Raw genomic sequence first — 70,611 nt, forward strand, 5'->3', positions numbered from 1 at the left:
CCTTTAAAATTTTGATTTTTTTAATACAAATGCTTATGAACTACCCATAGTCCCCCTAATCCTCAAATAGGAGAATAAATACGCTTCAAAACACCCGATACTACATTCTCCTGCATAAATAATAATATCAATACAAGCCGAGTTAGGAATAGAATCTTAAATTGCCCCTTGATTTAGTTTTATTATATAATACAGATTCAGTTTCAAAATATATATATTATATGACCGTTCTCTTTTCACGTTTTGCATTCATCTTTCTCTGTTTCTGTCGCTCCCGCCAAAAAGCCCTGCTCTGTCTACCATTTTCCTGAATCCCCCAAAGAACAAGGAGTATGGCTCCAAAACGCAGCTCACACAATGCGTTGCGCCGTTCTTCACGAACTGAAGTCCCTCCACACCTGCAACCGGGTTCAGAGGTTCTTGGTAGACCGCCACTATCATCAAGCTCGCTACTCCAAAAAGCGCCAACAAATACATTGCCCAATACACTCACCTCTTCGAAGATGAGGCCGGGGAAAAAGCCTTGAGGGAGACCTTCCACGCTTTCGATATAGGTCCTCCCGCCCCTCGAGAAACAACAAGAAAGTTCAAATTCGGCGAAGAGGTGGACGCTTTTCACAATGATGGTTGGTGGGAAGGGGAGATTACTAAAGAACTGGAGAACGGGAACTTTCATGGTTACTTTAAAAGGTCAAAGGAGCAGTTAGAATTTAGAGATGATAAAATGAGGCTTCATAGAGAGTGGCTTAATGGGTCTTGGGTACCGCCATTGGAGGAAGCCGAGCAAGTTCAAGAGGTAAACTCTATTGTTTCTTTGGGTTTCTTTTAAAGTGCAAGAAATTGGATCATGATTCGTTCGTGTATGTGTTATCATGCGAGTTCTATTTTAATTATGTCTTTTCTTGGTTGTAAGTGGAGTAGCCGCAGTAATACTAATGTGGTTGATCATTGCGAAGCATGAAGCAGGTGTGTGATCACTGGAGGGTTTCTTTTTATGCTTTTTGGCTAGTATTACAACTTCTGCTGGTGACTACTTCGGTAAGTAATCATAGGCAGTGTTTTTCGACTATAATTACCTTATAAGCAACTAGAACTGAGTAGAACATTACTAAAATATCATTAATATGGATGACCCTACATTTACCAGAATAGTTCAACTAGCCTAAACTTTTCTGTGAAGGATTAGTGATACATTACTTACTATTTTCTAATACAAATTTGTGTCGCATTTATGTTTGTTCCATGATTTAGTTGAAAATTTACTTTTTATGGCAGCCATCGTTGCAAATTGCAATGGACTCAAATTAATCATTTAGTTAGGTGCTGAAAGCATTAAAATAGAGTTACCTATCTACGATCATACAAATAACTGAATAAGTGAGTATGGCTATGGATTTATATTTGATACTTTGTCATTGTATAAATTTATATAGAGATAACCAATCAAATGCTACCAATTCATTAGAAACCCTCAAAAAAAAATACAGGAAATTAAACTCTTTAACCCTTCAACTAAAATTGGCAATGCACTATTCCTATACATTAACAATGAATTAAATATAAATCTTATTATTGTTATTATCACCTTTAATATTCTGTTCTGTCGTCGTTGGAGTCAGAGCCTTGAGGCCCCTACCTGCATATTCACCTCTGGCCTGGGCTGATGTTTGTTAAGCAATTAAGGGATCCATTTAAGGCGGTGAGTGAGTATCACGTTTTAGCCTTTCCTGTTTATGCCTACATGGTGCTGTCGCTTTCACCAAATAATATTACATGAGCCTCGCATTGTTTGGTTTATGGATTCCAATAGCAAAGGTTAATATCTTAAGAAGTCCAAGAATTGCAGCAATAGTAGTAGTCAATTATTTATTCTCTTTGATTTAACTCATAAAGAGGACAGTACTAGTTTTTGCGACATACAAGTATAGGTATCTCAGCCTCAGGCAAGGTCGTACCTGAAATATAATATGGTCCATGCAATTTGACTTGCAATGCGATGCAACATTAGTGTTCTGAATGTACACTAACATGCTGTTATTTTTTATTGATTGCTGCTATTGATGATATTAATAGAAGAGGCTTGTTAAAAGATAGCAAATCCAAAAGCAACCCCGCAGATGGATGGAATTTGGAAATTTAATTCCAGTCTCACTACTCTAGACCTCTTTCACTGCTTCCACAGCAGCAGGCTTCACATTATCCTTTTCTTCTTTCTTGTCCTTAACAGCACCCTTAACTTCACCTTCAACCTCAAACGCTGATACAGGGAAAGTTCTGAACAGCCCAGCAGGTGTCTTGAAAGTGATATTCCCAGTTGGTGGATCATCAACATAGATATCACTGAGTGTGATCCAAACCAGAAGCTCCTTGGTCTTCACCCCAGTGAGCTTCTTGATCTTGTTTTTCTCAACCACAGCTGTGACCTCAGTTGCATAGGAAACAAGCTTACCAATCTTGTCAAACTTGTGGGTTATGCTCTTCTTTTGTTTCAGCCACACGAAACCAGTGTCCTTCACATACCCACATTCTTCAATGTCTTTGAGGGGCAAAAGTCCACTGGGCATGCCCATTTCCTCCAGCAGAAACTTTGATTTCTCTTGACATATCTCATCTCCATGGTAAATTTCTGAAGCGCTGCCTTTGATCTCTTCAGTCACTAGAGACATCTTTTTTTTCTAAAACTTGGAATTGATGCTGAGGCCAAGGGAGAGTGGCGTTGATATAGTAGTGAAGCTATTTATCCACCCTTGTGGGAGAGGAAATATTTCCATAATGCCATTGTAGCATGCACATGCACATACCAAGGCTGGGGTTTGGGTGTAGCCAGCCTCCTTTTAGGTGAAGTAACAACACAACAGGTAGGCGAGTAATTTGGTGAAGAGACCAGGGCATGAGATTGTACCTAGCCACCTTTATTAGCATTTATGATACAGTTGGACGTTTGTTGTAGGGTGATGATAAGGGTAAGGGAGCGGTGGGGGGTGTTTTAAAAGAAAAAGGGTGTTAACAAAATGCCATTGTGACAGTAGTTTAGGTGGGAGGGGGAATCCATTTATTGATGTGATAAACAGATGAACCACAAACAGATGGGATTTTTATACTTTCATAACTCAATTCTTGGTTTCTTACTCTCTTTTCTTCTTTTATAATTGAAACATATAGTCCAATACTGATTTCTAAAAGTAAAAAATGAAACGAGAGACTACATATCATCATCCTACAAACACTTTGAAAGCAGATAACTGTAGCTAGTTTCTATAACTAATTTACTACCTCTGAATTAGGGGAAGGAGCGGCCCTTAATATTTTGCTGATCTGCCACTGTGAGTCAGAGCCTACTAGTTATGGGAATGCAATGCATGGTGGCCAGAGATGGGAGGTCCACCAGGCCCCCCTTGCCTGTCCTTGCTTTGTAGAAAACAGGTCATTGTATTGAATACAAAGAGTAAGGCCGGTTTCTTCTTCACCCAAATCCCCCCCAAGTGTATTTCCATGTCATCTTCACCCAAATGAAAAACGGCCTATCCTCCCTTTACATTGAGCCTGCAGTCATCAACTGGTCGGAGTTTGCAGCTTTTATATTGATATTATGGCCCATTTCACAGCTGTAACTGTTTTGGAAAGGATTCATCATGCTTGATCTCATTTGGCATTGGTCATGAAAGAAGCAGTAGTTCCCATATTCCATAAGCAAAAAAAAAGGTAAAATCATCATGGAGGTCCCTGTATTAAGAGTTAGATTGCATTTTGTCCCTTTTATTCAAAAAATGGGTAAAAATTTATCCTTTTATATTAGATCAAAAAACAAACAGATACTGTTACGATCTATTTTTATTATTAAAAATTTGGTCTCCGTATGCCGGCATAAGGTATACGTGACACTGACATGTATTCCTGTCTGGTTATTCCATCAATATATAAAAATTAATCTATTCATTTTAAGCAGAAAAAGATAAAAATATAATTTAACTTTTAGTATAAAACTTATATAACACATTTACTACAAAAATGCATTGCTCACCGCTAGACCTATCCATAGGTCGCTGCAAAAATATGTAATTCATAATGTAAATTTGATTTGAGGATGTTTTGTAAAATTGATTTCGAAGTTTGTTTTAAGAGACATATTACCAACAGAGGGGAAGATAGGGGCAAGCAGTTGTCCTATCTCTCCTAAAATGGAAAACTATATTTTTAACTTTAGAAAATTTATAAAATTTTATGTTAATAAATGGTAAAATTAGAATTTAACTCTCCTAAAATGATAAATTTTAATTTAATCATTTTAAAAATTAAAAAAATATATAATAAAATTATATTTTAATTCTCATAAAAATATGTAACTCAATCTCGACCCAAAAAAAATTTTAGTTTCGCCCTTGATTACCAATAGAAGTGGACCTAGTTGTCTATTTTTTGGTACTTGATTACCAATATATAAAAACTAGTAATATTGGGCGGCTATGCGGCGCCGAAATTTTTATCTTTTTATAATTAAAATTGATATAATTACTAAATGGACGTGACAGTTTTTATATTAGAATTAAAGTAACTATATAGATGGAATAATATAGTATTTAATGCACTCTAATTATTTTTAAATTTTTTCAAAAATCAATTAAATTTCTATTTTTTATTTATTTGGATACTTTAATTTTTAAAATGTATCAAAAAATTTCAAACCTTTTCAAAAAAGAAATTAAGCCCCACTTCTTTTTTGCACTCAATTGGATACTCAAACTTTTAAAATGCATCCAAAAGACCTTTAAACTTTTTCAAAATAAAAGCAATTAAGTCCATGCTTTTATTAAAATTAGAAAAAAATTATAAAAATTAAAATCAATAAAAGCTATAAATATTATTAAATTTTAATAAAAATTCCAATATTAAAATTTATTAAAATTTAGAAAAATATATAAATCGTAAAATTTTTTATAAAATTATCATACCAAAAGAAGTATTTTATAATTTTTCTATAATTTTTATTGATTTTTATTTTTATCATTTTTCGCCACATGTCACATTGTGTTGCGACACGTGATGACTTTAATTGAAAAAAAACTAGGCGTCGTTAAATTTTTTATGATTTTTATAAAAAAATATATATTTTAATAAAATTTAAATTTTATATTTCATTAAAATTTAATTTTTTCTATTTTTTTAATAAGAGTATGGCCTTATTTGTTTTTTTGAAAAATTTTGATGGTCTTTTTGATGCATTTTGAAAGTTCAAGTACCCAATTGAATGGAAAAAAAAAAAGGAGGAGTTTAATTGCTTTTTTTGAAGAAGTTTGAGAGACTTTTCAATGCATTATGAAAGTTCAAGTGCTCAATGGAGTGCAAAGAAAAAAAAAGAGGGGCTTAATTGCTTTTTTTGAAAAAGTTTGAGGACTTTTTACACCCTTAAGTCTTATATATTGAGATAGAGGATAAAAATGTGGAATATAATTAGTTAGGCATTGACTTATTGCATACCATCATCAAAATTAATCATATTTATATAGAATTATTATTGTGTAATGAAGAGCAAAAATTAAAAATTAAAAACAGTCACACATGCCCTTTGACAATGCTTTTCTCATTTTTCAAAAGAAATTATAAATTTATGGTAGATTTAACTGAAATACTTAATGCCTAATATTTCTATAAAAAAGGAATGAATTTTTGAATATAAGGAGTTTAAATTGGCTTTATAATATAAATTGATATATCCATTGCCCTTGATTGCAGTATGCTTTTAAATGAACATAACTTACCAAATAAATTGACCTGTAAAATCTATTTAAGACCTCTAAAAATTATTGTTAAAAATATAGATTATTGAGGGGGCGATAAATAGGAATCTTTTACATTCCAAGTATAGACTTGCCCCCCTCAGTGCCATTGGCATATAAGAAAACCATCAACGCTACTTCCAGATTTGACCACAACCACAAGGAATATTTTTCCTATGGAAATATAGAAATACAAATCAAAGTTTAAACCCTTTCAACACATTCCAAAATAAACCAAAACCAGACACAGCAAAAGCCTATGCGCCAGAACAAAAACCCTGACCCCTTGGCACCCACCCACCAAATTGCAAAAACATAAAAACAGTCTTTTAAAAATTTCATTGCGACCAATGTAGTAGACCTACAAAACTATGGCCCCAATTCCCAAACTAAAAACACTTCAACCAAATTTGAAGCCACCAGGTGGAGCACTTGGCTGCTGGTTCACTCCAAAATTAAAGCCTTGCTGATTTTCATTCCCACCATCTTGGATATTCTGTTCATCTTCCTCCTCTTCAGCCCAGTATCTCTCCAAGATCTTCACAGCCTTCTCGTATATCTCATGGTTGTCATGAGTTTGCAGGTTTTCAATTTTATCCAACCCATCGCACTCATCTATCATTTGTGCATATAGATTAATTCCACCGTTCATTCCCATTTCCTTATCAGCCTCACCAACCTTCAGAATGTTCTCAAGCCCCTCCAGGCACACCGTCACAATTCGTGGATCTGGACAGATTAGTAGGTCACAGAGTGGCTTAATGCAACCTTGGCTCACAAGGAATCTACAAAATAACACATCATATGAGGTTTCCCGCATTCAAGGCACATTCTGTCTCACATGCATATGATTCAATCAATATAGTTAACAACCATTATCATGTAAGGTTACTCAAATGAGGACCGGATTTTCAGTGCATATTACCACTACAGCATGACCAAAACCTAATATATGATGGAAGAAACTGGAAGAAAGAATAAAGACAATGGCTGAATTCATTACCCTGTTAACTAGCTAATTTAGTTGAGAATGCTGACAACTCCTGTACCCATTGATATTTGAGTACATGTGTGCACTATGATGCTGATATTGCATTTGGACAATATCAGCAGATATTCTCAAGTGATTCCATGCATGAAGGGTTGCAATGCATGATTATCAGATCCAAACAGGAAAAACTGAAATGTAAACAGAAAAGGCAGAGGGCATACTGAATCTGCTCATGAGATCCTCCAGAGGTGGCATTCGAGATGGCCCATGCAGCCTCCTTCTTAATGTCAAACTCCGCAAGTTGAAGAAGGTGTACAAGAGGAAGAATAATATTGGCCTCAATAACTGCCTGTGCCACAGAAAATCAACAAAAGTATCAATAACACCACAAGTGCCTCTAATATGTCAATGCCCCGAAACTAGTATCAACTTAAGTCACAGTCAAAATAAGCAATGCTTCAGTTGCTTGTCAACTAAAATTTATTGACACCTCAGAATTATCAGCAACACATGACACGCCATCTTAGGCAGCCGAACAAGATGATTGAATTATTATACCTTTCAGGCCACTGCACAAATTGAGCCAATAAATCTTCATAAAAGCGGGCAGATAGAGAAACTATACCTGTATTTGAGCTTTATTCCCAGCTGTTATATTGGAGATTGTCCAGCAGGCTTCTTTCTTGATACTTTTTTTGTGATTTTGTACAAGAAGTTGATAGAGATGAGGGAGCACCTTGTTGTCAATCACAAACTGAAAAATATACCTAGAGTTATTGAAGCTTTTAAAGGAAAGAAAGAAACAACTTCACAACAATTCTTTTGTATAATACAACAAAAGAGCTTTGAATAACTGATTCTATTTTAAAAGAATATGTAGTTAGTTTACTATATCCTTACACTCACAATAAAGTTGATTGATGGCAATCCAAATGCAACAAGAATGTGAGTGCAATAAACAACATAAATGATGCCAAGACTGCTGTGAACATGAATAAATGCACTTTATACCTGAGTCTGATTGTCATCACCAGTGACAATGTTTCCCACAGTCCGAAGAGCAGGTATAAGAACTGTCGGCGATGGATGACTGGCATGATTGAATTTTGGTCAGCACCGGTCGTCAAAATATTAGAACAAGAATAACCCACAAAGTATACAGAGATAAAAACCCTGTGATAAAAGCAAAAACTATTGGCGGTAGCTGAAATGGAGAGGGTGCATGAGATCCACGCTAAAAAAGTACTTAGAAAAGGATTGCAACCTAAGGTTGTTAACATTCCAGTATTTCTAGAGTACTCATAAGCTTACCCAAGAAGTTCCACCAGTCGTGGGCAGACCCCAGCTTCAATGACAGCCTGGATTTTGTCATTTGGGCCATCTGAAAGATAAGATAGTGCCCAGCAAGCATCCGTGAGAACTTCTTCATCATTTAAGTAAATAAGTTCCCGTAGAACTGGTAAAGCAGGCTTCACCTGAAAAGAACACAAGAAGGTTGTCATAACCCATAAGCTCTATAAGTTACCAAAATAAATTGCTAAAAACAATAATAAGCTAACTGTGAAAACTTCTATTATTATGATATCCACAGAAGCCTCTACAATCTCTACCTGCTCAAATGGTGTCGGCGGCTTGCCACGGCAGAAATTAGATAATGTCCAAGTAGCATTCCTCAGCATGGATAATTTGGAGCGCTCATTTAACTGAGCCAACAATGGCATAAGTGCACCATTACCAAGAACTAGATCTCTACAACTTGGTGAATCTCCAGCAACATTACCCAAAGCCCATACAGCCTAAACAGAATGTATAGGAAACGAGGATAGGAAACACATCAGTTGCTGGTGCTAAAAATGACTATCAGAACATGTGCACATAGATCAAAGGTAAATATACTGCTCTGGCGGGTAAAGCACATGCAGAAAATGTAATAGTTAAAACTAAAACATTAATGATATAAGTTACTTGGGATGTAAGAGATTTTTGTTTTTCTAACAGGTACAGCAGATAAAAATGAGTTATTGAAACAAAAATGGACCTGCTCGCGAACATCATCACTAGCAGAGCTAAGCAGCTGAACAAACATTGGAACAGCACCATGTTCAATAACAACCCGTGTGTGCTCAGATGTACCAGAGGCAACATTGGTCAAAGCCCAGGCAGCCTCAAACTAAAATCAAAGGGAAGTAGTCTCAGTAATGATAGGATCTCTTATACAAATTATTTCAATTTAAACAAAAGACAAACAAGACATCATACTTGCAATTGAGGTACATCTTGTCTTCCAAGAAACTCCACAAATCGAGGGACAACTCCAGCTTTGATTACTTCATCAATTGGAGGACTGCGCTCTACAAGTAGAGCAGATGAAAGTCAACAACGTAGATGGACATATTACTTAATAAAAGATCTGTTAAGAATATGAATTAGAAAATGGAACTTACCTATAGATAACAGCTTCCTAAACTGAGTTGTGGCTTCTAATTGTGAGGCAGGGTCTTCCGACCACACCCCTTGTACCATCAAAGGGATACTTTCCAACTGTTAGATATCATCACAAGTAATATGTTCAGGATCCAAATAATGAAAAGCCTAAACTGGGAGGATCAGAACCATAACAAAATCCTCTCCCACACTTTCTCTATATACGGGCAGACCTGATGGTTAGATAACCTAACTCAAGAACAGTATGTCAAAACACATTTAACCTTTACCAAATCTCAACTCTGTCTGATGAAAACACTAAATTTTCCCCTCAACCACATCCATTTTATCAAGCAACAAAACCAATCAACAAACGGTTATTGGAACAAAACACTCCTGCCATAGAAAAGCTAATAGATCATAGAAAATTAGAATATTGTAATCCTAAATAAACAACCCTAAACCTCCACTTTTCCCTTTTCTCTGTCAATTAAAACAAACATGTATTTCATCAAACCCTTCACTCAAAAGACTAAATCTCAAATACTTGAAACAAGAGGGAAAATTTGCAGCAGACATAAAAGGAATTTTTTTTTTTTGGCTTGTTTTAAATAAAAAAGCCCCTTCCTTTATCAAAAAACTTGTACCACAGAAAAATATTAGGAAGGAAGAAAAACAAATCAAGTGAGTTTAAAGATCTCCATTGAGTTAAGAACCCAAATCTTGATGAAATCTTCTTCATTTTTCTAACATAAGTTAATAATGGAATATCCTTCCTTTCCGATCGTAAGAATAAACAATTGCAATCGAATAATAACAGCAATGATAACAAAAGCTAAGTAACAAGCAACAACTCAGTAGCATCAAGATCCCAAAATTCCCCATAAACAAATCCAATCCAATCCAAACCCATCAATCGAAACACCCAAAAGAAAAAGAAAAAGGGTACCCTTTTCTCAATAGCGGCAGCATTTTGGACAGCATCGAGCAAAGGCTGCTGAGACTGAAGAAGAAGGCCTTCTCTACGCTTTTTAAGGAGATTGTCTTCGCGCTTGTTCTTCCTGATCTCAACCAAATTGTCCTCTCTCCTCCGCCTGGCTTCGTCCGCGTCCACCCCCGTCTTGTAACTCTTCTTCCGCACCTCAGTTCGGCTACCTGGTCGAAGCGACATTCTCTTCTTTTCTGAATCCCTGTCTTGATGTGTTTGTAGAATAAATGAAAAGGGGATCGATTCGTGGGTGAAGGTACAGAGGGTAGACACAGATTGTGAAGTAGAAAATCGATTGCTACTTTTCCCTTTTTATATATACTACATTTTATTGCTCTAATACTTAACTACATTTTGACAAACTCAGCGACTCACTGAGCTGAGTCGACCAACAAAATACTAACTTTAAAAAGGTTAAAATTTTTTATAAGTCCCTGTACTTTTTAAAATTTTAGAATTTGGTTCCTATACTTTTATTTCCATGAATTTAGTTCTTCTACTTTTTATATTTCAAAATTCAGGTCCAATTGTTAACACTGATATTTATTTCGTTAAATTTGTTAGTGTGACATTTTGAAATAAATAAAAAAACTCATTTGACAACTATGTAATTAAAAAAAGTAACATTGTAATAAACCTAAATTCAACAAAAAAAATTAACAAGGTTAATAGCTAGACTTGAATTTTAAAATCTGAAAAGTAGAGTACTAAATTCTTAAAAATAAAAATATAAGAACTAAATTTTAAATTTTGAAGAATATAGGAACTTATAGCATATTTTAACCTTTAAAAATTGTTATCCGAGTGATATGGACCATTCTTTTAAGTTAAAATATTCCATAAGTCCATGTATCCTTCTTAAATTTGGAATTTAATCCCTATTCTTTTAATATTTCAAATTTAAGTTCAACCGTTAACACTTTTAAAATTATTTTGTTAAATTCAAGCTTATTACAACGTCATTTTCAAGTCAAATTGCTATCAAGTGAGTGTTTTTTATTTGAAAATATTCCACCAGCCAATTTAACAAAAAAATTAACAGGATTAACAATTGGACATAAACTTTGAATTTTAAAAAGTAGAAGAACTAAATTCTTAAGAATAAAAACATATAGATTAAATTCTAAATTTATTAAGAGTATAAGGACCTATAGTATATTTTAACTTTCTTTTCAAAGGAAAATAATATACCATGCATTTAGCCCAAATGAAAAAAAACCCCTCCAGGTTTAGGGTTCATAATTATCAAAGACGGCCCAAAATATATGGAGTACGTAAAAGCTTCAAAGTTTAATGCCTACCTTCACAATTTCACGCCCACCAACCCTAACTTAATAATTTCTGTACCACTAATTACAACATGCCTGGAAGTTATGTGGAAAATTTTCATGTACTCTTTATTTTTTTATTAAAAAATAGATAAATTTATCTAATACATTAGATTAAAGAGTAAATTGATATTTCTATTAAAAAATTCATCCATTTATATTGTTAAAAATTTGTCCCTACATGCCGACATGAGATATATATAGCATGTTACATATTACTATCCAGTTATTCTGTCAACAAAACCAATTTTAACAATATAAATAGATGAAATTTTAATAGAAAAAAATTAATTTACTCTTTAATCATTGTCTGAGAATTATTTTACCTATTTTTTAAGTAAATGAAGTAGAATATAATCTAGTTTCTAATACAAAAACATCTATCATACTTTTACAAACTCAAATTGAGTAAAACAACCAATGATCTCTAAGCTTAGCGTGAGTGAGAACATAAGCTGCTGACAAGAGTATGGGCAAAAGAAAAGTGCTAGTAAGAGGACAAGAGCGTTAAGAATGCTAAAAGGGTTTATTACAATGCTGAAGCTCGTGCTCAAATGTGGGGTGGGGTGACTTGCTCCCCATTACATCACTTAATCAAGCGGTCCATGTTGATCCTAGCCTAAAATATATAGTCTAAGGCGATTTGTGTATAGTATGTAAGCTAAGGACTCTCCTAGGTGCTTCCAAAAGCTTCCACGGGCATCAAGGCAAGGGATGTGCCTCCCAAACCTTCTGAACTATGACCTTGTTTGGTACTCGGTTGTGCCGCATGTGGGTCGGACAATCCCTCTTATCCCTGTTGCGCGAATCCAGCCCAAAGTGATGATCGAATTGGACCCTCATGTGCGAGAACCTCGAGAAATTGGGATGATCATGAGATATAATGGGGGTGGGCTAATATATATATACCTTTTAATACGTTAATAATTAATGTTAAATAGATTATGAGACATCCATTTATTATATGGTGTTGATGTTAATTTTTATGTTAAAAAAATGTGTAACATGTTAATCATTTATTTAATTTAAATGAGAAGTATTATTACCCAAATCCAGGTTCTTCTACACTGGTAATAATATTAATTTCAACCCTAAACTCTATTTCAATATTGAAATTTATTAAGATTTTTTAATGAAATTTATTAAATAATTATCTTTTGCGTCGTATTAATGCGTCAGATGGCAGCATATAAAATGTACCACATAAACTCTGTATTTTTTTCTCTCTCTATAATCTCATATTATTATAGTAATATAAGGCTAATTCAATATTTTATTTGATAAAAATAATGTCTCAAATTGTTATAATATTGTAATATACAATTTCCTAAATTAAACATAAATTAAAAAAAGTGTTCATGGAATCCATTAATTTAATACTTATGAAATTTATTTATAATAAATGTTTTAAATGTTTCAAAAAGTTTTTATTTTTTAAAACTCAAACCTATAAACAATCATTAATATAATAAAATATAATTAGTATAAAAATCCTTATAATTAAAAAATCTAATTAGTATAAATTATAACATAATGAAGTTACATTTTCTTTGTTTTCAAATTTGATATTATAATTTTAGATAAGTAAAAAGACAGCTTTAAAATTTGATAGGAAATTGGCTAGGTATATTTTAAGTTTTAAGATAACTTTTTTATATTTCAAAAATTAAAATTAAAATTAAATATATTAAAAATATTTAAAGGCTAAATAAAGAGATGAGATTTTATTTTAAATAAGTCAAAAGATCATTTTAAAATTTGAAATTAAATTTATTTAAACGTTAAATAAAGAGTTGATGTTTTAAAATGAAAATTTATATATTTATTTAATTTTAAATTCAAAATACATATTTTTAAAAGTAAAGTTAAAAATAAATATATTGAAAGTATTTAAAAGTTAAATAAAGAATCGAGATTTTAAAACATAAAATTTACTGTATAGTATTTTAAAATTTCTTTAAAATACTTTCTTTTCTAATAAAAATATTTTTAAATTTAAAATTCTTATCCCACATGTCCTTTAAATTATTAAATAAATAATAATGTTAATAGACAATCATGAATTTTGAACACTTTCAAATGTAAAACTTTGGGGTTATAATCTAAATAACACTTTATGGAAATTATTTTTAAAAAAACTACAAAATTAAATAGCAAAAATAAAATATATCACTTGTCATAATTGATGCATTTATACCTTATTCTATTATAATATTAATTTGTATACTCGTGTGATGCACTTTAATTATTTATATAAACATTTCAAAACATTTAATAGTACAACAAACATTTTAAAAATCTTTAGTATGATTTTCGCTTTTTAAATATGTTTTCATTTAACATTCAATATATTTAATATAAATACAAAATAATAAATTATTGTTTAATCAAAATATAAGAAATAAATATCATTTTGAATTAGTTTAAAATAATTTAAAAGAAATTTAATTTAATGATCAAACTAAATTTAAATTTAAAATAATTAGAAATATTTAAATTTTAAATAATAACTAGAAAACTCTTCTTCTTTTTTTTTAACATGTGTTGCAAGAATATTCAAATTATTAAAAACATTATTAGATACATGTCTATATTAAGAAATTTATTTTTAACAAAATTACTTTCATTTCCGTAAAGAAACACTAATATATATCATATTTATAATTTAAAATTTTTACCTTTGCAATGCTAATTAAAAATGTGTAAAATAATTCAAGTTTAAAATCTATTTAAAATAAATTAATTAATTAAAAGAATTTTATTTTATGATTTAAAATTTTAAAATTATTTATTTTAAAATTTTAAAATTATAAAAATAAACATATGTTTTATTTAAAATTGTTAATAAATAAAAATGGAAAAAATTAAGAAGTATTATACTAAAATTCCATCTTAATAAATCTTAAAATTGCTAATATTCAATTTTTTTATTCATATCCATGTTATTGTCACATATAATTCATTTGATTATATTGAAAGCTGTCAACTTTTCAATCTATAGCTCAAACAGAAGTCTTATTATTTGTGAAATTCTTAGATGAATTCTTAAGTCACATAAAATTTTATTGAATTTTTTTATAAAACTTTATATTTATTTTAGATTGAAAAGATTTATAAACTAAATCTTTTATTACTTAGACTCAATAATATTTTCAATAAAATTTATTGAAAAATTAAGTTTTTTTCCAATAGTTTTTACATTTTATTTATGTTAGGTTTTATTTGAATTTTGATTTAGATTTACATTTTGAGGTTTTTTATTACCTATTTGGGCTATATTTTATGGGTTTGGGCTAATAAAATAACATATTGATTCAATCGATTTTTTAAATTAGTTTAGTCGGTTTGATTTCATGTTTCAATAGCAGTTTCAAGTGGTTCGTTCAAAATTTAATTTAATTCAACCGATTTGATTTCATGTTTCAATAGCAATTTCAAGTGGTTCGCTTAAAACTCAATTTAATGTCATTGCTCAAACAGATACACCTACCAGTTCTTGATTCAACTTGTCGAATCAATTTATCCGATTTGATTCCAACAATATTGATACGACACTATTTTATTCATACCATGAAAAAAATTGTAATTTTGTTGCTACAAAAGGAAAAAAAATTAAAATATGTTGTTAGTCCCTGAACTAGTATAGAATTTGAGATTTAGTCATGTACTTTAAAAAGTTAAAAATTCAATTCTATTAATTTTCATTTCAAAATTCTAGTCCAATCATTATCATTATTAATAATTTATGTCAAAACTTATCAATTTTATCATGTTTATTTTTATCAATCATATGAGGACGGTCTAATCAAAATCCTATTTTGACTAATTTTAACAGAAAATATTTAAAATATTTAAATAAAAATAAAACTTTTATTTAGTAATTTATTTTTCAACGTGTGGAACAAGAAAATAGGGTGTAAGGATTTAGGTAGAAAAAGCTATAGTTTCATTTTCTCATTTCTAAAACCATAATTATGAGAATTAATTGGTGATTGAATTCCATTACATCATATTAGACAGACACCGGTTGTCTTGGGTCAAAATAAAATGGCTTATTCCATTAATGCATTATAATCACGCGCCAAAACCTATTAATTACCAAATTAAGACATGTATGACTTTTCTTTGTTTTAGGTTCTAACTTCAAAGGTTTTGGTAGATAATGGGAGTTACTTTTTACAAGAAATGAAAAGCGACTACCTTAATAATCGGAGGGAAAGTAAAAAGAAATTATTAGGATAAAATTAACCATTTTTTTTATTTGTGTTTAGGGCAGTAATCAACTTATGTAATGTAAAAAGAAAACTGTTGTTGTTGCTTCTTTTGTCGTATTTTGGTCTCTACAATTTAGACTCATTATTCCAAAGATAAATATTTATATTTTATTTTCTTCTAAGTAACTTATGCTTTTTAGCATAGAAAACTTAAAGACAACATTACTGAATTAAATAATTGTGTAAAAACAAGCTTATTCACGGATGATATTATATTGCTCCACCAACAACATTTGCATTACTTACTCTAAAATTCAAAATTTACATAAAAATTTTCATGTGTTAAAATTAAAAATTATTTTAAGGAGAGACGGACTACTGCCATCCCACTAGATTCATCACTGAATATTATATAGTTATAGTGGGTTAAAATATTTTAAAGTAATCAAAATTCTCTTATTCTTTTTGCTTTTTATTTTAAATTTATTAAATTAAAATTTCAATTATGAGTATGCCCCGTACCGGCATTTATCTAGTTGAAATATATGATTCACTTTTAATTAAAATATCCAACCCCCAATTTATAAGTAGGGAAAGAGAACCAAATGCTATCTCCCATTTCATGCAAAAGCAGCAAAACATTGTATCGCTAATCATCCGCATTGCTATTTATTTAACAGGCTTCATATCTGAATATATATTGGTGTTTTTTTTTTTAATCCAATATTTGCATTTGATAAAAATTATATATATTGGTATCTAAAAGTAATAGTTTTAACTCTCATCCCCACCTTCATTTTAAAATTATAATAGTTCAATAAAAATATATATTTTATTATTTATTAAAATAATATAATAATTAATATAAATTAAAACAAAATATAAAGAAAATTCGTTCACGGGTAATAAAATCTAGTTTGATTAAAGAAAAAAGTGTTGTAATTGGGTAGGTAAAGTAAAGGGGAAGCAGTTGCGTATAAAAACTAAAAACACTGACTAAGATGCGAAATACCTTGACCACCTCATCCTTTCATGTTTCAACAATCCTTTCACATGCAAGCACTGCACCCCATTTCTTGATGAAATCCAATCTTTGTTTGCTGATTGCTTACCCATCCATTTCATGATTTATGTGAAAATGGATATATGTAAAAAAAAAGAAAAAAAAAAGGGAAATCCCATAATTAATACTGTCAAAATTAAGAAAGATGACCTGTGGCTTTAGCTTCATGCATGGCTAATGGCTGATGTCAAAATTAAGAAAATGAACTGTAGCTTTAAGTATTTGGTAGTCGGAATTAATTGAGGGGTTAGACATAATTCTAGGCTTGGACCCTGTCCAAGTCTCTAACATCTGATTGAGAAATATCATCTAGACTAATCCTGGTGTCATTTCTGATTTCGCCACTTGTGAGCCTCTTTTAAATTCAAATTAATCTAGCCTAATCTCATTTGTGTGTATAAGACCTCTTCATTGTTGAAAAATTTTGTCAAAAACTATGGCTGGAAAACCATTCAACTTCAAATTTTTTCTCTTCATGCAAAAAGTCCTGTTCACCAGAACTTGGAATAAAATATACATTCAGAGAAAAGCTAGCAGCAGCCCGCATGCATCCCAACCCCATTTCAACAAATACCCTTTCCTTGGAAAAGGACAAGGAACACTTTTAAACAAAGCATTGATGTTTCATATGGAGGGGGCACTGTTGAAATCTTCTTCAGTCTTCCCTTACTTCTTGCTCGTAGCCTTTGAAGCTGGAGGGCCATTAAGAGCTTTCACCCTGCTTCTTTTGTACCCTATCATTTGTTTGGTCGGTAAAGAATGGGGGCTAAAGATTATGGTGTTTATTTGCTTTGTGGGATTGAAGGAAGCAAGTTTTAGTGTTGGGAGAACGGTGTTGCCCAAGTTCTTGTTAGAGGATGTTGGGAATGAAGGCTTTGATATGGTGATGAAATGCGGTGGCACAAAAATAGCAGTCACCGATATGCCTAGAGTTATGGTGGATTGCTTCTTGACAGACTATTTGAGGATTGAGTATGTTATAGGCAGAGAGTTGAAGGTGGTTTGTGGGCATTTTATAGGCTTGATGGAGGACAAAAAGACAAGCAGTGGTTCCATGGAACTTGAAAAGGTTCCTAGGGAAGGGAAAATGGATTCACCTGTTATTGGCATAAGTTGCTTCAACAACTCTCTTCATCACCAACTCTTTTCTTGTTGTGAGGTTTGCCATTAATTTTGCTTTTTTTTGCTACTTTTTTTTTCTAACAACAAAAAAGTAATTATGTTATTGTTGGTATCATTCAGGTTGTTTACATGGTAAGTGAAGCTGACAAGAAGAATTGGCAAACGCTTCCTAGGGAGAAATATCCAAGACCATTGATTTTCCATGATGGAAGACTAGCCTTAAGGCCAACACCTATTGCTACTTTGTTCATCTTCATGTGGATTCCCTTTGGGATTTTTCTACTCCTTGTTAGAGCCACAGTCTTCTTCCTGTTACCATACAAGTTGTCTATACTATTTTTACACTTCACAGGTTTGAGAGGCACCTTAATTATCCCCGACGACTGCCGTGTCTCAAATGAGTTAAAACAATTAAGTAAAGAAGGTGGTCTGCTCTATGTATGCAACCACAGAACTCTGCTCGATCCGGTCTACCTTTCAATGGGTCTAGTTCAAGTTCGACCTCCGAGTCTCAGCCTAGCTGTAGTCACATACAGTTTAAGTCGGGTTACGGAGCTGTTTGCGCCGATTAGGACAGTGCGATTAATAAGAAACAGGGAGAAAGACTCAAAGATGATAGAAAAACAACTACAACAAGGTCATCTAGTTATTTGTCCTGAAGGAACCACATGCAGGGAACCATATTTACTGAGGTTTAGTCCTTTATTCGCAGAGAAAACCGACCACATAGTTCCGGTTGCCATAGATTTCCATGTGAGCATGTTCTACGGAACAACGGCCGGCGGGTATAAATCTTTAGACCCCGTGTTCTTGCTCATGAACCCAACATCTCACTGCTCTCTTGCTATTCTAGAGAAGCTACCGAGATCATACACATGTAAAGGAGGGAAATCAAAGTTTGAGGTAGCCAATCATGTGCAGGCACTGATTGGGAAAGCCTTGAATTTTGAGTGTACATCTTTAACAAGAAAGGATAAGTACATGATATTGGCAGGTAATGAAGGAATAGTGTAGCTCTAGTATATACGATCAGGCCATGAATATACCATTACCATAAACTCAAAACAAAAGTTTGCTGCTTCATTAGTGTGTGTGTTGAGTATTGTAGGAAAGAGACATGGGAGCATTGGGGTGGTTGGGGAATTTAATATAGCTGATGATCTGTAATTTGGTTTTCTGTCTATTACGGAAACATGATTATGATAAATATAAAAAAAAAAAAATTCTAAACCATGAATTGAATTGAACTTGTTGATTTTAGTGTCAGTTTGGCCTACTGCAAAATGGATAGAGGAAGAGTCATGGGCCTAGCGGAAGGTTGCAGATTACTTTTGTCGGTTATAAAGGAACTTGGAAATTAATGTCAAATTTTAACATATGATGTAAAAAGTAATAAATTAGTTTAACATATGCAATCTGGATAGCTTCCGTAAATGAGTTTTAAATGTGTTTAATGATTGATAAAAATGTACATGCTCTTCCAAAGCTAGTAGGGATAGAATATGCCATCTCCTATCTTGTCATGTCGGGTGGGACTGGGAAGGAGTTGATTGAGCAACACAGGTTTTCAAAAGGAATAATGCAAAAGAAGAGGTTGCAGCAAAATAAAAATAAAAAAAATCAACCACTACATTGACTTCGGATTTAATGAACTAACAAAGTTTTTAAAATAGAATTCAAGGATTACAATCTCGATTTTAAAATCCATGACCTAAACAGTTAACAAAAGTTGGACACTTCTGTTAAAACTACCATAACCACAGGAATAATAAATTTGTTTATACTCTTCACTTTCACTACCTATGCTCATCTTAGTTCATTCACATGATTTCAATACAATTAGTCATTCTAGTTTCAACACATCCTAGACCTCTCACCTATGGTGGGCTCTCATCATATAGGTCGGTGTGTACCGTTTCGATGCTAAACCGGAACAACCAACACCCCTTTTCGCATCCGTGAAAATTTTGATTTGTACGGTCACACTGGCTCGTTTCAATAAATTTTGGTGACACTAGCCGGTGTGCACCGCTCTAGTACTGAACCGAAACAACCAACAGCCTTTTCCGCAATGGTGAAAATTTCAGTCATTACCAATTGTGCGACTCCTTTTGATCAATTCTGATTACATTGACCAAAACATGGTCATAAAATTAATAATTGTTTACGATTACGTTAAAAACTTAACTGGAATGGGACCAATCAAAAAAGATTTTTTTATACATTCACATTTAAAATATAATAAAAAACGTATTCACCCGATTATTAAAGAAAAATCTCCACTCATCTATCTACTTCTTTTATAGAAAAAAAAAATAAACTAAATCCTTAAAATTTATATTGAAAGATGCATTTTTTAATTTTTCTAGAAAAATAATCTATAAATCAATCAACGAGATAATAAGCAAAAGAGAGATAAAGCAAGGAGTACATTCAACCCAAACCAATAAATTCTGATAAATAAATTATTTTTCATATTATTCTCGAAAACCGATTTACTCTTTAAATAAAAATTAAAATTGATTTTGCCATTTTCCTAATTTTCAAAACTGCATGTTGCCTTCAATCATAGTCGATTTAATTAATATATTTCACTATTTTATTTTTTTAAAAAACTAAATCTATTTTTCATAAAATTATTTCTCTCCGCTACCAAAAATCTATGTTTTGATAAATAATCTAAAAGGGTCAAAATCTGTGTTGACAAATAATAAAAAGGAGTGTTAGATTGATAAATTTTTATGTTATATTTGGAAAAAAACCCCAATGAAAACTATGTATAGAAAATAAATTAATAAATTTAAATTATATATTTTGAATTTAAGTAAATTTGGAGTAAATTTCACTAACTTCCTCAAACCGTGACTTATATTTTAAATTGATCCCTAAACTTTAAAATATTCAAATTAGATCCTTAATTTTGGAGATTAAATCAATCAAGCCCTTTTGCTACTAAAACAATTAATTTCACCTTAAGTGACACTTTAGATCTTATTTGGCATAATTTAAAATTTAAAAAACCTTAAAGAAATGTTAAAAGTAAAAAATAAAATCTTGCATCGAGTAAATTGCACCAAAGTTTTGCTGTTTTGCCTTTTCTTTTTCTCCTAAATTTTTTTTTGGTTAACTTTAGGGTTTAAATTTTTTAAATTTTAAATTATGCCATATAGGATACGATTTGTCGCTTAGTAGTGAAATTAATGGTTTTAGAATAGAAAGGACTTGATTGATGTAACCTCCAAATTTTTGGGGATGTAATTGGAATGCTTGAAAGTTTAGAGACCAATTTATAATGTGATCCATAGTTTGGGGATGTTTGGTGCAAGTTACTCTTAAATTTTATAGTTTTTTTCTAAATAATTAAATTTTATGTTAAATATGATCCAAGTCCATATAATCTTCATAATTTGAAATTTAATCCCTCTACTTGTATTTCCAAGAATTTAGTTTTCTTTTAGATTTCAAAATTCAGGTCCAATTATTTACTCAAACTAAAATTTTCTATTAATTTTGTTAATTTGATATTTTAAAATAAAATAAATACTCATAATTTAGCCATGAAAAAAATTCACAATTGAATTTGCATTTTTAAAATAAAAAATAGAAGGATTAAATTCATTAAAATAAAAGTAGAAGATTAAATTTCAAATGTACAAAGATTACAAGGACTTGAAGCACATTTTAACCTAAATTTTATAATTCGCCTAAAGAAAACCTAACAGCTTAATCAACCCCAACAATTTGTTCGCTGCTAGACAGAAAACCTAACAGCTTAACCTTTTGTCTGCAAAATCAATCCTAAGGATGGCATTGATGCAATTTCTGAACCACACAAGAACAATACCTATTTCAAATCCATATGGATTCTCGAGATTCTTCTCCAAGTCCAGCCCTTTTATTGGTAAGATCTTCTCTTTATATCGTAAATCTTGCAAGAACATTAACAATGAAACATTCCCATGCTTCTGTTTGTTTCCTGAGAAAGTTATATGATAAATTTCTGTGTTTAACCTGTTAGTTTTATGGGTTTTGCTTCTCTTGGCGTTTTTTATTTGGCTGCTTGGTTAATTGTTGAGAGGAAGTTTTTATTTTTCAGGATTTACTGAACTTGGATGAATAGCTAAATGATGCTAATTTTAATTGGTTTGTTCTTTTTAATCCTTTTACTGTCAAGAAAATGCGTGAAAAGAAAGATAAAAGAGAGGAATATGGGCCTTTTAATTCATTTTCTTTAGGTTGTCATTAGGATCCTCAAGTTATGTTAGTTTAAAATAGCTACTACATAGACCTTAATATGAACTTTTTCCATTTTCAACTCTACAAAGGTTTTTGCTCCCTAATGTTTTAAGGAAAATTTGCCAACAGTAATTCTATTTTACTTGTCATTTCTGTTTTTATATTTGTAATCCTAAATTGGTGAAAAATGGATTTGAGAAGTGATCTTATTATATTGCAGTGAAAGTTGGAATTCCAGAATTTCTGAATGGTGTAGGGCATGGGGTTGAAACTCACGTAGCAAAGCTGGAATCTGAGATTGGTGACTTTCAGAAACTGCTCGTCACCCGCACTCTTAAGCTCAAGAAGATTGGAATTCCCTGCAAACATGTAATAATTCCCAACTCGCACTCGAAACACAAATTTTCTTTGATAAGCATGCCAATTTCAAGCAACTGTTTGAACCCCTATTCATTGTACCTTTATGCGGTTATTATTTGATTATCCAGTTATGCAGTATCATTAATAGAATAATAGCTTATGTACATGTTTCTGTTACTGCTCCGACAATCTCCTAAACTATAGTATCCTAGCATGGTGCTTATCAAACTGGAGATTGCAGCTAGCCAAACTATTAATGATACTGTTCTTACATTGCAGCTAGCCAAACCAGTTTGAGCAGTTTGTTTGCATGCACCACCTTACGATCTAACAAAGCTTATGCTGAAAGATACAGACTCTTACGAATGGTTTGAAATATTAGGATAGAATAGAACGGAAATAAAGTTGTCAGAATGGTTTAGCATCAGTAAATCCTCATTGTCTGATAGCAATTTCTTTTAATTTTGTATCATAAAGTTTGAGAAGTTTCCTGCTTCTTTGTTTTAAAAAGGGGGGGGGGGGGAGGCCTTTTAATGGGATTTAGAGAAGATGCTTTTAGTGGTAGTTTTTGATAATGTGCTGGTTTATCATGAACTTTGATACCCTCACTAAGCTTATTTTATTATGGAAGCTTTGTTTTTTTAGAAGCTTTGTTTTTTTGGGTGTAAAACCCTTTGCTATTATCATTTAGTTTTTACCAGGACTGAGTGAGTCATTGATTGGTTTTTGATTTTGGTGTGGCAGAGGAAGCTGATACTGAAATATGCCCACAAATATAGGCTGGGGTTGTGGAGGCCGAGAGCTGAGCCAGTGAAGGTGTGATTAATAAGTTTAATCCTTTGGGAGCTATGCTAAGATGGTGATGTTATTGTACCAGAGAATGGCTTTAGGCCTCTATTTGCAATCATTGGTCACCTTACTCCTTGTTTCAATGGACATGAATTTAGTGGTTTAGGTTCAAAAAAGGGGGAAAAAAAAGGATATCCAATGGATGGCACATTGAATTTAGTGAAGCAAAATGGACTTGCTTGATGTGTAGTCATTTTATTTCTTCTTTTACCATACACCCGCAATTAGTGTTTTCATATTTTCTTGATCGTATTAATATTCAACCCTTCACCTCTCATTGCTGATTCATTTTGAAATCCATCGGTATCATCTTCGTTGCTTGGTGTCACCACTTTCCATATCAACAACTAAATCCTCTTCTCCTTCAATCTTATATTTCATCTATATTAACGTACCAAATCGTTTTATGAAACTCGATCCGCTTGTCTAACATTGTCTCGTGTTGAACATAGCATGCCTTCGAATCAAGGAATTTAGCTCCCAAATGTACCTATCATCCAACGAAGCCTTAGCGTTAAGGGTCACAACTCGCAATTTAAACCACCAAAGATCCACGTCAACAGAGATGCAAGAGATTTTTGAGAGTTGCGGGTCAAACTCTTTTGTGACAAGGAATCTTAATTAGGCCCCAAGCGAAGAATGAGGCCAAAGATTTCACTTCACATGTGGACAAACTGCCAAGAAACTGTTTTAACATGTACATATATGTGTATATATATATCCTTTAGCCAAGTTTTAGGGGCCTCAACCCTGTGTACCTTTTGACAAACTCAGGACCGATTCATTTGCTGCTTTCTTGTTTCCAAGATTAAGTCGATATTAAGCAAAGGATTTGGATAAAGCATGCAAATTGTGTTTGAAGACAAATTAAAGCCTGAAGTGAGGACAATGGGTGAAAGAAAGCTACTCATGACACAACCAAAAGAAACTGGTAAAGCCTTGCTTATCATAAACTATAGAGTAATATGCTAATGGGTAAACTACATTAGCAATCACCCAATTATGGATTTTTTTTTTCATTTTTAATTACTTAACTATGAAAAGTTATAAAAGTGGTCACTCAACTGTTCAATTTTATCTTTTTTGGCTACCCAACTATCTTAGACTTTAAGTGTTTTCAGTTTTATGTTGGCTAGTTGGTGACTAAAAAAGACAATTTTAAATAGTTGAGTAATCATTTTGTAATTTTTCATAGTTAGGTGACAAAAAAATAAAAAGCCCCATAGTTGGGTGACCTCTATTGTTGTTTACCTATGGTAATTTATGTAATTAAAGGAGCCGAGGTGGACAGAATTGATTAATTATAATATCCAAGGCCTCAAAAGGAGGCAACGTGGAACAGTTCAGACTTCTCATAATTAACAAGTCGACTAGAAAAGAGAGAAAAATTCACCATCACTTTAATGGCTCGAGAAGAGTGGACATTCAAGGAAAAAATTCATTCGTAAATAGCAGGTGATTAATGGATGTAGCGCCTCTGGCGATCTTAATTCCTTTTATTGTCCCATCCTTGTCTGCTTTGGAAAGCATTGCAGAGAAGACATTCTGGCAGAAAACAAACAAATAAAGAGAAATTCGATCTCCTAGTCTTAATCCACGACATGGTTTTAAATGCTTTATTAGGTTACCATTAATCAAAACATGATAAATGACCATCGAAATGCATTGCATGATAAGGGAGGTCAATATTCAGTGCTGCCAAAGAGCCCTACCCTCTTTTCTTACCTTTAATGGGTTTTAGTAGTTTCCCCGCCAACAGGATGTTGTTCGTTATCAGCCTGCCTTGACCAAAAGCATTTTGAAATGGAGAAAAATATCATTTAGGACTTCCTTGAGTCTATTGACCAATTTTTGCTGGAAATGATGTTATAAGCAACATTACAATGACTAATGGGACAAATGTTTTCAGCCTTAATGTGAGGATTCCCTTTCGAAACAAGTGAAATGATCGTCTTGTTTAGCTCCTTTAACAGGTGTCCTGAGTTAAAAAAGAACAGTGTGGCCTCCATAGTCAGGGACCAACAATGTCCCGGAATGCCTAACAGAATCATTCTTCACCTCACTTCAACGTAAAGGTCTCAACCTAATCTTAAGAGAGTCTGGGGAGGTTAAGAACGTTGAGCCTATCCTTGATTAGAACAATGTTGGCAAAGTCCTCCTTACAATAAATATCTTGAACATGCTGAAGAAATATTTGTTTGATCTATGTTATTGTTGGAGTCACACAACCTCTAGATCCTATTCCATTCCCTTTTCCTTCTAGTGGCAATGTGAAAGAATTTTGTATCGCAACCCTTTCAATGTACCATAGAATTTTGTATATGGTTTTACTACTCAAGGGTTCTCAATTCCTCCGTTGTAAGTTTTTCTCTATTATAGTCCTCTGTCTTCATATATTGCTTCAAGTTGGTGTTTAGGAAGTGACGATCCCAAATGCTGGTGAGCCTTAATTCTGAGCACTCCAAGCTTCATTAACATCCTTGTATTGAGGGTGAGTGATTACTATCCGTCGAAACAACTAGAGGCTTGGCTAGTGGTTGTCCATGTGTAATACGGTCCCTTTGTCGGTATTTTAACTAGATCACATTTATGGATGCACTTAATGAGATTCTTTGCACATTGTATATCCTTATTTGAGAAGGAAAGTTTGCCTTTGTGTCAAAGTTCCCAACCATCATCTCCCACAAATTCAGTAGCTAACTCATATAATTTCTCTCATACTATGTCTTTCACTAGTAATCCAAAGGATTCATCAGGATCCTCAATGTACGCAAATAAAATATTATTATTCATTATAGAAGGAAAACCCCACTTCGTTGCCAACTTCTCACCAGCTTCAGCTTCAACTATATGGAGATCACCATTAGACAAATCCTGTGACGCCTCATTGGCGATTCAATTAAGAAGAGGATTTTGAGCAGTGGCAAAGGTAGAGGGGTACGGGGAGGCTGCAAAATAAAAATAAAAATGGTAGAGTTGCTCTAGACTTTAGAGCCCCTTTGTTGTAAAAATACAAATTAGTACAATAGTAAAATTTCATTTTGACCCCTCAAACATTTATATTTTACTTATGACCCCTTCAACTATACAAGTCATATCAGAAAATTATATACAAGCTATAAACTCAAGTTTTACTTTTTTTAATTAAAAAAGAAAATTAAAAATATCAGAATTTAAATTTAATATACGTACATGCTATTTTTGAAGATGAATTTTATGTATCAATTAATTAAACTCAATTTATAATATAGTCATCATACAACTTCATTCAAAGAGTTTTAAATTATTAAAGGTTAATTAAAATTAATTTTAAGAAAAAATATTAATTTATTATTAAACTAGTTTATTTATCGGTGTGATACATGGATTAATTGTATGTACTAAGAAAAATAAAAATATTTAATTTAAAGTTTATTATATTTAGCAATAAAAGATTTAAATTAATTTATATTCTTCTTTAAAAATTAAGGAATATGTTAATAATATAAGTAACGAAATAAAAAAAACATAATTGAAAAATAAAACAAGATAGTATTGTAATGATGTGCAAGCATGATGTATAAAAGAGATACAAATGTTATTTCATTAATAATAGTACAGACACAATTACATTAGAAGATAGTTCATAATGTGTATATTTGTATTAAAATAAAAGGAAAATTAAGTAATAAATATTCTTTGCCTCATGTTACCAAATAATAAATCTAATATTCAAATCTGTAAAGAAAATGGAAGTGTTAAATATTTAATTTTCTATTAAACATTCAATGACTATATACATAAAAATTATTGTATTAGGTATAGATTGTCTCAAGTCGTATTACAGTGTTCACCACTCTATTGTGCTTAAATTTATGATTTAATTTATACATTTTATTTCATCTAATTTGCTCCCTTTATTATTATAATTCCATTAGTTAATCTTAATAATTAACACTTTAAATGACTCCGATAGTTAACATGAATCTTTTAAAACACTTAATTCAACTCATAATGTCGAAATAGAATTTTTTTTTTGTTAGAATAGCTTTTTTTTATAAAAAAAAGAAATTAAGTTAAATTTTTAATCTAAATAGTTAGCAATATTAATTATTTGAATTAACTAATAATATTATAAAAAAAAGGAATGAATTAAAGTACAGGATAATCTCAAATGTAAGTATGGTAGAGGGACCAAAACTGAATATGACCATTTTGATGTTAATAGAGAGTTGAAAATCATGCACCCCCCACGTCCAACCCCAACAAGAATTCACAACGAATAACAAATTTTTTACTTCATGTAGAGGATTCTTTTTTTATAGAGAGAGAATTGTAAATAAGAAAAATGGAATATATCAATATAAAGCACTTATTGATATAGCAAAAACATTGCTAAACACATTGTAAATGCCCAAATTTGCATGGCACATAAAAAATAAACTAAGAAATAAAATAAAATAATAATAAGTCCAAAATTTTACGGCCCAAATTTCCAATGGCCTAATATGGCCCAAAATTAACCTAAACCCTAAAGCCCAAAATTTTCAAAAAAAAAACCCTCAGGAGCGTCTCCCCTCCGTTGACCTTGACAACATCTGCAAAAATGACAGAAAAGAAAGAAGAAACAATTCAAGAAACGAAAAAGAAGCGAAGACAAACAGTAGCAGTAGCAGTAGCAGAAAGCAAACACATGTATCTATGGCTATAAAAGCCCTCACCAAATTGTAATTTTTTTACGAAGAAATACACAGAGAAATAGAAAAAAAAAGGGGGCAAATCGAAAGAGAAAGAAATAAAAAATACCATAGTTTTTTAAATAGAGGTATATTTTCATCTTTTTTGCATATTTATTTTAAATATAGCACATATATACATATATACTCAAAAACAAGTTTTTTTTTACCTTCGTTGCGATCGCTGAAGACAGAACCGAAGGGTTCCCTTTGTTTTTTCTGAATTTTGGAGGGCTTTTTGGTTCAAAATCGGCGGCCATCACGGCGAAGCCCGGCAATTTCGAAGGCTGAAACAGGGCCGTGTTTCAGAGAAAAAAAGAAAGAGGATTTCAGTTTTTTTTAAAGAGAAGGCTAAAATGAATTTTTTTTTAAAAAAATTTTGAGTTAAATAGGCCCTACGAAACGACACCGTTTTGGGCCAGTGCTAACAGAAGCCAAAACGGCGTCGTTTTAACGCGAACCGCGCCTGACCAACCCGAAGGCTAGGATCCGCGTGCTTTCTTAGCACATGGGTTATTTGTGCATTTAACCCTTCTGCCCATAACGCGTCGTTTTGACAATGCATTGAACTTGAACAACAGCACGATAGCGGAGGTCTGTAGTCAATTCAAGATTAAACACCATAACTCATCACCATATCGCCCAAAAATGAATGGTGTGGTGGAGGCAGCAAATAAAAACATTAAGAAGATCGTGGGGAAAATGACTGAGACTTATAAAGATTGGTATGAGAAGTTACCATTTGCCTTCTATGCTTATCGAACGTCTGTCAAGACCTCCACCGGGGCAACGCCTTTCTCTTTGGTTTATGGAATAGAGGCGGTTTTGCCCATTAAAGTTGAGATTCCTTCTCTCCGAGTTTTGTCAGAGTTGAAGTTAGATGAAGCAGAATGGATCTAATCCTAATATGATCAGCTGAACTTGATCGAAGAAAAGAGGCTAAGGGTTATCCGTCATGGTCAGATGTACCAAAAACGAATGATGCGAGCTTATGACAAAAATGTTCGCCCTAGAAAATTCCATAAGAGAGACTTGGTATTAAAAATGATCTTTCCCATACAAAAGACTTCAGAGGAAAGTCAATGCCAAACTGGGAAGGACCTTATGTGGTAAAGAAGACCTTTTCTGGAGGAGCTTTGATTTTGATCGAGATGGATGGCAAAAACTTGCCTAATCCTGTGAATTCAGATTCAGTCAAGAAGTACTTCACTTAAAAAAAAAGGAGAGTCCAAGGCGAAAACTCGTAAAAGGGCGCTTTGAGACCAAAGGAGTTTTGAGTTGAAAACCCAAGAAATGGCAATTCAAATTTTGATCGAATATGGGGCATGTGGTAGTATAGTCCTCTTCAAATTAATAAGAAGGAGAGATGCTACATTTTAGGGCATCAACAAAGTACTCTAGGTATTCTAAACACGTATCAAGTTTAAATGGTCATCGAGAAGTTAATGCGAAGAAACTCATGCCATGATATCTGGGGCACCTAGTGTCATCTTATTCATTTTGTATTTTAGCAAAATTTGCTATTTTGATTAATTTATTCATTTCGAGCTTTGCTCTCAATAAATTTGAATCTTGTCCATTGTTACAATATTTTTTCAAGCATTTTTATTGAAATAACGATTAACGGACGAATAATATTCAAGTAAAAGGAATTCTACATATTTTTTCTAAGTAGTACAAGGACCTGAAATAGGACCACTAGTCAGAACTAACCAAATTTAAGAGTTGGAAACATTTGGGAAGGAATAGTCTAAATTGCGATTAGTTCTTCGAATTTCTTGTTAGAGATACCAAATCTGAACAGGAAGGCATGACAATACATCATTGTAAAACATTGACAAACAACGAACAATATCAACCTAAGCATTAAAAGGGGATTATTCTCGAAAAATGACATTCTGTATTCATGCAAATATCATTCATACATATCTAGTTAGAAGCATTTGATTCATTCTGATAGTGACATTATAATTGCTTGGCATATATAGGCCCATGAAATAGATTCTATAGGTCATGTTCCCCAGAGAATGGTGTAATAGATCAGAGAAACCATAAATCTTATACCCCTGAAGTTGCAGTGGGATGGATTGAAATCATTATGGTGAATCTTATCTCCCTGAAGTTGCAGTGGAGCAGATTGAAGCCACTAATCTTATCTCCCTAAAGTTGCGGTGGAGCAGATTGAAGCGACAAATCCTATACCCCTGAAGTTGCAGTGGGATGGATTGAAATCATCATGGCGAATCTTATCCCCCTAAAGTTGCAGTGGAGCAGATTGAAGCCACTAATCTTATCTCCCTGAAGTTGCAATGGAGCAGATTGAATATGCGAATCTTATTTCCCTGAAGTTGCAGTGGAATAGAATAAAGCTACAGATCACAAATCCTACACCCCTAAAGTTGTAGCGAGATGGGTTGAAGTCATTATGGCGAATTTTATCTCCCTGAAGTGGCAGTGGAGTAGATTAAAGCCACAAATCTTATCTCCCTGAAGTTACAGTAGAGCAAATTAAAGCTACAAATCTTATCTCCCTGAAGTTGCAGTGGAACAAATTAAAGCTACAAGTTACAAGTCTTATCTCCTTGAAGTTGTAGTGGAGTAGATTGAAGCTACAAATCTTATTTCCCTAAAGTTGCAGTGGAACAGATCAAAGCTACAAGTTACAAATATTATCTCTCTGAAGTTGCAGTGGAGCAGATTGAAGCTACTAATCTTATCTCCCTGAAGTTGAAGTAGAGTAGATTGAAGCTACTAATCTTATCTCCCCAAAGTTGCAGTGGAGCAGATTGAAGCGATAATTCTTAAACCCCTGAAGTTGCAGTGGGTTAGAACGAGGCTATTTGGAAGAGACACCAAAAAAGTCAAGATTTTGCAAGACCAAGCAAATTTGACCTTTTATAAAGTCATTGCTTCATTCCCGTTACACGACAATGAGCAAAGAAGGGTAGCTGTAAATGCCCAAATTTGCTCGAGCCCATAAAAATAAACCAAAAAATAAAATAAAATAATAATAAGTCTAAAAATTTATAACCCAAATTTTCAATGGGCCAATATGGCTCAAAATTAACCTAAACCCTAAAGTCCAAAATTTTCAGAAAAATACAAAAAAAAACCCTAGTTCCTAAGCTGCCGTCGTCAGTGCGAATGTCGTCCTTGACGCCTCGGGAGCGTCTCCCCTCCGTTGACCTTGCCAACGTTTGTAAAAATGACAGAAAAAAAAGCAAAAATAGTGCAAGAAATGGAAAAGAAGTGAAGACAAACGGTAGCAGTAGCAGAAAGCAAACACATGTATCTATGGCCATAAAAGCCCTCACCAAATTGTATTTTTTTTACGAAATACATAGAGAAATAGAAAAAAATAGGGCAAATCGAAAGAGAAAGAAATAAAAAAATACCATAGTTTTTTAAACAGAGGTATATTTTTGTCTTTTTTTGCATATTTGTTTTAAATATAGCACATATATACATATATACTCAAGAACAAGTTTTTTTTTACCTTCACATGATTGCCAAGACGGGCGAAGGGTTCCTCTGCTTTTTCGAATTTTGGAGGGCTTTTTGGGTATTTTGGTTCTAAATCAAATGAGGAAAAAAGATCAAAAAGGCTTTTTTTATTTTGTCACCATTGTGAGCAGCATTACTGTCATGGCATTTATCACTGTGGAGCCCGACGACTCGATGGTTTGAGCAGCAGTAGCGTTTCAAAGAAAAAAAAGGAGGATTTCAATTTTTTTTAAAGAGAAGGCAAAAATGATTTTTTTTAAATGAGTTAAATAGGCCCTACGAAACAACACCGTTTTGGCCAGTGCTAACAGACGCCAAAACAGAGTCGTTTTGACGCGACTAATGTTCGACCCGACCCGAGGGCTATTTGCGCATTTAGCATATGGGTTATTTGCGCATTTAGCCCTTTTGCTTTTTTAGTTCTTTAATCCAGTCTTTTTTGTTTTTTATTAATACCCTATAATTTTATTTTTATTTCATTTTAGTCCTTAAAAGAATGATGTCGTTTTGGAGACAGGGAATAATTTCTCATCTAGTCCTTGTCTGTTTTAGCGCATTCAATTTCGACCCTTATTCGATTTTTTTATTTTAATTTATTATGATTTATGCCTTTAAAATTTATATATTTTTATTTTATTTTATCTACTATATTATTCATTGATTTTGTCATTATTATTCATTCAATTTAATACTAAGATAATGACCGCAACATGATTATCGTTTAATCGTTGTTTTGTTATCATCATAAAAGTATCGATATTATTCATTAGCATAGCATTTTTTGGGCTGTATCTTCTTATTCTCCTTTATTTACTTACTTATTTATTCATTCGCTTATTTTCCGTTTTAACATTCCACCATTGTTTTGTTCATCCTCACCAAATTATCATATCATGTCTCGTGTTCAAATATATCCATTCGTTTTATGAAGTTTAAATGTATTTTTTAAATAAACAAATATAAGAATAAAAATAAATGTCATTTTAAAAAGGGGGGTTACATATTCGTTCCACCTAATGCATAAGAAACATTTAAAACCGAGGTAATGTTCATTATCTTAGAATTAGAAAAGTCATGTTCTTAACTTACGGAATATGTCTTCTTTTTAAAACCGAGATAATCGAATATATTTTAAAAATAAATAAATTTTTTTGCGTTTATTCTTATTTTCGGGGATTTAAGGCATTGTATCCTAACTTACGGAACATGATCCTTCCTTCTCGATTAACTTGAAATAAGCCATTTCCGTGGAAATTAATTTAGTAATGCCTTAATACAAAAAGGGATCGTGTTTTAATTGTTTTCAAATTTTCAATTCACAACACTAAGACTTTAATTAATCAACTAGGTACTAATTTTGGGCGTTACGAGGGTGCTAATCCTTCCTCGTGCGTAACCGACTCCCGAACCCATTTCTCGAATTTTTTAGACCGAAAAATATTGTTTTAATAAATCAATTTCTTAACAAAACGATTAAATTACGAGGTGACCCGATCACACCTCTTAAAAAGAATTGATGGCGATCGACTCCCATTTTTGTTTTTATATAAAAAGCCGATTTCAAAAAATTGGTTTCGACACACGTAATTTTTGCAATTAAAAGCACTTCTTGAATTCGTTTTTTTCAATAATGTGTATTTGACAGGAATTTTTTTAGTAGAGGTTGTTTTGAACAGTGAACAATTATTCTGAATGATAGTTCTTATAATATAATTACTCTGAAACGAAAATTATTTTCACAAAAGAGATAGCTACATTGATAATTATTCCGAGTCTAATAACTATTTTTATATTTAAGAATAGATAAAATATTACTAGACAAAAAATGTATCTCTGTTTTATTTTTATATTGTTTAATTAAGATATGGGAAAGTTGGAGAAAATAAAAATAAAATTGTAACCAGAAGATAGTCTTAGATTTGACATTCAAACATAAAATGTATAACTTATTTCTTTATTTCCAAACAAGATTGATGAAATTGGGGCATGATTGCATTCCAAATTCACATTCTTGTTTAATGAAGGCACATGGATGGATTTGAAAACAACGGTGAATTAGGCAAAAAGCAAGAGCCAACTGAAAGCATATCAATAGAAGGACAAAAAAATCTGAGAAAAGAACAGAGGCATGGTGGTCCTTGAATTTTAGTCACCTTACTGCATGACCAAATTGCAAAAAAATTGAGAGACTCCCCTCCAAAAGGCCAAACACTTGTGTTGGTGATAGGGATGCCACTTGGGTATCCCACTTCTCAAATCCCTACATCAGACAACTTGGTTCATGTGAATACACGTGTTAGCCCTTAAGAGTTAGATTTGGACAAAAGTGATTGATTCCTAAGATTGATCTTTTGCTTCTTCTTCCCCATTGGTGGGTAGGGTAACCCTTTTTTATTTCATTCAATTCAAACCTCGTTAATTGTGGTTTGTGGATGTAATTCTAAAAGCCAAACCTTTCTTTTCCATTTTTTTTCTAGCTTTTGGGAAAGAATGGGAAAAGTTAAATTTCAAGGGGTTTATTTCTAGATTTTGTTTTAAACTTTTTTTAGGGTGTGAGGGCACATGCAAGGCATTTGAGAGGTGGGTGCACTTGAAAAATGTAGGGCCATGGAGGCACATGGTGGTGAGAAGGGCTGCTTCATCGAGGGCACCTTCTGTGACTCTGTTTTGCTCATAAACACCCCTCAATTCAACCTTTTTTTCTGTTTTATTTTTTCAATTTTTCATATGCATTTTACTGTGTATGAAGACTATTTTCTGAAATTTATGGTTGCCCCTCTCAATAATGTCGTCTTCACGATTCAAACCCATATTTTTCCCTTGAAATATAATGTGTCTTATCATTACACCTAATGCTTTTTGATGTTCCGACAAACAATATTAGGTTACCAAAATATACATTCTCCTTATCACACTTGTGCTGACACAAATTGATTTTAATTTTTGCTTCTTTCAATTTCAAATAAAAACAATTGACGAAAGATGTAATTAATTAGTTAAATTAGGAAGACTTAGAGTGTGTATAATAATAATTTTAATTTTTTCTTAATATAAAATTTTCAAAAGAACGTTGAATAAGATAAGTAGGTAGGTAGCTACTTTTCATTTCATGTAGAAATATTCAAATTACTTAATATAAAATATTATATTAATGAGGTTAAAATTAAAATCAATAGTTACTCTTATCAAACAACATAATTATATTCAATACTTAAATCTATTAATTTATCAAATAATTTTCTAATACAAATTCGACACTTATAAAATTTAATACTTAATATTTTAACACTTAAAGTTTTAATTTATCACAAACACTCTTACCCCGAAAATTACTTGATTCTTTCTCTGGTTTACAAAACCAAACAAATCCGCATACCTCAGATTGCATGCTAAATATTGATAAACTTATGAATTTGCAAAACCAATCGAATTAGCTAAATGCGGAATTAAAAGGTAAAAGTTCCTCAATTTTTAATCAAAGTAATTTAATTTTATAAATTTCAAAAATAATTAATACATTTTTCTATCAATTTTATATAACATGATTGGTATAATAGAAAACCTAGCCTTTAAAATTTACGCATTTTATCTATTTTATATGTATTTTTGAAGTTTTAGTATTTTTTTATACATTTGGCATTTATGGTTTAATTTATTATTACGTACAATTGATAGAAAATATTAATTAATTAAATTGTTTTATTAAAATTAATTTAATTAATATCAAAATTGAGAGTAGTGAAAACATATTTTAGAAAAATCTCAGCATTGAGACATGAATTTGATGAAATCCAAAATTTAATTGAAATTAAATTCAAAAACAAAACAAATTTAATATCAATTATTGAATTATACTATTAATATTTATTTACACGGTAAACAAAGTAAGCTTTAATTACATTTTTTTCATTGTTGTAATAAAAATCGTAGCAATTAAATTAATAATAAAAAATTCGATCCAGTTGAATTTCAATTGTAATGTGATATAAGAATACTTTTTTATAATTTTGTTACATATATTTAATTAATTGATTTAATCAATTAAATAAATGATGCTTGAGAAAATTACACCCCTATCAATCATAATAGAGCAGTTGTAATAAACACCTTTTCACATGTTGCCAATAGAACCGAGCCGATCTGTTGGCGCCTGAGCCTCACCGCGGGCAAGAAACTCGGTGATAGCCGTCATGGCTCGAACTTGCATCTCTAAAGCCGCTATGTAATCGCTCGTTTCTTCTAGAAGGTTGTTGCAAGATAGTTTCCGGCAACCTGGGACAAGACGTCTCAAAGCCTTCAACTTCCTCTCAACGACCGGCAGTTTTTTCTTCTCTCTGTTAACCACCGGCTTCCTCAACCTTGTATGGACGGTGACCTTGGCTTTCTTATGTTTCTTCATATTGGTACCAGCAGTGAGTGGAGCGGCGAGAATCGCTCTGCTCCAACGCGTGGTTCCCTTGGCTGTTATGGCAAGAACTCTGTCGGCCGTTTGATGGAGTTCCTTGGCGGAAGTGGAAGAGGAGGCCCGACGAGAACGACAGAGAGCTTGGAAGAGCTTGGAGGAGTAGATCTGATGCTCTCGTTTCGTTCTCCATCGCTTCATTGTTTGGTTGGGTTGGACAGAAACTGGGTCTCCTTCCGTTTTCCTCCGTTTAAACACAGGGCTTGGTTCGAGGTTTGGTATCAAAGAAGCAAAGTAATTGCGGAAAAGGGAATGGAAGGAAAGAAAGAAAGAACTTCCAATACTAATTTTCTTGGTTTGGTGGCTGATTCTTATAATTATAAATAAAAACCATTTTTGTCCTAAATAAATAAATAAATAAATAAAAGCGATTCACGGGAATCAACAAGCGGCATGCCTTAATCACATTTATTCCTTTCATACAATAAATAAAAATTATTTTATAAACAAATTAATCCTATTTCAGAAAAAGTCATAGTTGTAAAATTAAAATGTCAATCTATTTTAGCTTCTTAATACATATATTCCATCACATTACTCACGTGTGGATGATAATCTCAAGACACCAGCTGAGTCAAGAAATGAAAAGGGACATTACATTGATCTGTGGAGAATTTACGAACGCAAGTGGACGACAAATTCATGAACCAGACCAAGATTTTTTGGATTTCCCTCATCTAAAACAAAAGAAAATTCTCCCACTATATATTTGTACCAATTAGATTTTGGCAGCCATTTATCGTGCTTCATATTATTGGGTTACCAAACTTTTTCCCCTCTTCTCTATTTGTTTTACCTTTGAATTTTTTTCCAAGTTAAATCTCTCTCGATATTGTTTTTTTCTATTTATAAGAAAACTTCAACACTTATTCGAAAAATATGAGATTGTTGGTGCATTGTATTTTTCCTTCATTCATTTGTTCTTTACGTACCCGTTGACTTGTAATTATACTAATCTTGACTCAATTCTTTTTACCATTGAAGTGGTCAAAATTTTGGTTGAAATATACGACCTTTTCATTTTTCTTTTGTAAAATTCTAACGTTTTTAATTTGATTTAAATATACTCTTTTAAAATTCAAAATTTAATCTCTATATTTTAAGTTTAAGACATTCAGTCCCTATGCTTTTTATTTAAGAATCTTGATCCCTTCGTTTTAATTTTTCATTAAAATTAATAGTATCAAAGGTAAAATATTATAGTTTTTTTATCGATTTGGTCCTTAACATAATTTTTAATTTTAAAAAATTAATTTTGTATATTTTAATTAAAAACATAAAAATTTATATTTTTAAAAGATAAAAAATTATGAAAAAATTAAAATCTCTTTAAATTTTAAAAAAAAATCCAAAATTCATTATTATCCTTCACTATGTGTAGACACCACAATAGAAATTAAGCAAGGAAATGTTATTCAAAATTGAAGGCCTAAAATCCAAAGGATTATCCCATTGCACCATTCGTTCATTGAACCATCTCATATTTACATTCTCAACATCTAAATCATCATAATGTCCCATGATAATTCATGTTGTGCTGTGATTCATGAGTCCCTAATATCTCGGTTGATAGTCAATCAATCCTTCCATGTATTTCGTCCAGCGTTTGTATGTTAATTTAACGTTGATGAATCTCAAGTTCCTTAGTAATCTTCCTTTATAACCTGATAAGAAGATACCGATTTTGGAAATTGCGGAAATGTTTACGAAGTTCAAGTTGGAGATAAAACCCTCAAATGAATCTAAGTGTCGTGGACAAGTGGTGACATAAATCGACACCGCCCTCCCCCACCATGAGACCTCAGCCGGTTCTCAATCCAACTACTTTGATTTAGAAAACAATGAATTTTGAGATTTTTTTTATAATTTTAAAATCATTTGTTTTTTTTCTAGTTTTAAAGATTTCTTTCCATAATTTTTAATTATTCAACTTATAAATTTTTTATGTTTTTATTTAAATTATAAAAATAATTATTAAACATTTTCAAAAAATTTAATATACTTTTAAAGTGTAAGAACCAAATTGACAAAGTCTTGTAAATTTTGAAGGCTAGAAATGTTATTTTACCTTTGACACCATTAACTTCAACGACAAAATTAGGAGGAGGGATCAAGATTTTAAATAAAAAGTACAATGACTCAATGCTTCAATTAAAATATAAAAACTAAATTTTAAATTTTGAAAGAATACATGGATGTCTAGCATATGTAAACTTAATTTTAAATGAATTGACTTTAGTTCAAATACATGTAAACACAGAAGTTTTATTTTTTTCAGCAGTTTTTCTAACATCGAATCCGATATCCTGATTCAATTCATATAATTGTAGATGTTGTTATTAAAAGAAAACATATACTAAACATGCTTTTCAATTTTTAAAGAGTAAAAATGAAAATAGAAAATATTTTCGAAAACCAAACGGAGGATAATGCATGACTAAAGTATTCTAAATATTTAAGTTGATGCAAAAACTGGTTTTATTTGCAAGAAAAATGTAAGGCTTAAAGGAAATAAAAATAAAAAGCAAAAAATCTTCCATTCAACTTGATGCCCCATTAGATTTACGTTTACATATAATATGAGAAAGGCGGAGGCAGAGAAACAAGGATAGAGGAGTGGTAGGCACACAGAAAGGAAGTTTAATGATATTGACTTTTGAAGATCTATGGAGGCTAAAGAGGGAGGTTAACAACAATTTCTTCCTTTTTAAGTTTGTATCAGTAAAAGACAACAAAATGGCGGTCCATGGATTAGAATCTATGGGCTAGCAATGGGATACCACATGCCTACGCCATCTGCAGAAAGTAGTAAGAGTCGAGTAGTGTGGAAAATGGAATGAGACAGAATGCTGAAGGAGGTGAGCAACAATATGGCTCTTGGCTCACAGGGCAACCAACCCCAACGTTTCTTTTATTTCCTATTCATCTTCAAATCATTCAAAGACTCACCCAAAAATTTATAATTGACCTAATTCCACATTTTACAAACTTAAAAAAAAAAAACCTATTTTTTCTTAAAAAAGTTTGTAAAACGTTTTTGTATTCAACATACAATAACAAAATTGAAGAGAACCTTTTTTTTTTTACTTCAGAAATTTAAAGATCTACTTTGAAAAATAACTTAATGAATAAACATGCTTTTTTTATAATATAAAAAACAAAATCATTAGTACTCTAAAAAGAAAACGCGATAGTTGTGTTTTACTTTTAATGAACATTGAATTGGTATTTAATAAATTTGTGTAATTTAAATGCAGTTTACAGAATCAATTCATTCCTGTAGACTTATTTATATAATAATTTATTAAAAATTAAGAAAAATTATTCTGAACTATCAATTGATTGATTTATTATATGTAAGGGTTTCTTTAAATTTTTAAATGAAAATGGTTTTGATTGAGGAAAATATATATTTTTATGCATGTTTAAATTTGACTATATTTGTACGTAACTCTTGTTGGAACAATATAAATTATGAACTTTATTGTTAAATAAATTAAAGGTTGGAAATTAATCCATTGTCTTGTGAAGATTACATTGAATTGAACAATTACAACCCATGGAAGATTCTTTGAAATTGCATTGAGTATTACTTTGAATTTTGAATTTCCACGTTTTACTGGATTTTATTAGTATATAAATTTTGCTATTTTATAGTTGCTGATTTTAAGGGGTTGCATTATATTCAATCACTAGTAAGTTAGCAAGTCTGGAAACATATATATTACGAGGCTTGTATACTATAGGTTATTAATGAGAGAATGTTGAGAGCACTTTATTTATTCATTGAGAAATTTATTGTGTAAGTGCAATTAAGTGTAAACAATATTGTGTTTACAGTCTAAATTCTCAGAGGGAGAATTTAGTGGTGAACGTTCTAGTCTTTAGATACAACTTTAGGTTCCAACAACATGACGATAAATATTCATATAAACAATTCAAAAACATTTAACTTAATCAATGGCAACACATAATAGATCAAGTCAACATACTTTTATCATAATTTTATGATCTTAAACCTTCCATACTCGAACATGTACACATATTCATTCATTTCATATATACCACATGGGCTCGTACAATTAAAATTAATGATTTGATAAATCAATAGACATAATAAAGATCATTTTGTATATTTGTCCCAATTAACCAAACATGAATATCCATCCAAGCCCTCGAGAAGTGCATAAAGCTCAACATTAAAAAATCTCCAATGCGTGTAAAACAATATTTAATTGATAGTTCCACAAAATGTGCAAAGCGCTACAAAATAAATCTTATAGATGCATTAGGCTAACCCGTATAATTAAAATCTTTAAAAAGCTCTACATATCCTATGATGTGCCAACTATACTCGAGAACTATCCAAGATTGCTAAATATGGTTGTGAAGATTTTTCACATAAATTATCAACATACTTCAACAATTTAACACAACATTTAGCTCAAATAATAGCTAAATTCACTTTATTAATCAATATTTACCATTAATGTAACACCCCAAAAGTTGCTATAGTTATGAAAGTAGAGAAAAATTGAGATCCTGCGCTCAATAAAGTGGAATAAAGGAAAAATAATGAAATAAAAGTGATAAAAAGGGGGAGAAGTTGAGTTATCAATTAAAATTTTGATTAAGAAGCATATTATGATGTATTGATTCAAGTAAGGACTAAATCATAAATACGAGAAAAATTTTATGGCTCAAGAGTAAATACTCATAATTTGAGGGGTTAAAGTGTAAATATGAAAAATTTGAAGGGTGAATAGCGTAAATATTTTAAGGGTGTAAGGATCTAGAAACTAAAGAAAATGGATGGATTGAGACCAAATTGAATAAGTGGAAAAAGTATGAGGGTTAAATTGCAATTTTACTAAAATGAGTAATGATTCAATGGAAAATTTTAGAGGATCATAAGGGGAAAAATGGGCATTAGCAAGTTTGGAGAGTAATGATAATGAAGGTGATATTTTTAATTAATTAATTAGATAAATGTTATTTAAATAATATTTTATTAAGTTTTTTAGTAATTTTTTTATTAAATTATTAATATAAAAGGGAGGAAAAATGAAGAATTCTTTTGTATCTTTCCATTCTTCCAACGTGAGAAGAAGAAGAAAGAAAGAAATTTTCTTTTCTTTATAATTTGGTCATTTCACCAAAAATCTATCATTTTCACTTAGAAATCAAAAAAAAATTCATAGCCACCAAGAGAGAAAAATGATAAGGAGACTGTGAGGAGCTAGAATATCAAGTTAGTAGGGGTGAGCATTCGATCGAATCGAATTGAAAATTTTTGAGTTAATCGAGTTTTCGGATCTCATTTTATCATCCTAACTTTATTTGAAGTTTTCTCGAATCGAGTCGAGTGAGATGAAATTCGAATCGAATATATTTGTTTAAGTTAAATTTAAAAAAATAATTTTGGGTTCTTATAACCACTGTCACCTATCGTAATAAAATTTGTCCACCTTAATCAAATTTTTATTAACTTTCATCACCTCATAATTTATTTATTAATTTTTATATAATGTTTAGCTTCTTTGTTTGCTTAGTTGTTTCAATTATCTTCATATTCTTGTCACTATGTATTTTAGAATTAAAAATATATTAAATGTAAAAATATGATTTTTAATAAAAGTTATTTTAAAAATAAAATGTGAAATTGATACGAATATAAAATTTTAACACGAATATTTTATGGCATAATTAATAATTTAATTTTAATATAAATATTCAATATGACTAAACAATTCAATAATATAAATAATATAAAATGTGAAATTTAATTTAATAATATAAATAGTAGATATAAATAAAATTATTACTATTTATGTTTAGTGATTTTTTGGATAATTTTAATTTTTATTTGAGAGTAAAGAGTGAGAAGTAAAAGTTTAGGGGAAATAAAAGTTTTGGGAATAAAAGTTTGAGGAAAGTAAATAGGGGAGTAAAATTTTGGAGGGAAAATTTAAAAAAAAATTGGAGGGGGGAGGGTTTGGGGTAGATGAGAGGTGGGATGGGAAGAGAATAAAAGTTTTAGGGGAAAAGTGGGAGGGAGTAAAAATTTTGGGGGAAAATAAAAGGTTTTGAGGGTTTTGGGGAGTAAAATTTTGAGAAAAAGTAAATGGGAGAGTAAAATTTTGGTGGGAAATGGATTTTGGGTAGATTGGGGGGTGGGGAGGGGAGGAGAGTAAAAGTTTTGGGGGAAAGTGGGAATGAGTAAAAGTTTTGAGGGAAAAGTAAAAAGGTTTGGGAGTTTGGGGTAAAAATGTAAGATATTATAGTTTGATATTCGAATTATTTGAATTATTTGAGTTATTCGAATTCGAAAACTCAACTCGATTCGAACTCGAAATTTGAAAAAAAAATTCGAGTTGATTCGAATAACTCGAATAACTCGAATAACTCGATTTGTTTAACTCGAAATTCAAAATTTTTTTCGATTTTTTCAAGTCGAATCGAGTTTTGCTCACCCCTACAAGTTAGATTCAAGAAAATAGAGATTGGAGGAGAGAGAAATTCAAGTTAAAGTTTGGTTTCAAGAGAATAAGGTATGGATGTTAAGGGTTTATGTTATTTTCAAGTTTAGTAGTAATAGAAAAGCATAAATAGGGTGTTAAAGTAAAGATTTCTCATGAGGAAATATTGTGTTTTTGACATGTTGAAGAAGAGAGAAGTTGAGAAAGTGAATCAAGGGGTAGGAGAAGAGAAAACCAAGAGATTTAGATAGAAAAGAGGCAGGTACCAATGAACTTCCTTGTTATTTAAGAATTAAAATGTGAAATTTGTAAACTAAGTGGTAATTAGGTAAAACATAGAGTGGAATAATTTAGTATGTGAAGTAGAAATTCATTATAAAAGCATAATAGTTGAGTTATGTGATAGTGAAAAATACACAAAGTATTGAATAAGTGAAAATTATGGAAAAATATAAAATTTTATGGAAATATGGACTAAATTGAAAGACTTGAGAAAAATATGTGGGGAAAAATACATGTGAAATACATAGAAATTTGATGTTTAAACAAGATAGTGAAATTAATTATGTGAATTAAGTTAGATGAGAAAGAAAAATTATTTAATAGTGAATAGATGACTTTTATGTCAAAAATGATTAAATTGGAAAGTTATAAAATTTAAAAAATATTGAAAAATAAATAATATAGTGAAAAATATAAGAATATATGAATATTGTAGTCCAAACTACAATTATTTTATAAGTTGTGAGAATTAGAGGCTATATCGTGAATTTGAGAAATATATGTTAGAAATAGTAAAAGTGAAGTATATAACACTTAATATGTGAAAATAGATATTGTGGTGAATTATGGAAATGTTAATAAGTATTGAAATATGCTATATGTGTTATTATTAAAAGGAAAAATATTGTTACATGAAATATTGTGATGATGACTAAATTTTAAAGTATGTAAAAGTGTTATGTGAAATGTATAATAAGAATTATGAGTGAGTTATGATCGATTATTAAGTATGGAGACAAGTTACATGTGTTATTGAGAGTGGAAGATATAATTATACTAAATATTGTTACAAGGAATGAATTGTGAAAAGTGTAAAAGTAATATGTGTGAATGATACAATTTGCCCAAGTAGACGAGATTAGAACTATTGAGATGTAGATGACATGCCATGAAGGAAATTTTAGCTTACTTATCGTCTTGCGCTTCAACGCTTACTGCTTCGCACTTCGGTGCTTAGTGATTTGCACTTTGGTGCATACTGTTGAATTAGTGCACTTTAATGCACCTTTGTATCAGGTCTGTATATCCTAAGTGTTCCGTTTAATCTACTAGGCCTCTGTTAAAAAGGTAAACAACTTTCATTATAAGGTAAAATTTCATCTTTGACTATTGATTGAAATATTTAATCAGAAAAGTGAAGCACAAGTAAATTGAATGTATTTGAGGAAGTATAAGAAAGAAAAGGACTAGTAAGTTAAATGTGTAAAGATTAATTGTGAATGAAATGATAAAGATTAGTGATGAAATTATGAAAATTACATGTATTAAAAAGAGTAGTAAATTCTATGGGTTGAACTGATGACTTAAGGACTAAATTGTGAAATAAGCAAAAAGTGGCAAATGAGTATGATAATAAGAAATTGAGATGTAATATGATAAATAAACAAAGAAATGAAATATTAGGAATTAAGGAATTTAATAGATTTTGAATATCATGGGTACTTAGTAAGTCTTCATAGACTTAACGTGTTGTTTTCTCACGAGTAGGTATAAAATAGATAGCAAGCATTGGATTGAAAAATCAACCTCAGTACATCTCATCACATCCATCAAGCTCGTAAAAGAGTATAAGATGCAATTATTTTGGTTTAGATGTGACATGTACATAGCCTTAATCAACTACGAATAAAGTTAAGTGCTGAAAGGACTAGAATGTAAGATTTTACAAATTCTATTACTTCCATGAACTTATTAGAAATTAAAGCATACTCAAGCTAAGCTAGATAAAGACTTATATTCAAGTTAATTGATATACTTAAGTAATGAATTTTAATGAGTTTGAGGTGAATTGAACTGGTTTTGAAGCGTTGGACTATTTTTGGTATCGATAACATTTCCGATATCAATAGTGAAGACAAGGTATCGATACCTCATGTTTTAGTATCGATACTTTACCTCTCTATTGATAAAAAATCATATTTAATTCATTTCTAAATATACTCAGTTGACCAGTAATGTCCTTAAACTTCTAAAATAATATTATCGAATTGATTAAATGAAAATTTCATCGTTTAATGTTCAAACTACCTAGTAATTAGCCAAGATAGCTTTGACACCAAATGTAATATTCCTATATCGGGTATAGAGATGTTACAATTAAACAAACAATCAGTCTCACCACTATTTAACATATTCGATCAACAACCATACCATTATCACAAATAAACTATTAAACAATTTAAAAGGCTACTACATACCAACCCTAAACAATTAATTTAGGCAAATTTTTAGAGTATATTAAAAATTAGAAAACACAAAATGAAATCGGATCACTTCGCTAACATTTTTTCTTTCCCTTTGGCCTTTGAACTCTCGGCCAACTCTGTATCTTCAATTTAACAATCAAAACAATAAATCAAGTTAGGATAATAAGAATAAGCAATCAAAACTTTTAAATCATATCAATGAAGGGCAAACCAACTTCTCTTTTTTTTTAAAAAAAAAAATCTATTCTCTCCTAAATTAAAGTCTAATAATTTTGATTATAACCTATAACTTAGAAACATTCAATCACCCACCAAAGTAAAATCAACCAAGAAACTAAAAAATCTCAACTCTCATTCTCTTTTTAGAATCTAACTCAAACCTTCCAAGAACTCGTTCTAATCTTTGCTGAATCTGAACTTTATTGATTTGATGTTGTTCTATACTTTAAAACACTCAAATCCCTACCCAAAAACATCAAGAAAACTCAAAACTTGAGATTGATGTGAATGGAAGAAAATGAAGGAAAATGATGAAAAATCTTGAATTAAAATTCTTAATTGAAGAAGAAATCAACTGAAAATGTACATACCAAACTTATCTTGACGGAATTGGATCAAGATTCGAAAGAGAATTGAAGAATGGATTGAGAGAGTTTGAAAGAAAATTGTTTCGATAAATTTTGCTTCTCCCTTGAAATGCAAATTGCCTCCATTCAATTTTATCAAATGGTCTATATGCTATTGGGCACTTGGTCTAATTACCCGATAAACTTCTCGCATGGCTCTAATTATAAGATCTACTACCCTTTAGGCATTTAGCCACCTAATTTTAACTTTCTTACAAAATAATCCATACCTCAAATTTCATTCAAAGAAATTCAATTATACCGAGTTATAAAAATAACCCGACACCCGCTCTCGAAAAATCTCTTGATTGTCTTGAAAAAAGAAGGAAAATGGTGTTTTTTTTAACAATCTCATTATAGATTCTGATCATATATGCTCTTTTGATAAGTTATTCATAACCCCTCCTCAACTTATAGGTAATGCGCTTTAACGCACTCAAACCCATGTCTTACTAAGAAAAAAGAATTTACTTTAGATAATCGCTACTTAAATTAAAAGATTAAGGTGTTTGAAACATGGAATTTTGTTTTTTAATAATTATTTTAAAACAATTAGTCAAACAAATAAATAAATGGTTTTAAAAATGTGGCAACTTAACCTGCCACATGATACTCACCTTATTCCAATAATGGCAGGTAACTGTGGGATGATCTTTTTGCAACAACTCTTAAACGTTTGTGATAATTTTGTAAGTTTCAAAAGGTTAGTGATCAAAATGTAAATTTAAACAAAACTAAGGGATTGTTGGTACAGTTTACCCAAAAATAAAATATAATGCTTTGCTAATAATATGTGGAAATTCAAATGGAGACTTGGCAAAATGCAAGTGGTTAACCAAAGCTTCTAATGGACCCACGTCCATAGGCGTGGCGCCACCCATCAAAAATCTAATAGCCACACGATCTCCCCCTTTTAGGCTTTTAGACCTCTCCGCCCACCGGCGGATTCTTGCACAATAAACCATCACCTGGATGGAATTGGATAAGCCTCCTGTTTCATCAATCCCCACCCAATTTTTTGTTCAACCAAAACCCACATTGTTTTTACACGCCACAAATCCGAAGCGTCCTCTTTTTCTTTAAGAAGAAGAAGAGGAAAAAAAAAAAAAAACTCTTTTTTGATTCATTTGAAGCTAAACCCAGAGAGCAAAACCGAACCATTTCATTTAGGTACCTTCCAAGTTCCAATTTTTGTTTCTTTTTAAAATTTTTTGAAGCTAAACCCATATACCATTTGGTGTCAGAGAAACTAACCCAACAGTGGAAGTTATTCCTTTTTGTTCAATTTGCTTATTCAAGTCTGCATGAGTTTGGAAGATTTCGAAAGAGATTATCGGTGCTTAAAATTTGGGCACTTGAAGAATAAGAACAAATTAAATAACCAACAGCAAACATTAGGATGGCAATGGTCGCAATTACAAACCCTCAGCTCTCTTTCAATCTGTTTTACTGCTCTGTTACCGGAAGAGAAGCCTCTATATCGAGACAAACTGCTTCTAGAATTCGCTATCGCTTCTCTTCTAGCCGATGGTTGAGTCTCAACTCCTCTTCTTCTACTAACCGTAGGTAATGCTTTAATTTGTTGCTCTTAAATTGAATATGACATGAAAAAAAAAATTGTAATTTTGATGCAATATCTTGTGGCATTTAGGACTGATAGTTCATAGTTCAAACTTCGAAGTTATATTAGTTTGGAATTTGTTCTGAAAAAAAAAAACAGTTTTTTGTATAATGAGAGAACTGCCTGAATGAGGCAGCTAAGCATGTCTTGTTTTGTTTCTCTGTCAGGTACAGTTTTGACAGCTTTAAATCTAGGTGTTCTATAGCAAATACTGATGTACACTTAAACCATGTGGCTGTGGAAGATGAGGATATATCTGCAGTGGATATTGGTTGTCGTACAACCCCAATTGTTCAGCTCAAATCTGATGTTCTTGATACTGAATCTTTGAGTATACTCACTGGGGATACTTATGTAGATAGTCTTTTGACAACACTGCCTGTATGTTCCTCTTTGCATTCATAGTGATTTGTTTTCACCTCGAGTTCAATAGCTTCTTCGATTTTCCTACTGTTCGATTCCTTTTATCGTTTTAGGTATTAACGGAGGAGGAGCAGAAAACCCTTGCAGCAACGCCCGCACACCCAGAGGGATTGTATGGTAGGACTTCCCATTTTCATGTAGTCAAAGCACACTAGGATAGATGTAATACTCTTAGAGACTTGAGCTGATTTAAGCTCTATGTATATAACAAAGTTGTTAGAAGATTAGTTGTTGTATCCCTCTGTCAGGATTCGGTTTCTATAAGTTGTCACTTTGAGCTGAAACCTAGTTAAAATAATATTCCTAATTTTGTATTAAGAGTATCTGGTACTATACAGTTGTCAGACTGTACCTTGGATACATTCTTTCGAATGCAGCCCTATTGGTTTTTAATTTTGTATCATTTCCGGTTGTTTTACTGAAATTATGGTCTTATTGGTTGCTATCTTTGGCTGCATTCATATTTCAGCATTTTATGCAAGTTGCCTGGCTGGGAATTTAGTGGAACAGCTTTGGAATTTTGCTTGGCCTTCTGCAATTGCATTGCTTCATCCAAGCCTTCTACCAGTGGCAGTCATGGGATTCTTGACCAAGGTATATATTTGCCTAACAACACATCACTGTATAAAACAAGAGACAATAGAATACTTTCTAACAGACTTTAGGTTAACAGCTTGTTATAATCATTGGAGGCCCATTGGTTGGCAAACTTATGGATCATTCTCCAAGAGTACCTTCATATATCTTTTTGAATGTTGTGCAGGTACTTGCAAAAACATCTTTTCTTTTTATGAAGTTAAATGTAAAACCAGTACTGTTTTATTTTGTTTTCTAATTTGTTTGCATCTGCCAGGCTTCTGCTCAGTTGTTGTCAGCAGCAATGATAATTCATGCCCATACAGTCTCCCCTGCTTCTACTTCATCAATTCTTCTCCGTCCTTGGTTTGCTGTGCTAGTGTTAGCAGGTGCTATTGAGAGACTGTCTGGAGTGGCTCTGGGGGTTGCTATGGAGCGCGACTGGGTTGTGCTGGTAGTACCCTATCCTGTGTATTTTTGTTGTTTTCTTCACAGGTAATATTGGCTATCTATCTATTGGAAAGGGGAGTGCAAATTAAACTAGAGTTGCATTTGCAGTTAGCCGGAATAAATAGACCAATTGCACTGGCACAGGCAAATGCTGTTCTCAATCGAATTGATCTGCTCTGTGAGGTATTCTTTAAATCTTTTACATTTTTGAAACGTCGATTTGTGTAATTTTCTTGTTATTTCAAGTCATTACAGTTCTTTGTTTACTTTATAATCCATTGAGCATGAGTCCTAAAACAAATGCTGGAAAATTTACTAACTTCAGTTATCAAAGATGTTTTTCATGTCATTGCCAAAATTTTTCAATGAGATTAATGACCATCTATAATTACAGATAGCCGGCACATCATTGTTTGGAATTCTTCTCTCGAGATATGATCCGGTAACATGCTTAAAGTTAGCTGCTAGCTTGATGGTGTGGTCGTTACCAATTATGGTAATTGCTTTTGATTATTATTGTTATTATTTTTTATAAACTAATTTCATTTGTCCAAAGATAGGCAGTAATCACTGCTGCAACCACACAACGAGCTTAAGGAGCTACTTATAGCTATTTACAATTTCAAATGAAATGTATAAAATTACTCAGCTCCCAAGTTGAGTATAAGTCCCTATTTGCAGTATCTTGTGCTGTCCCCTTCATACCTGCCGATCTAAATCTAACTTCCAAACAAAGCGGTCTACTTTCTCTTCAAAATTCTATCACTTTTCCCCAGATTTCTCTGACATGGTTAACAAACAAGCTTTCTACTGGAGTTCTTGACCGCGCTAAATGTTGTCAAGCCAGTCGCAGAACATCTGATGAGGGGCCTCTGCCAGATGCTCAGAACTTTGGTAAAACTTGATCATCTGATTACTTTTGGAATCCTAATTTTCTTCTTGCTTTATATAGTGTATTGCATCCTTTCCAAAGGTTGATAGTTGCTTGATATAATTAGTGATTGCCGTTTTTGGATTGCCAGTTAGTACAGGTTTGGAAGCCATCAAGCATGGATGGAGAGAATACATACAGCAGCCAGTACTTCCTGCAAGCCTAGCATACGTGCTCCTCTACTTCAATGTCGTTCTTACTCCAGGCAGTTTAATGACTGCATTTTTAACTCAGCGTGGTATTTTTCTATCTATTATGACCTATTTTAAATGCAGTTCTCTTTATTATCTACGGTTCGAACCAAGTTTTGAGGAGAACTTCCCTCTATAGATTGAAAGAAGTTTCAGTCAACAATCTCTAGCTATAGAAGTTACTTTACCAGGAAAAATAAGAAAAGCAAATACTGGTTACAGCGAAGAGGGGATTATTGTCATCATCATTTGGAAGGCATTAGCGGTGTCTTGTTCTTATATTGATCTCTTAAAGCACTGTATGCCCTGATATGCCTGAAGTCATTTCATGTATATAGTTTATTGTAAACTGCAATCATTTTTTTATCTCCATGTACTGGATGACTTCCGATTATTTGAACAGATTAGATTCTATATTTAAGTTGAGAATAAACCTAGCAAAAATTCAGTTCTGACTTGAAGTGCTTGTGGGTTTGTTTAACAGGCCTAAATCCATCTGTTATTGGAGGGTTTAGTGGATTATGTGCTTTTATGGGTGTTGCAGCAACCTTCTTATCTGCATCCTTGGTTAGGAGATTTGGTATTTTAAAGGTTGGCTCTTGTCTCTCCCTCTTCTTTTTGTTTTTGGCTACAACATTCAAATTTGGTACTGGTTCTAATGGTCATATTTTCTTTCAAACAGGCTGGAGCAGTTGGCTTAACTTTTCAGGCTTTACTTCTCACCATAGCTGTTGCTGTTTACCAAAGTGGAACTCTTTCCCAGAGGAGTCCCCTTCTTTTATTCCTATGTTTGATTGTAAGTACAATTTTCTATAACTTCCATGTTTCTTCTTGGACTATACTGACTTTAAGTAGAAACCAAATTGCCTTGGTTAATTAGGAATCTAGGAAGGCTTGAGTCAATAGCCTTATGTATTATTTATCTGCTAATAGGACTGGAAAAGGTAAATAGATTCTCTGAATGTCTATATGACTATTGATCAGTGGAGCCTTCCTGATCCTTGTTGATGCCTTGAACAGATTTGGCTACTATAGCTAAGGCCAGGAATTATGAAATTGTCATGTAAAATATGAAAGAGAGAAGAAAATACACCAACCAGTCCAGCATAATGCTTGAAATATCCTCTCATCCTGTACGCAGGTATTTTCAAGGTTGGGACATATGTCATATGATATTGTTGGGGCCCAGATACTTCAAACAGGAATCCCATCATCCAAAGCAAATCTTATTGGGACAACAGAGATATCTGTTGCGAGTTTAGCCGAGTCTTTAATGTTGGGAGTTGTAATACTTGCAAACGATGTTTCACATTTTGGATTTCTAGCAATGCTATCTGTTTTATCAGTAGTCGGAGCTGCATGGATGTTCTGCCGGTGGTTGTTGAATCCTACAGTGGAACAACGAAGCCTTTTCTCCTTTGATCCTCAATTGTAGTTATAATGTAAGTCCTTTTTTGGTTTAGTTAGTAGCTTTTTTTTTTTTTTTTGAATTACTATCACTATTAGCAGTTTTCTGCTTATATTGTTCATATGATGGTCTTCCCTGACTTATTTTCTTCAATTGTCAACAGCTGCTGTAATTTCTTCAGTGCAAAGGCAGTCAGTCTGAAAGTAATGTATGAGCTATCCTATTGTATATTTTCCATGTCTTCAACACTTCCCACATCCACCTAGAAGATGTTGGGGTAATTAGATTGATCTCACATTGGTTGCTCAATGTTTTTATTTTATTTTTGTGAGGTGTCTTAAAGTAAAAGAGAAGAGCAGCTGATTTTGAAATTTTATATCCTCAACAATGGGGCCCAATCTGTATAAATTTGTAAAGCATTCATCAGTTCAAATACATATTTTCCTGTTGGGGTTAATGTGCATGTAATATAACTAACATTCCTGAGAGAAGGTATAGTAAAGGGAACACGTAAATGAAGCTAGAAGTTTGACTTCATTCTTCTTTTATACTCTAGATATTGAAATTGCTGTAATAATAGTGGTGGAGACTCAAATATCGAAGACACAAGTGCATTGATTGAGGTTTTGAGATTAGTGAATGACATTTTCACATTCACAATGTGCTTTGAATTGAAAATGGTTGAACATAACATAGTATCTTGATTGTGCTTACCAAGAAGTGCCGTAGCATAAGGGGTGTTGTTGCTATTGGGTTTCGCATGTTATAGGGTCAACGGCATGTGCCCATCACGCAGGCACACAACGGTAATGCCCCCTCCAATTCCTAGACTTTTTGATTCACACACAGTATCTAAGACTCATCTACATGGCTCCCTTCCCTACCCATAGTCCTAAACAAACGTTAAACTTTGCTTTCCAGGTTTGATTCTCACACAGTATCTGTCTCTGTATAAATAGTTGATTGAGTATTCATCAGCATTTCATCTATAAGTATCATTTTTAATCTTTTATGAAAACCCTGTACCAGAGCAATCTCTTGGTTTAATATATTTTATGATAACAAAAACAGTAAGTATTTTTATTAGTCATTCTCGAAAGGATACAAGTCTCCCACCTCTTTTGTTATTTCAAGAAAAAGAGAAGAAAGCTAGTCCTATAGCTACAGTAGAAAGTAGTAGTTTCACATTTTACAAATTTGTACACAAGTTACAATGATATATATCTCACGTGAATCAAGGTAGGCAACTAAAACTTCCACCATTACCTCAAAAACACTCCCGTGTTTGTCGCCTGTCGCTTACTCTTTCATCTCTTATCTTCCTTCCATCACCATCGCCATCAGCATCAATGTTATTTTTATGTTTATGTTTTCATTTTCTTGTCAGATATTTTTGTTTCTCACAATATAAATATTATGTTCATATTATTCACTATCTTCTCAACTAGAGGACGATAGAGAAAGCCTTAGTTAAAAATAGGTAGACTGATGCTGTTAAATCATAAGAAGTTGATTTGATGATGATTGATGGCTTGCCTGTCTTATATTCCCCTTTTTAATATAACGTAGAAAAAATTAAGCTGCCATTTCATTTTCATGGCTGATTCAGAATTTTTTTTGTATTGATAAACATAAACCTTCTTGCCCTTCAAAAATCTGGTACTACTTGTCAATAGATTGTGCTAATAGACATGTGGGTCTATGTATAATATATGGTTCCAAATGTTAATTAATTTTTTTGAAGAGATAGATAATGGTAATTAAGAACAGTAAAGCAGAAATCTGGTGCATGATCTATCATGTTTTATTATCCCTACAGAAGGATCCTCTCATTGAAAAAACAAAAACCTTTTCAATAGCTTGGGTGTGGGGGAACAGTAACAACACCACCAGTCCATTTCCCAAAACTAAAAAGAATTCCCCACAACAAAAGGTCCCATACCCCAACACCCCTTCAGAGGAAGATACAATTTCTAGTCTTTAGATCATCAATAAACCCTCCTTGAAACTTGGGTGTAAGTTCAACATAGAAAAGATAGGCAATAGAGCTTCTCATTTCATCCACCAATCCCAATATCATGCTAACAAAAACCATTGATAAATAAAAAAGAGAAAGAAAGGAAGAAAGAAAGAAACTCCATAACACCTTCACAGTCATTTTCCACAACACCTCAGAGTACAGTAACCCCACACTCCATCATTTTCAGTTAGACAGATGTGAAAAAGTATAGAAACAAATTTTTAAAAATAAATGGGGTCGTTCAAATTACAAAGATAAAAAAGATAAAGAATGCCCCTCCTCAACTCTCAACAGTCACAGGCAGTCCCATGATTTTACATCACTTGTTTATAGTCATCAAGACATATTCACCCATGTTTACATAAATGGTTATCTTTTTTTTTTTTTTGAAGATAAACTATACGTTTTATAGAAGGGGGAATGTTGTTTTCACCATAAGCTTGTGTGGCAGTTGGTTGTCACAGTGATTGAAAGCGCCCATCTTTTCATGTCTATTGACATTGATAGTTGATATATCACTTGGCTTGTTCATGTCCTCTTTTGACTCTCTGTTTCTCTCCTCTGCTTGCTTCATCATTGTCAAGCACTGTGTTGAAGTAGAACTAAAGCAAGACCAAAGACAAATACTACCCCTGAAAGAGAGAAGAAAACACACCAATCTCAAAAACAATGGGGTCTCGTGGAGCTGAAATTGCTAAGAAGAAAGCAATGTGGCTCTATCCTAAAGTTTCAGGTTTTAATCCTTCTGAGAGATGGGGGCACTCTGCTTGTTTCTCTAATGGAGTTGTTTATGTTTTTGGGGTATGTTTAAATTAACTTAAATTCTTCCATTGGTGTAATTTTGCCTTTTATCAATGCTATCAGTATAACAAACAATGCAGAAATTTTTTTTCCCAGTATATGTTTTGTAACTACCTTTTCACTCGTAATTTTATTTATACTTTGTACTGCCATCATTTTTTTTGCTTTATTTATGCAATCTGGCTATCTTTAGTTAAGGGAACATGCAACTTTCTTCATATATTTTAATTCTTACTACTTTCTCTTATGCTTCTTCTGGTTAGTATATTACCTGAAGTTTGTCCTTCAGGTTTCATATTCTCTAATTAGTAAAGACTATATTTAGGATGAATACTAAACTCTCTTTCTATAAGATAACCAAAAGAGAAGAACTCCTTTTATATAATACTAGAAAGCAGCAATCTCATTCTCCATTTCTCTTTTTTCTCTTGATTTCCTCCTTTCCTCCCTTTCCCTTATTCATCTTTCTCTTCTTTTTTTTTGGACAAATAGTATTCTTTTGCAAGTCTGTAATTGTTAAAGTTTTGGCTTGTAATCAGTCATGTACAGCAAGATCTTCTAAGTTCCCGGTGGAAGTTTTTTTTTTTGTTATTTCATTGTTAATTTTTTCACAAGATTGTATTAGCTGTCAGGTGCATGCTGCTCAACCTTTATGAAGGAAATTGTGCTAGGATGGAAAACTGTGTAACATTGAGGAGTTTCTTGATCCTTTGCTTTAAAACAGTGTGTGAACATTAGGCTTGTTTACTCTCTCTGGTCCTATATGTTGTCAAAATGGAAGCGACTCATTAAATTTCTTGTTTTTCACTTGGCCTTAATCTCTCTTTAACCTTTATTTTTTTGCTTATTATTGAGCCATAGGACTACTGAATTTTGTAAATTTTGATGCTTGTTTCTATCAAAAGGAGAGAAACCATATGAAGGAAAAGATCAAGAAATTGTTTCCGAGGAATATAAAGATGCTTTCCCTTTAAGTTCTGCATGTTGATCAGCCTGTTTTTACACATTACAGGGGTGTTGTGGAGGTCTACATTTCTGTGATGTTCTCATGCTAAATCTGAACAAAATGGTATGGAAAACTCTCGAAACCACAGGCCAGGGACCTGGCCCTAGAGATAGCCACAGTGCTGTTCTTGTAGGGACTAAAATGATGGTATTTGGGGGCACTAATGGTTCCAAGAAGGTAAATGATCTTCATGTACTCGACCTTGCATCGAAAGAGTGGATACAAGCGGAATGTAACGGTGTTGCACCTTCTCCTCGTGAAAGTCATACTGCCACACTTGTTGGTGAAGATAAGGTAGTGATTTTCGGAGGTAGTGGTGAAGGTGAAGCAGTTTACTTGAATGATTTACATGTTCTGGACCTTAGGACTATGAGATGGACTTCTCCTACTGTGCGAGGTCATATCCCTGTCCCTAGAGACAGTCACAGTGCTGTCGCAATCGGGAACAAGCTCGTCGTGTATGGAGGGGATTGTGGTGATCGATATCATGGAGATGTCGATGTGTTTGACATGGACAATTCTACTTGGTCAAGGGTATTGGTTTTACTTTCCCAGTCTCACAGATTCAGTTTATAGGAAAAAAAAAAGAATTAACTTAAATTAAATTCTTTGACTGATTTATGAATTATAATACTTTTTTTTATATTATTTTTCATTAAAGTTGGCTGTTCAAGGCTCTTTACCAGGTGTTAGAGCAGGTCATGCTGCTGTGAGTATTGGAACAAAGGTAGCTTATGTTACCGAGTTACCATTGTTAATGAGACTACTTCATTTGGGATATGATGACTTGGAAAAGGTTTACAACTAGAGAAATTTTTTATTTTGAAGGTTTTCATTATTGGAGGGGTTGGAGATAAACACTACTACAATGATGTTTGGGTCCTAGACGTGAGTGCTCGTTGTTGGGCGCAACTAGATATATGCGGCCAGCAGCCTCAAGGGAGGTTTTCTCACACTGCTGTCTTCACAGAGTCAGACATTGCTATCTATGGAGGGTAAGTTCTTTTGATTACATGATTGCTTTACATCTCAGTCTCCCTTGTCCCTAGACATTGTGTTCGCATGGTTATTTCATAGACCTTTCCTTAATGCATGTAGGTGTGGGGAGGATGAACATCCCATCAAAGAGTTGCTGGTTTTGCAACTTGGAACACAGCATCCTAATGGTCGTTATAACATGTGTACAATTTTTGGAAGCCATTGGAACCAAGAAAAGAGAAAATTCCTCAGAGTAGCACAAAACAACTTGGTAACGAACATGCTGTATAAACTGCAAAATTTCTATCCCCATTTAGTTGTTATAATGTTATGTAATAAGAAAGAGATGCTTGTTTTATTTTGAAGCAGAGAACAATGTATTTGGGGGACAATGAAGTATCAAAACAGGAAGCTCATGAAGCAGAACAAGAAGCAAAGCGCTCTTTTCAGTCCAGTTCAGGTTTGTTTGGAATCAAAGTTCATTGCCACAGAGCTGGATGTTTGAAATATGTTAAAGTTTCATCTTTTCATTACTCTTAGATCCATCAAATTCAAAGAGGAAAAGAAGTGCCAATCCAAAGACAAGTGAGGTTGAATCGGAACAAGAAGAACATTCCCTTTCTCTCTCGCAGCATTCATCGCCCTCACAATCTGATCAAGAACAAGCCCCACCACAAAAGCCTACAAATTCCACAGCGTCTCATGGACTTAACCTGTTTAAGCCGTTGCATCATATACCAAGCAATTGTCAGCTTAACAGTGTTCCAAATAACCATAAGGAAACCAGGTCTATGGTCCACAACACTAGGCAAGAGCTGCAGTTTATAACAGAACACCAAAACCTTCAGAAGCCAGAACAAAATCAACATTTTGTTCAAACTGGCAGAACAGGATCGCAGTACTCAGCTGCGGAACATAAACGCATGGAGGCAGGGCCCATTCAGAACCTGGTAAAACATTGGTCTTTGTTGAAGCCTCTGTCTATTGACTGCAAATTATGTTGTTTATTTATCTAAAATTTGTGGCAATGAATATGTATGACTCCATTAGCAGTGTTCATTTTCTTACTGGGAGTTTATGCTTTATTCATTTTCACTTGTTCATGCTTCTCATGATTGAGTGTTTTTCTCCTTAGCTTGGTGCTGAAGTTCGTGGCAAAGTCGACGGAGCCTTCGACTCGGGTTTCCTGATGACAGCTACTGTTAATGGGAAGATATTGAGAGGGGTCTTATTTTCACCTGTAACTAAGCTTTTTCTTGAATTACTTAATGGAACTTTCTAATTCATTTGTTCAAATACATCTTATTATCATTTCATTATTTTATTTTATCAACTTTAGGGACAGGGCTTGATCTCGAGAGAGCCAATGCTTGCTAAAACACCTGCATCAACAAGCCATATTGCTGCTACTCAGCCATTTCTAAACTCAAGCAATTCAGAGCCGGTGAAGGCTTCCCAGTCCCACCCACCAACAATGCGTATACAGCCAGAACCGAGTCACAGTCCTCGGAAAGCTTTAGTAAATGGACTGGATTCGGCAACTAAAGCTTCTTCTCCATCGAAGCTAAGACGTGATCTTGGAGATGTGGTTCTAACACTAGGAGGACCTGGAAGTGGCCATGCCTGACATTTTTATGCAAAATAGTTAAAAACCAGCTTGTGGTTGCGGGCATAAAATAAAATGATAGCCGTTTGCTTTATCATGTAAATGGTGATCCCTCCTAAAAGATGCCTGCAATTTAGGCTTTTGTGCTTGAGCATCAGTTTTTATCACCTTTTTTGCATGTAGGCTTGGCAATATTAGAGTGTTTTGTTTTGTTTTCTCCTTATCATTTCAAGGACTCCATTAACTTATTTTCCGCAAAGGGTCTTGAAAGCATTTTAAGAAAAAAGTGTTGACCACCCTTGGGCTTCTTTAATTCATGATTAAGTCTCAAAAATCACTGAATCCAAAGAAAATCAAGTTCTTAAGTGAGCATTTCTTTAAATTTATTTTCAACATCAAATCTTGACAACCTTTGAAGCGACCAACACTCATCCAAGATTAAATTAAGACAATCATTGAATCAAAACTCTATCGAAGAGAAGAATCAAAGGATTAACTTAGATTAAATTAAGACGATCATGTGATTTTACGTTGATTTTAAGCTTGAAAATGGTGAATTTAGTTTTATTAAGTTCAAGTACTGTTTCAAAGCTATTTTCAACTTATTTTGATACTATTAGAAGGTTTTAATCTTAATTTAACAAATCTTTAAGTAGTTTTCCAAGATTTGAATGATCTTTTCACTTTAAAGTTGATTTGACTTGATTTTTTCAAAAAAATGAGATCCATTAATTGGACAAAATTGAAGATTTAAATATGTAATTAGATGATATTTAGGAAGATTAGGATCGAAATTAAAGTTTAGAAACAAGATTTGAGTGGCGAAATCTTATTTTTGACAAAACTAGCTAAGTTTTTGGTATAGAGATCTAGAGCCTTTGATCTGTGATTTTAGAATGAATTAATATTGTTTGCTGTTATTTGTAATGCCTTTGTAGTGCGTCTGGTGTGTATGTAAAGTGCCAACTCATTTGGGAGCTTCTACAAGTAAGGACAAAGGTAAACAAAAGCTAACTTAAGCTTTGTTGTGGAAGCTAGTTGCTAAGGTGAGTGATCTTGTGTGCTATAATTAATGCACAAAACAATGAGTTAATGGGGGCTTAGGTGATCAAAATCATCAAATCTAAGTCTTAGAAGTAAGTGTCCTTACTTGAGTTTTGATTATTTGATCAACAAGATTATGTGTGTTGTGAAAGGCTAAGTGTGTGATGTGATTATATATGTTGATTATGTGATCGAATATGCCTTGTGGATAGCTAGATTTATGCACACACATCTGGTATGAAAGTGAGTTTGGCTCAATGAGCAAAATGTTAGCACTTGTAGTGCATTATATGAAAGTGATAAGTGTGAGTGTGAATAAACCAGGAAATTATTGTGTGAAATGGATGTATTGGCCTTGTGAACCTTTGAAAATATTGAATATAGTTGGCATGCCATAAAATTTGAGTACTTATATATATATTTTGTTATTGGGACATGTGGAGGGACAAGAGAATCTAGAGCATTGCTCCATTCATGGGACATGTTGGTGTGTTGGAGAGTGTTAGTTTCATGCTACACTTACTTGGGACATTTAGACTCTTTTGAGTCATGGTGTGATGGAGATCCGTGTATCAAATGAGAGCCTTTGATATGCATTTTCATCCTCACAAGTTGCCAATGTATCAATATGATATGATGTTTGATGATGCTATGTGTTAAGTGTATTTAGCATGCTTGTTTTTAACTATTGTGTTTGTGATTTATTATAGGATCTTGAGTACCCATTGAACTTGGTTAAGATCATGCTCTTTTGTGTCTATTTTTGCAAAGGCATAGCTTGTGTGGAGTAACGAAGTGAGCAAGTTGGTGATCCAAAGGCAAATGCACTTTGATTGTGCATGTGAGATGGTTTTTATTTCATAAGGGATGGCAATCTGAGTTTAAATTTGAGGGGATAGACTCTACTTTTGTTTTGGATTTGTAAATGGACTTTCCATGGATTGTTTAAGGAATTTTATATTTGTTTTGTGGATGTTTTAATTGCTTGGATGATTGCATAAAGCATGCTTGTTGAATGCTTAGACTATATGTTGAATAGCATGCTTGTGCCATAGTGATTTGTGATTAAAAGTTGCTTAAATGATGTGTTAAAGGCTTGGATAGATGCAAAACGACCAAATGGTTATGTACCTATAATGCACTCTAAATTGCCATATATGCAAGTTTGATATGTTGAGTACCTTGATTTGAGACTTTAGAAAAGCATGAAGCATAGGTGACTGATTTGGATGTCAAAGCACGTTAATGAATGATTTTGTGTATTTAGGTATGATTAATATGTTTTATGTAAGTTATATGACATGTTAAAATAGGGAAAATAACATGTAATCTCGATTTGGTATGTGTACTTGAGTGTCAAAATGCCCTGTGCAAATGCTGCAAACTTTTCTGCAATTTTTCCAGTCAATGTCGCGACAAACCATATAGGATGTCGTGAAAAGGGCTCGATGTCGCAACACGATGTTCAGATAGTTTTGGGCATGTTTTGAATCTGTTGTAAATAAGTCATGATTTTTACACCATAAAATTGGAGGCCTTAAACACCACAAAATGCTTTAAAAAATTTACATGACATGGATTTAAACATTGAATTTCAATATGTTAGTTTCAATTTCTTAAAAAAAATTATCTGGATATTCTGTAAATTAGTTTTAAATGTCGTTTTAAACTAAAATTTGTTTTGAAATTAAATTATTTTTAAATGTCGTTTTAAGCTAAAATTTACACAAATGGTTTAAAATAAAATGCCCAAGACACTGAATGAACGAAATTTCATGAATTACGAGCTTTTCTTCTGATGTGTAAAATGACATTTTACCCTTATTTTTAAATGGCTAATTTGGGTTAATTGAAGCATGATTTAGGCTTGCATGACTAGAAATACTTGATTAAGCATGGTTTGATGGTGTAATGGTTGGTTTTATGGTGTGATTGGATGATCGGTAAGGAGAGTCATAAAAATGGCTAATGTGATGTTCCGGATTTGGGTCGGTCTGTTTCGGCCGAGTTTGGGGCGCCACAATATAAAACCAAATCCTAATCCTAAGTCTCATGCCACTGTTCAAAATAAAATAACACAGTCTCCGAATAATAAAAATATATCAAATAATAAGTCTAAAATATTTGAATAAGCTAAACCAAGCTGAGATCCTCCAGATGTCATGTCCGCGTCCTAACTTGGTGGGTTATCTGTAAAGATGGAAATAAAAGGGGAGTGAGTTATAACGCTCAGTGTGAGTTTCATTACAAGTAAATCGGTGCCAAACAATAATCCAAGCATATGGAATAATAGTTTTCAATACATTAGTAATCATATAACATAGTAGAAATTGACAGTTCATTCAAGCATGTTAATGCGTGATGATGTAATATAATTAACAATTTCAGTTTAATAGTGTAAATAGGTCCTACCCCACGCTACACTCCACAGTAAGAATACCCTAGAATTATTATATCTCAGACACTCTAGTTTGTGGATAAACCACTAGTGTTGCAGGTAATACGCTTCCAGTAGTTGTGAATACACAACGAGTTTAAAGATAATAGCTGCCAGTGTAAGTTGTGGATGAACCACGAGTGCTTACAGGTTAATACACTGCCATTAGTTGTGAATACACAATGGTTGCAAATAAAAATTGCTAGTAATTTGTGGATAAACCACTAGTGTTTACAGTTTAAAACTGCCAGTACTTCCTCTTTTCAAAGCGTCCCGCCCCATGCAATGCAGTATGACATTCGAGCATCAATACAATACAGAAATAATAAACATGTTTAACATGCTTTTATTTCAACAGTAACAATAGACATGGCTATCATATATTCAGTTTAATGGTACAGTAAGCATGTGATTCATGCAATCAATAATTCAGTTATACGAGCAACAATAATAATTTATCGATAATTCAATCATAGAAGGCATGTATAATTCACATAGCATACTTCTACAATGATAATCTAATTAATCAATCATGGAATCTAACATTAATCCTAAAATTAGGGACTCAATTGAATAAAAATAAATCACTAAAAATAGTTCAGGAACCATTCAATGACTAATCTACATAAATCATAAAATTTTGGGAAAAACTGTAATTTTTTAGAAGCAGGGGACACACAGTCATGTGACCGGACCGTGTGGAGGGGGTACACGGCCGTGTGAGGGATTGTGGCCATGTGGTGTTTGAAATATCAATCTACAGGGGAGACGCTATCGCATAGAGAGGTTCATGCCATGTGAGAAGCGAAATTCCTAAGTTTTTAGGGGAACATGGTCGTATGGTCCACACGGGTGGCCCATACATCCATGTGGTCTGTTCTTGGCTTGATTTTGCATCGATTTTATCATAAAAGAACACACACCTGTTACTAAAAGACGAGTGACGTCCCTCTCATTCAAATATGGTCTGAGATACTTGAATCGGGTCATTCAAACAACAATTATGTGAGAATTAACAATGAATTTCAAGATTGATCCAAGATTGTCAAGATTTTCAATAAAGATTCGTAAAGATCCCTTAATTTAGATGAAAGATTAACATTGAATGTAATTACTACGAGAATTTGGGATTAACTCCCGAAATTGAATTGAAACTTGCCGATCTTGGAAAGATTAGAGATGAAACTAACGGTGTTACGCTAAATCGATAGGAAGAACGGTTGAACGGGGATTGATTTCGGATTCGGGATAAAAATTAAATTTCAGCAATGGAGAGCAAAAATTTTGCAAAGAAAAGAGAGGAGAAATAGGGAAGAAGAGAGAAAATTTCAATTTTTATTTGGGAAAAAAAAACTAGTTTTCAAGGGCTGCTAGGTAAATTCCCTAGCTGTTGAAAATAAAAGAAATGGAAAGGAAAATGTTGTGATTTGAACTTGGTGGTAAGAGAGATAATTGTTTAACCATTTGGATTGTTACCCACACTTATTATGTTTTAGCTCTATTTAATATATATATATATATATATATATATATATATATATTAGCTTGGTTTTGGTCATAAGTTGCTGAAAAAAATAAAAGGAAAATGGGAGAAGTGTGGTTTGAACCTTAGACTCCTTAAGAAATACATTAACTACATAACCATCAAAATTAAACCATTTCTTAGTAATTTAGCACTTCTAACCTTATATATTCTTTGTTGTTACATCTAGTTCTTGGCATTTCGTGTTTAGTTGTTATTTAAGCTTTAGTTTAGCATTGGATCCTTAGTCGCATTGATAATTTTTATCTAATGTCGTTGGTACTCATAGGTTGATTTACTTACTAGTGCTGAAAATTAGTAGCTCCAATTTCTATTTTCTAAGTGGTTACTATTAATTCTTTGGGTTCAATCCTTGGAATACTCTCCAACAAATATTTCGTTGTAAATTTATTACTTGAACAACCCTACACTTGAGGAAAAAAAAGCTTCAAAATTATTTTATTTTATAACAATGTACTAAAGTCGCTTCAAACATCACTCTCTTTTTTGCACCAGTAAAAATATAGGCATGTATTAATCTTATCATTTCATTACTCCCAATTTTGATCATATTGTCTACAACAATGTGCATTGGTTGTTGCAATAAAAGGGTTGAAAAAGAAAAAGTTTAAAACTATTTTTTTTACCATTTTAACTTAACTTTAATTTTTTTCTTTTTTTCTCCAAGCTGTTTGCTTCTTATCTTTTGTTTTGCTTAGCGGCGGTGCTAACCTTTGGGCTAGTTATCGCACGCCTTTTTCCTCTCCCATCAACCCTTTCTTTATTCTTCTCATTCACTACACATCTTCTCTTTTTTCAGTTTGCAGATCTATTCTGTGAGTATCTTTGTTGTCTTCACAAGTTGTGATGAACAGATGACGGTGTCTGTCGTTCGCTAAAACTCTACTAGCCACTAGTAGTTTTTCTTGGAAAGTTTGTGACTTTTCGTCAACTTCTTAATCTGTTTTTGTTTTGAGAGTATTTTAGAATAATAAATGACTTCACGTTTCGATTTAGACCCATGTTGTCTTAAATTTTATATGTTTTTTTTTGTTTTTCCATTGTTTAATAAGTCTTCAATTTTAGAAGTTTTTTTCTGCTCTTCTAGCATGTTTTTTAGTCTTGCTTATGCATGTAATAGTAGTTTTACAAGTAATTTTAGGGATGATTTTATTGTCATCCTCTCTAATTTGGTGAATGCTCGATTCTTTTGTTGATTTTTGTTCGCCGCTTTGGACCATCCAGGGTTGATTTCCTTATCATATTAAGTGCTTGCAATCACTCCAGATATGTCGTGCTTGAGTTGTGACAAAGTCAATTGTCAACGTGTCATAATATTCTATTGATGCTGATGCTAAAGCCTTTGTTATGTTGATGGAGTTTGTCATTCACTATCTACAACGAGTGTTTGCTATTTTTTTTCTCTAAATTGTATGGTTCCATTCATTGAATAAATTAAATTACATTTAAAAAAACTTTACTTTAAACTTTAATATATGAAAATTAATAAATAAAAAATTATCTGACAAACAAAAAATATTTTATATAATGGATCATGATCAATAATCAAAACACTATAACAAAACAGACCAAATATAAAAACATGCCAATTCTAATAGAAAAACAATATGTTTACCGATGCAATAATTGCTCTAAACTCAAAAATAACTCTAAAACTTTAAAATTTTAATTCTAAACCCTAAATTTAACATTAACCCTACACCTAATTGATATGGTTATTAGTTAATTTTATTTAATTATTAATACAAAATTAGAAGAACTAAAGTAAAATATTGTTAAGGAAATTAATCTACTTGCTAATGCTGTGCAGTTGTGAGAGAAAAGGGTAAGACTTAATTTTGCTATAATTGCAGGAATCATGTAGTAGTAGTACAATTGCAAATACCATGTTGAAAAAGAAGGGTGTAAAACAATAATTTTAAAAATAAAAAGGGACCCAAAGCACAGAACAAAAGAGAACAGAGAAAATCTAGGAGAAGGTGGAGGTCGGAGTTGGCGAAAGCACCCGCGCATCTCGCGCGATACTGTCCCTCTTTCTTTCTCATTCCTAATCGCATCATTATCTGATGATTAAAAACACCATTAATTCCCGTAAAATAAAAAACCTTTTGAAATATGTTTTGCAATGCTCATTAAATCTTTTATTTTATACTATCATGTTTTAAATCAACATTTTTTATTTTTAAAATCACTTTCTGTTTATCTACTACAAACATTTTTTAAAAATATTTAAAAATGTTAATGATTAGAACTAAATTTTGAAATATAAAAAGTAGATTAACTAAATTCTTGAAAATAAAAAGACATGTGCTAAATTCCAAAACGTGAAGTGTATAGGGACCTATGACATATTTTAACCAAATATTTTTTCACCACACTTTTTAAAAAACACTTTTCAATTTCATTGGTAAATTGACACTAATTCCAGTTCGTCGGCTTTAGTCGGTGGATTATATTAATTCTTAATCCATTCATATTATAATGGTTTGATTATATTTTGTGATTACTGAAATAGTTTGTTTCTATTGTAACAATTTGATACTTGTATTTACTTGAATATATATATTTATAATTTAATGGTAATGTAGTTGTAACATTTTAGAAAAAAAAGCCTAATTCACGATTTAACCCCAAGTATACTCATTTTTTCACTTTGGTACTTAAATTTTTTATCTCAATTTGGTATCTAAAGTATCAATTCTCTCTATTTGTGGTTCATTTTATATATTAAATTTTTTTAGATTATATATATTTTCAGAATTTTATATATTTATTTTATTTTTATTTTTAATATTAATATATAAGTTTTTCTATATAAAGATGCTATGTGGCGTTTTGAGATTGGTTACAAAATTTTTTAACATCAATAAAAAACAGAGACATGCTTTAGATGCGATATTAAAATTTAAATGGGACAAACAAAAATTAAGATACAAAAATAAAAAATTAGGTGTACTTTGAAAGCTAAATAAAAAAAGTAAGCCTCTTTTTCCTATGAATTATTATAACAATAAAGAAAAAAAAACATTAGGTGAAGAAGGTGAAGTTGAAAAAGGATGGAGGGGTCATTTCGAGAATGACAAACATCTAATCAGTTTTTCAACTTTATTTTCTCATATCATATCAGAGGAAATGGGACTGAGTGACTTGACCTCACCTCACCTCCTTTGCCTTTCTAATCTTTGCGTCATCTTTTCCTCTCTTTCTTCATTGTTGCACGTTGTTGTTGTTGTTGAGTTTCACCCACTTGCTTTGCTTTTTGGATTTGGATCACTCCAAAGCCCCATCCAATTCTTATGATTATTGGGCTTCAATCTTCATAGTGGTTGGCGATAGTCTGCACATGCCCCAACTCTTCTCTTTCCCTCACCTCAACACGGAATGGATCGTATGAAACTCTGATTCGACGTTATCATTATCCCTTCCCAATAGGAGAATGACAACTCAGATTTTTTCTCCTAAAAAGATTCAAATTCAACTAAAAATACTAAAAATTAGAAGGAAAAATCTGATTTATCATTTTTCCTCTTCTACATATATCTACGTGGATTTTATTCAAATAATACCAAAACTCTTTTATCAAAATAATTTAGGGTTTAGAATTATTTACTAAAATATTATATTTTGAACAGTTGCCTATGTTATTTGACACTAAGTCACCATTTGAAATGACCCTCTATAAATATATGTGTGTTAAGTATGCGCATATATTGTAACGGTCCGATTTTCACCGATATCGAAAATACAGCTTTTGGAATTCTATTTTCATAAATCGAGTTTGTAAATATTAAATATGAATATTTACGAGGAAAATATAAAATATATTAAAGATTAATTGAGTAATTTTGCGAAATAATAGTTAATTAAGACTTAGGAACTAAATTGTAAAGTTCAATTACTATAGAATTTTAATTGACCAAAAGCACTGGGACTTAAATAAAAAATAACCAAAGGTCTTAAATGATAATTAAACTATTTTCCAATAGGAATAATTGGAGAGTGGTGCCATTTTCCACTATTGGATGATTATGAAATAATTAAATTGAGTAAGTCGTGATTAACTTAATTAAAACATGTTAATTAGTATATAATTTGTAATGACCCAATAGTCACGGGTATCGAAAAATGTATTTCCGGGTCTCTGTTTTCGTACAACGGACTCGTAAATATTTATTAAAAATATTTATGAAGCTAGTTGTGTAGTTAATTAGGTTTTGGTTAGGTGAATTTGCATGAATTAAGAGTAATTAGGTATAAGGACTAAATTGCATAAAGGGTGGAAGTTGAATTATAGATTAAAGAAAATAAAGAGACTAAAGGAGCAAGTAATCCTTATTTCAACAAGTGGATGGTGTTGGTGAGTACATGTGTAAAATTTATATACATATATTTATTAATAAATTATACTTACTTAATATTTAAGTGTGTATATATATTATATTATTATAATAATAAGTAAATGAAATAATAATAAAACAAAACAAATAAATTGAAAAAGAAACAAAAAAGAAACAAATTGAAACGAAAACAGAGAAGGAAAGAAAGAAAAGAAAAGAGAAAGAAAGGAGAAAAGCTAGGGTTTCAATTGTTCAAAGCTCAATTGGTTAGTTAATTTAGTCATTTTTCTTGTAATTTTTATGTTTTAGAATCACGGTATTAAATACTACCCAACCCATGTCGAAATTTTAGAAATTATTGAGTTTTTAAATGTTGTCTATGTTGATTAATTTGAGTATTAGAGACTAAATTGATAGATTTTAAGTTAGAAATGGAAAAAGATTGAATTGTAGAATAAAGTATAAATTTTGAGTATTAGAGACTAAATTGTGAAATTTCAAAATTTAGGGATTTAAGAGAGATTAGAGAGTTAAATCTAGTTTAAAGTGGAAATTGAGTGAAAATATAGAATTAATTGTGAATAAATAAAATTAGTCTCTGTTTAGGGACTAAATTGAAATTTAGACAAATGTTGAGTAAAATTTGAAATATTCAATATGAAATTGAATTGGATTGTATTGATAAATTTTAATTGTTTTAATTCCGTAGCTAACGTTATGCCGGAAACCTCGACTAAAAAGGGAAAAGATAAAGTCGACGAGGAATAGCTCGGAATTTCTGGTTTGTATTTCTATAATCCGTATCCAATTATTAATTGTTGTATTTTGATTTAATGTTTATGTTAAGTTGTTGAGGTGAGAATTATTGTGTTTTGCAGTTGAAATGGATTGATTTAGTATGTGAGGAATTTATTGAATTTATATTGATTGAATTGATATATATATTGATTATTTGATTTGAAATGAATATTGGTTGTATTTGAAAAGTGAATTGAAACCCTATTAACTGTATCGGGCTGAGTCAGATATAGATGGCATGCCATAGGATTGGAAGAGTTCGGGGATTTCTTCGACTTCGAGTCGATGAGACACTGGGTGTCAATTTACTACTTCAGATTAATTCGATGAGGCACTGGGTGCCAATTTACTTCGGTTTAGCCGATAAGACACTGAGTGTCAATTTATTACTTCAAATTATCCGATGAGGTACTGGGTACCAAACTGGTGTGTTTTGGTTGGATCCGTGTATCATTCGGAGTCCGAGTCGTGTTAATAGGGGTAATTAATTGAAATTGCATTACGATTGATGTTGTGAAATGAAAATATGACAGTGAATTGAAATATGGAATGAGACACAAGAATTACGTATTCATATATTAGATATGGAATGAACAATATTATTGTTTAAATTATATGTGTATTATATTGTGAAAAGCTATTTATATAGCAAGTATGAGAATTGAGATATTGTGAAACAAATGAAATGTGATATGGTTGTTGTAATATTTAGATTGTATATATATTTGTGGTTTCATATCATTTGATATTCAGATTGTAGAAATACCACTAAGTTTTACTCAGCGTACGATTTTTTTTCTGTGCACAGGTTAAATACATAATTTTGATTTTCGATTCAGCATCCAACAACGGTCCCGAACTCAAACGTGGTGATAAATTTCCTTTTGTGTCAGCATGTACCTAGGTTGTCTAAATATTAAACATTTTGTGGATTGATTGTAAATAAGATTATAAGTTAATATTGGTTTGCTATATACATTTGAATATATGTTTATGTTTGAGGTCATAATATGGCATGTTGAGTTAATGTTTAAATGAACATGAATTAGGCAAAATTGATTAAATTTGGCATGTTTACAAATTGGATTTGAATGATGTTTTATTGATATGTTTAAAATCTGAAACGTCTAGAGTATGGATAGTGGTGTATAGCCTATTGGGACAATCTGTGTTAGTGGATCGGGTGTGTAGGAGATGTCCGTTAATGATACAGAATGTAACTTTCCCTGTTGTTTTGTTGATAATGTTGTTTGGTGATTTTGGATATGAATTGGCTTACAGAGCACGGGGTGATTCTAGATTATTGTAAAAAGAAGTTTGTCGTTCAAAGTGAAAGTGGTGATAAGATTGAGATGAATGATATTCGAACAAGTCGTTCAACTCGTATCATTTCAACATTCGAGCTAATAAACTTCTTCATCAAGGTTGTGAAGCTTTTCTAGCCTATGTCATCAATTCGAATTCTGTTGATAGTCAGTGTAGAAAAATTCGAACTGTTTATGAATTCCCTGATGTGTTTCTCGAGAAATTGCCGAGATTACCACCGAATCGAGAGGTTGAGTTTGCAATTGAAGTGTTTCCTGGTACGACTCTGGTATCAATGCCCCATATCGTACGTCACCTACGGAATTGAAAGAATTAAAAGTAAAATTGCAATACTCATTGGACCCTAGTTTTATACGCCCTAGTGTATCGCCTTGGGGAGCTCCAGTACTTTTTGTCAAAGAGAAATATGGTTCGATGCGGCTTTATATTGATTATCGATAATTGAATAATGTGACGATTAAGAATCGATATCCTCTACCCCATATTGATGACTTATTTGATCAACTAAAAGGAGCTTCTGTCTTTTCAAAGATTGATTTAAGACCAGGTTGCTTTCAGTTGAAGGTGAAAGAAAGTAATGTACCGAAAATGGCATTTCGTACACGGTATGGTCATTATGAAGTTTTTGTGATGCCTTTTGGATTGACGAATGCTCCGACAGCATTTATGGATCTCATGAATTGTATTTTCTAATCGTATCTGGACCAATTTGTGGTAGTTTTCATTGATGATATTTTGGTCTATTCGAAATCTGAATCTGAGCATGAGCAACACACCTTAGAATTGTTTTGCAATTATTACGAGAGAAACAGTTATATGGGAAGCTTAGTAAGTGCGAATTCTGGTTATCAGATGTTGTATTCTTGGGTCATGTTATCTCAACAGAAGGAATTAGAGTTGATCCGAAAATGATAGAGGCAATTGTTTAATCAAAAGCACCGAGGAATGTGCAGAGGTTCGTAGTTTTCTTGGACTAGCTGGTTATTGCTGAAGATTTGTAAATAGATTTTCGAATATAGCCTTGCTGATGACAAAGCTATTGCATAAGAATGTTCAATTTGTCTAGGATGATCAATGTCAAGAAAATTTTGAGAAATTGAAGCAGATGTTGACTGAAGTGTCGATTTTGACTTTACCAGAATCGAGAAAGGATTTTTTTTGTTTATAGTGATGTTTCCTTGAGCGATCTTGGTTGTGTTTTGATGCAAGACGGAAAAGTGATTGCTTATGCGTCTCGTCAGTTGAAAGCGCATGAACGTAATTATCCGACACATGATTTAGAGTTAGTTGTTGTGGTTTTTGCTCTAAATATATGGAGACACTATTTATACGGTGAAAAGTGTTATATTTATATTGATCATAAGAGTCTCAAATATATTCTATCTCAAAAGGAGTTGAACTTGAGACAGCGTCATTGGATAGAGCTTTTGAAATATTTTGATTGTATTATTGATTATCACCCTGGTAAAGCTAATGTTGTAGCTGGTGTGT

The 70,611-nt window shown here is 32.3% G+C and overlaps 7 protein-coding genes across 11 annotated transcripts; 4 read left to right on the forward strand and 3 right to left on the reverse strand.

Annotated features, from left to right (window-relative positions):
* Window positions 1–1,840: 1,840 nt before the first annotated feature.
* Window positions 1,841–2,708, reverse strand: LOC105792460 (uncharacterized). Its single transcript, XM_012621046.2, has one exon. The coding sequence runs from the start codon at window positions 2,664–2,666 to the stop codon at window positions 2,157–2,159; it is 510 nt and encodes a 169-aa protein (XP_012476500.2). The 5' UTR covers window positions 2,667–2,708; the 3' UTR covers window positions 1,841–2,156.
* A 3,183-nt stretch (window positions 2,709–5,891) lies between these two features.
* Window positions 5,892–10,485, reverse strand: LOC105792459 (importin subunit alpha-4). Its single transcript, XM_012621045.2, has 10 exons — window positions 10,139–10,485; window positions 9,210–9,306; window positions 9,025–9,116; window positions 8,804–8,935; window positions 8,376–8,561; window positions 8,077–8,240; window positions 7,777–7,855; window positions 7,391–7,519; window positions 6,987–7,114; window positions 5,892–6,559 (listed from the first exon to the last, which is right to left on the reverse strand). Exons 1-10 carry the CDS (start codon window positions 10,358–10,360, stop codon window positions 6,175–6,177), a joined length of 1,614 nt encoding a protein of 537 aa, XP_012476499.1. The 5' UTR covers window positions 10,361–10,485; the 3' UTR covers window positions 5,892–6,174.
* A 6,682-nt stretch (window positions 10,486–17,167) lies between these two features.
* LOC105792461 (probable glycerol-3-phosphate acyltransferase 3) lies at window positions 17,168–19,141 on the forward strand. Its single transcript, XM_012621047.2, has 2 exons — window positions 17,168–17,941; window positions 18,025–19,141. The coding sequence occupies exons 1-2, from the start codon at window positions 17,219–17,221 to the stop codon at window positions 18,916–18,918; spliced, it is 1,617 nt and encodes a 538-aa protein (XP_012476501.1). The 5' UTR covers window positions 17,168–17,218; the 3' UTR covers window positions 18,919–19,141.
* Window positions 19,142–21,626: 2,485 nt separating this feature from the next.
* LOC105792462 (uncharacterized) lies at window positions 21,627–23,637 on the forward strand. Of its 2 annotated transcripts, none has more exons than XM_012621049.2 (3): window positions 21,627–21,805; window positions 22,361–22,509; window positions 22,780–22,994. In XM_012621049.2, exons 1-3 carry the CDS (start codon window positions 21,709–21,711, stop codon window positions 22,795–22,797), a joined length of 264 nt encoding a protein of 87 aa, XP_012476503.1. In that variant the 5' UTR covers window positions 21,627–21,708; the 3' UTR covers window positions 22,798–22,994. The 2 variants fall into 2 exon arrangements, with proteins under 2 accessions (XP_012476503.1, XP_012476502.1); XM_012621048.2 differs by lacking the exon at window positions 22,780–22,994 and adding an exon at window positions 23,245–23,637 and having other exon boundaries at window positions 21,631–21,805.
* Window positions 23,638–29,845: 6,208 nt separating this feature from the next.
* On the reverse strand, window positions 29,846–36,333 carry LOC105792463 (transcription factor bHLH149). The gene is made up of 2 exons (XM_012621051.2): window positions 35,770–36,333; window positions 29,846–29,923 (listed from the first exon to the last, which is right to left on the reverse strand). Exons 1-2 carry the CDS (start codon window positions 36,169–36,171, stop codon window positions 29,846–29,848), a joined length of 480 nt encoding a protein of 159 aa, XP_012476505.2. The 5' UTR covers window positions 36,172–36,333.
* Window positions 36,334–46,548: 10,215 nt separating this feature from the next.
* Window positions 46,549–51,761, forward strand: LOC105792465 (solute carrier family 40 member 3, chloroplastic). 3 transcript variants are annotated; one of them, XM_012621053.2, is made up of 14 exons: window positions 46,551–47,190; window positions 47,419–47,626; window positions 47,722–47,785; window positions 48,138–48,262; window positions 48,342–48,431; window positions 48,522–48,698; window positions 48,803–48,877; window positions 49,089–49,190; window positions 49,471–49,588; window positions 49,717–49,863; window positions 50,301–50,407; window positions 50,499–50,612; window positions 50,958–51,258; window positions 51,388–51,761. In XM_012621053.2, exons 1-13 carry the CDS (start codon window positions 47,024–47,026, stop codon window positions 51,249–51,251), a joined length of 1,788 nt encoding a protein of 595 aa, XP_012476507.1. In that variant the 5' UTR covers window positions 46,551–47,023; the 3' UTR covers window positions 51,252–51,258; window positions 51,388–51,761. The 3 variants fall into 3 exon arrangements, with proteins under 3 accessions (XP_052490572.1, XP_012476507.1, XP_012476506.1); XM_012621052.2 differs by having other exon boundaries at window positions 46,552–47,190; window positions 47,413–47,626; XM_052634612.1 differs by lacking the exon at window positions 51,388–51,761 and having other exon boundaries at window positions 46,549–47,190; window positions 47,413–47,626; window positions 50,837–50,985.
* A 1,903-nt stretch (window positions 51,762–53,664) lies between these two features.
* On the forward strand, window positions 53,665–57,861 carry LOC105792466 (acyl-CoA-binding domain-containing protein 4). Of its 2 annotated transcripts, none has more exons than XM_052634610.1 (9): window positions 53,665–54,045; window positions 55,058–55,585; window positions 55,713–55,778; window positions 55,880–56,046; window positions 56,150–56,300; window positions 56,399–56,489; window positions 56,570–56,979; window positions 57,165–57,269; window positions 57,369–57,861. In XM_052634610.1, exons 1-9 carry the CDS (start codon window positions 53,914–53,916, stop codon window positions 57,654–57,656), a joined length of 1,938 nt encoding a protein of 645 aa, XP_052490570.1. In that variant the 5' UTR covers window positions 53,665–53,913; the 3' UTR covers window positions 57,657–57,861. The 2 variants fall into 2 exon arrangements, with proteins under 2 accessions (XP_052490570.1, XP_052490571.1); XM_052634611.1 differs by having other exon boundaries at window positions 57,165–57,254.
* The last annotated feature ends 12,750 nt before the right edge of the window (window positions 57,862–70,611 follow it).

The sequence above is a fragment of the Gossypium raimondii genome, chromosome 8, assembly GCF_025698545.1.
Source record: "Gossypium raimondii isolate GPD5lz chromosome 8, ASM2569854v1, whole genome shotgun sequence".
Classification (NCBI taxonomy): domain Eukaryota; kingdom Viridiplantae; phylum Streptophyta; class Magnoliopsida; order Malvales; family Malvaceae; genus Gossypium; species Gossypium raimondii.

Excerpts from the sequence above, each read along its gene's own strand:
- LOC105792460 (XM_012621046.2), bottom strand. The coding sequence starts at position 2,666 with ATGTCTCTAGTGACTGAAGAGATCAAAGGCAGCGCTTCAGAAATTTAC.
- LOC105792459 (XM_012621045.2), bottom strand. The coding sequence starts at position 10,360 with ATGTCGCTTCGACCAGGTAGCCGAACTGAGGTGCGGAAGAAGAGTTAC. Across the intron at positions 9,117-9,209 it reads TAGGAAGCTGTTATCTATAG|AGCGCAGTCCTCCAATTGAT; the intron begins GTAAGTTCCATT and ends CTCTACTTGTAG. Across the intron at positions 7,115-7,390 it reads GGAATAAAGCTCAAATACAG|GCAGTTATTGAGGCCAATAT; the intron begins GTATAGTTTCTC and ends TCTGTGGCACAG.
- LOC105792461 (XM_012621047.2), top strand. The coding sequence starts at position 17,219 with ATGGCTGGAAAACCATTCAACTTCAAATTTTTTCTCTTCATGCAAAAA. Across the intron at positions 17,942-18,024 it reads AACTCTTTTCTTGTTGTGAG|GTTGTTTACATGGTAAGTGA; the intron begins GTTTGCCATTAA and ends GGTATCATTCAG.
- LOC105792462 (XM_012621048.2), top strand. The coding sequence starts at position 21,709 with ATGGCATTGATGCAATTTCTGAACCACACAAGAACAATACCTATTTCA. Across the intron at positions 21,806-22,360 it reads CAAGTCCAGCCCTTTTATTG|TGAAAGTTGGAATTCCAGAA; the intron begins GTAAGATCTTCT and ends ATTATATTGCAG. Across the intron at positions 22,510-23,244 it reads TTGGAATTCCCTGCAAACAT|AGGAAGCTGATACTGAAATA; the intron begins GTAATAATTCCC and ends TTGGTGTGGCAG.
- LOC105792463 (XM_012621051.2), bottom strand. The coding sequence starts at position 36,171 with ATGAAGCGATGGAGAACGAAACGAGAGCATCAGATCTACTCCTCCAAG. Across the intron at positions 29,924-35,769 it reads TAGCGGCTTTAGAGATGCAA|GTTGATATTGTTCGTTGTTT; the intron begins GTTCGAGCCATG and ends TTTAATGCTTAG.
- LOC105792465 (XM_012621052.2), top strand. The coding sequence starts at position 47,024 with ATGGCAATGGTCGCAATTACAAACCCTCAGCTCTCTTTCAATCTGTTT. Across the intron at positions 48,432-48,521 it reads TCTTTTTGAATGTTGTGCAG|GCTTCTGCTCAGTTGTTGTC; the intron begins GTACTTGCAAAA and ends TGCATCTGCCAG. Across the intron at positions 49,589-49,716 it reads GCCAGATGCTCAGAACTTTG|TTAGTACAGGTTTGGAAGCC; the intron begins GTAAAACTTGAT and ends TTGGATTGCCAG.
- LOC105792466 (XM_052634610.1), top strand. The coding sequence starts at position 53,914 with ATGGGGTCTCGTGGAGCTGAAATTGCTAAGAAGAAAGCAATGTGGCTC. Across the intron at positions 56,047-56,149 it reads GACATTGCTATCTATGGAGG|GTGTGGGGAGGATGAACATC; the intron begins GTAAGTTCTTTT and ends TAATGCATGTAG. Across the intron at positions 56,980-57,164 it reads CAGGGCCCATTCAGAACCTG|CTTGGTGCTGAAGTTCGTGG; the intron begins GTAAAACATTGG and ends TTTTCTCCTTAG.